We start from the raw sequence: 72,089 nt of genomic DNA, 5'->3' as shown, positions 1-72,089 counted from the left end.
AAGAGTTGGAGATTTTTTCTATCAAATTAATATTATTTGAATTCTACCACTTCAACCAGGATTCTAGCAACTCTCTTTATAAATAGATGGCATTTGTAGGCTTCAAAACAAACAAACAAAAAAATAAAAATACAAGTTTCTCTGAAGTTTTCAATATTGCTATCCTGACAGAAAGTAGTAGAAATTTATTCCATGAATAAATTCTATTTTCTGAGAATTGCAATTCTACCGATTTTTATTTAAGAAAGATTTACTTTCCCACTGAAAGTAAAGAAAATATTTTTTGTTTTATGTTTGATTCTTTTTGTTCGAACCCATACTCGAAGTAGTTCATGGCACGAGAATAGGGAAGAAGGTTATTTGGTTGAAAGTCGAGAACGACAAGGATCCGCCTATCGGAAATCATAGGTACAAATTCAGTCTATAACACTCTATACTCAACCCGATCACCAGGTCTAGGTACCAAATGTCACAATCAAATTGTATTACTTAACAACCTTTCTAAATTAATTCATTTACAACTTTATTTTAATTTATTTACGAGTCATACATTCCCACAAATAATCATCATTTGAAACCCCATGTTATACAAATTACTAATTGAGTAGATTAATGTACTTTATGAACATCCCCATCCACTAAATTTACTTAGGTATATCGTTTTGAACAAGTTCAATTATCACTTAGTTACATAATCACTCCCTGAGGCATAGCCTCTAAGGGAACCCCTCTATACTCATGATACTGTTTCGAAGAAGTCCATATGAATTCCATGAGGTCTGGCTTGGTTCCTTCCCACAAATTCCAAAATAGATTTTGAACCTACATTTAAGGTAAAATGCTCATAAGTTCTATTAAACTTAGTGAGAATCTATACAATAGGGTTAGCAAGTGACTTTTGAAGTTTCGAGAAATTAATAAATGATGCACATAATCAACTCCTTGTGTATCATAGGAGACTCTGCAGTTTGATTGTCGCAGACAACACCCATACGTTCTGTTTGAATGAATTGTAGGTGAACAAGTGGATAGATTTAGATGTAATCACCCTCTTCTTCTAACACCCTATTTGAGCCTTGATGTTGTCTGACTTCTTCTTCATACTTTTATTTTACCTTGCTAATTTGAGCCATCATAAGATGACCCCGCGAGCAGATATACGGATTTTCGACTACTTTTAGTGGACTTACAGATACCTTGTAACAACCCGATTTTCAATGGTGACGGAACAGTGGTTTTGGGACCACAAATTTCTGTCGTGTCGACTATTAAATATTATTTTTAGAATATTTATGGAGTCATTAGAGTCGTATTAAAATTTGGTTCGGAAATATTAATGTTTAGATAGCTAATTAAATAAAAAGGAATAAATTGTAAAAGGTACAAAAGTTAGTAATTAGTTCAATTAAATGATTAAATAGTTTATTAACCACATGAGGAGGGACCAATATAACAATTAGTTCCTAGTAGTTAGTGTTGGACAGGAATAATATTAAAATGATAAAAATATTAAGCTTTTAATGGCAAAATAATAATTATAATAAAATTAAATAACAAACAGTAAAACAATACATTTCTTCTTGATTTTCACTCTTCCATAACCGAAATTGTCTTGAAATGGTGGCTTGAGAATCTACTAAGCATAGAAACCTTGCATGTAAGTGAAATTCTTGCCCGTTTCTTGTAGTTTTTATGTTTTTGATATCGTTACAACTAGGTCCGGCTAGCCTGTTCGTTCATTTTTTATTCTGTTAAAAATTTTAGAAGTTTCAATTGATGAACCTTTAATATTTTTGATGAATACCAAGTATTTGCAGCTTTGATTGTGTTGTTTGATGAATTTGTAAAGTAATTTTTGTTAGATTTTGATTTTAGGATTAAATTATGAAAATGTCAAAATTTTAGGGTTTGATAGTGAATTTAATGTTAATTAGGGACTCTTTAAGGGCCTAGTATATTTGGATGGAATATTTATTTGATAAAAATTGTTAATTTGATGAATTTCGAGTAAAGGGACTAAATTGCAAAAATTGTAAAATTTTGGGATAATTGTGTAAATTTAGAAAATAAAAGGATATTAATTGTAAAATAGATTGGAATGTGAAATGTAAGCTGATAATTGAGAAATTTTATATTTTAGATTAAGATCTCGTAGATACTTGTGGAAAATGAAAAATTACAAAATAGTCCCTAAACTTATACAATTACTACAATTTAGTCCAGGTAAGTTCATATGATTTAAAATTTAACATCTATATGAATTTTTGAATTGTATAACATGATACAATATATATTCAATTGTTGATAATGAATAATTATTTGAGATATTGAATTTGATGTTCAGATTAGATTGAACGCGAGATAGAGTGCAATCGTGATATGGTGTGTTGTGGGGGATTAGAGTGGAGATGGTTTTGTATTGATTTATATATATTTCCCGAGTAAATTGAGGTTCAAAATTTGTTGCGAACTCTCGTGTTATATTCTCTGTTTGGTATGTTTCAGTTAGACTAGCTCTTATGAGCATTGGTGTGTTTCGGAGGGACTAGCTCTTATGAGAATTGGTGTGTTTCTGTTGGACTAGCTCTTATGAGCATTGGTGTGTTTTGGAGTGATTGGCTCGTGTGAACATCTGGTGTATTTTGGATGGATTGACTATGAACTCCTACCTGTAAGTCATTTTTTGAATTGAAAATTGCGGTAAGGTAATTTGTTTAATGAATTTGATGGATTTGTTATATATTTGAGTATTGAATTGAACGTATGTAATTTATCGGTTGAGATTGTGGATGATAGGGAACCTTTATGGTTGAATTGTTGTATTTACTTTGGTAAGATTTATCATTTTAATACGTCGAACTTACTAAGATTCTTTGAGCTTACTTGTGTTATTTAATGTTCTTGTAGATTTACTGAAGGTTGGACGATCAGATCAGCACTCAAGTTACACTATCCAGCATATTTCAAAAGTTTTTGGAATATTTATTTCAGATTATATGGCATGTAATATGCTTGAATGTTGATATTAATGTTTTGGATATGTAAATAGTTAAGTATGATCTTGAATGTATTAGTTGTCTTGGTTTATACCCTTTTTGGTACTTTTCGTGTCATATTAGTATGTGTTAAGGTGGCTATGTTATAATGCTTGTTTGGATGACCATAATGGTATGTGATGAATTGGTTTCAATAAGACCAAGATATGGTGTGTTTTTTAGATGGTATTGAACTAGATGTGTATGATTGAAATGTGGTAAAGTATACATGTTTAGGTATGTTTGAATGTTTGCAATTGAGGTGCCTTGTATGGCATATTGGTTGAATGATCTTAGACTATTGAATTGGTCATTCAATGTAGGTTTTGGTTATGTTTTGATGCCTTGATCATATGTACAAAAGGTCTTTAGGTGGTTACATGATTTGGTGTTGAAAATGGCTTGATTTTGGGCAAATTCATGTCCACATGGCCTGAGACATAGGCATGTGACTTAGTCGTATGTGTCACATGGCCTGGCGACATGGCAATGTGTCCCCCATAGGTTCCATTGCATGCAAGCCAGGTTATTACATGGCCTAGCACATGGCCTGACACACGGGCGTGTGAGGCTATTTCGAGAGTTGCACAACCTGGCAAACGAGTGTGTGGCTTGGTCATGTGAGTGTGTGGCTTGGTCATGTGACCCAACTTAGAAAGTTACACGGGTAAGGACACGGGTTGGGACACAGCCGTGTGTCCCTATTTTGATTGTTACACGGTTTGAGACATAGGCGTATGTCTCAGCCATGTGAGTCAGACGACCTGGCCACACAGCCGTGTGACCCCTACAGTCCAAATTTTCTAACTTTTTATTAAACTTTTCAAATGTTTCCAATTTAGTCCTAGACTGTTTCTAAAGTATTCTTAAGGCCTCGAAGGCTCGATTAAGGGGTGTTACGTATGTGATTGAATGTAATTAGATAATGTTTGTATGAATATATGAAATGAATGATTTAATGTTTCGTTTGAACGATAATTCTACGTAACCTTATTTTGACGACGGATACGGGATAGTGGTGTTACATTTAGTGGTATCAAAGCTACAATTTAGTCAGTTCTCAGACCAAACGTAACGTGTGAAGTGTCTAGAAGTACATGCCACATAAATTTGTGATAGTGTGATGTGTTTAGTTCAATCTAACCATTTTTTCTTATAGATTGTAAAGATGTCAGACGGATCTAATCATGCTAACAATGATGAGGTTAATAGTAATGTACCGACCTTTGATCATGGGACGATTAGAAATGTTTCGATTCCTCTAGTATAGGAGCATGAACTTAAAAACATGTTATTTGGGTTTATGAACTAGTGGTTCAACGAGTTTATGAAAATGAATACTCCGGCTCAACAACCTCCACCCCTTGTTATACCTCCTGTTATACCTCTGGTTGCACCTCCACCTCCTCCTGTGGCTGAGCCCAGTCGACGTATTCTGATAGAAAGTTTAGAAAGTGGTGTCGAAGAATTTCAGGGTAGATCAGAAGATGATCCGGTTAAATTTGAGTATTGGCTTTAGAACATCTTGCAAGCTCTCGAAGAAATGACTTGCCTTGATGATTTTCTTAGATGTGTCATTTCATTACTAAAAGAAAAAGTGTACAGTTGGTGGACTACATTGGTGGCTATGGTACCAAGGGAGAAAATTTCCTAGGATTTCTTTCAGACCGAGTTTAAAAAGAAGTATGTCGGGAGACGGTATCTAGACAAGAAAAAGAGAGAATTTCTTGTGTTACGTTAGGGAAATAAATCGGTGGCTGAGTAGGAGAGAGAATTTGTATATCTCAATAAATATTCCCGAGAGATTGTGCCTACTAAAGAAGAGATATGTATCCGGTTTAAAGATGGCCTGAATGATGAAATCTGAATGATGATTGGAGGTAATAAAATCCGAGAATTTATTTTTTTATCTGATCGTGCACAGAAAATAGAAGAGGTGTCCAATCGGAAGATGCAACGGGATAGGCGAATTCGAGAGTTTCACAAGAGAAGTTCTTCTAAGTCATTTTTTGTATCACTAGTAAATAAGACTAAAGAAGATTCTAGTCGAGCTATTTCAGTGCTCGAGCATTAGAACAAAAATAAATCGATTCAACATGATTTCAAAGCTCTTACTAAACCAGTAGATAATGTGGGAAGTGCATGGAATGCTCCAAAGCTCAGTTGTAAACATTGTGAAAAATATCATTTTGGTGAGTGTAGAACTAAGTCGGGAGCCTATTATAGATGTGGGTCGACTGATCAATTTCTACGGAATTGTTTTAAACAGTTAAAAGAAAATGAAGAACTGAATGAAAAGAAAATGTCTCCATCTCAGAAAGGTAGACGTCCTGGCCATAATAGTACTGCTGGGACTACTCGTACACTAAGAGACACCGTTGTTCAGTCAAAGGCTAAAGCACCTGCTCGCACATATGTCATTCGAGCCAGAGAGGAAGTTGTTGCTCTTGATGTGATTGCTAGTATATTCTATCTCTTTGGTGTTATTGTGTATGCATTGATTGACCCTGGGTCAACTCATTCTTATATTTACACTGCATTAGTAACGAAAAAGAAATTACTTATTGAATCCATTGAATATGATATTCAAGTTACTAATCTACTAGGTAAGAGTGTGATAGTTAACTTAATTTGTCGTAAATGTCCACTAAAATTCAAAGGCTATGAATTTCCTGCTGATTTGATGTTATTACCTTTTTGAGAATTTGATGTTATTCTGGGTATGGATTGGCTATCGTTGCAAGATGCTGTGGTGAACTGTACGCTGAAATGGATTGATTTGAAATGTCAGACAGGAGTGATGATTTTTGTTGAGTCTGATAAGCCGAAAAATGTTGTTAGAATCATTTCAGCTATTTTCGCATAGAGATTGATACGTAAAGGTAGTCAAGAGTTTCTAGCATACATTATTGATACCAGATATTCAAAATTGAGGTTAGACTAGTTACCGGTTGTTATTGAGTTTACTGATGTGTTTCTTAAAGAGTTGCCAAGTTTACCTCCAGATCGTGAAGTTGAGTTTGTGATCGATCTGGTTCCTGGTACTGCACTGATATCGATATCACCATATCGCATGGCACCAGCTGAATTAAAAGAGTTGAAAGCACAGTTGCAAGAGTTGTTAGACAGAAGGTTTATTTGACAAGTGTATCTCCCTAGGGTGCACCTATATTCTTTGTGAAAAAGAAAGACGGCTCTTTAAGATTGTGTATAGACTACAGACAGTTGAATAAAGTCACGATCAAAAATAAATATCCCTTGCCTCGTATCGATGATTGGTTTGATCAATTAAAAGGTGCCACAGTGTTCTCAAAAATAGATCTCAGATCCGGGTATTATCAGTTGAAGGTTAAAGACTGTGATGTGTCAAAGACTACTTTCAGAACTCGTTACGGTCATTATGAGTTTCTGGTAATGCCATTGGTTTAACTAATGCCCTTGTTGCTTTGATGGATTTAATGAATCGGGTTTTTCAACCTTGTTCGGATAGATTTGTTGTTGTATTTATTGATGATATATTGATTTATTCCAAGACAGAATCCGAGCCTGCTCAACATTTAAGAATCGTGTTACAGACTTTGAGAGAAAAACAATTGTACGCAAAGTTTAGTAAATGTGAATTCTCACTTCGATAGGTTGGATTTTTGGGTCACATAGTATCATCAGACGGGATACGAGTTGATCCAAGTAAAGTATCAGCTGTGTTGAACTGGAAAACTCTAAAAAATGTTTTTGAAGTGCGAAGTTTTCTGGGTTTAGCAGGTTAGTACCGATGTTTTGTTAAAAACTTCTCGATTATTTCTTCACTGTTGACCAGACTACTTCAAAAAAATGTTGAGTTTTTTTGGTTCGATAAGTGCCAACAGAGTTTTGATTAGCTGTAAAACATGTTGACGGAAGCTCCAATGTTGACTCAGCCTGAATCTGGGGTAGTGTATGTTGTTTATAGCGTCTCTCAACGGTTTGGGCTGTATTGTTCATTCACAACCATAGACTCCAACAAAACTCAGTACAAAACATGTAAGCACACATCAAACATAACAATACAGAATATCACGCAAATAGTGGAATACTGAAACTCACCTACTATCCTTTGTCCTCGCCAGCTTAGCTTTTCTAAATGCCAAAGTCACCTTCGTCCTGGTAGCTAAGCAACATAATCCAATACCAATTAAATCTAGGGTATTCAAACTTTAAAACCCAGAATTCATTATAATACAAAAGCTTCTCAGAGATTTTAGAAATCCTTACTTCTCTTTCTCAAAATCATGAGTAGAGAAAGACAAAAAGGCTTACCAGTTCACGAGATTCTCTACTTCCAGTTTCAAACCTCACGACTACTGCCCTATGTAGAACTTTTTTCAAATTTCTCTTCTTCGAAGTATCTATATAAGATGATGTAGAAGAGAAGAAAAACAAGCAGAAATGAGGAGAACTTTGCCCCCAGAATAACCCTCACACACAATTATCAAAGCCCCAAACAACCATCCATCAATAATCATTTTGCCTTCCACTAAGTAACAAATCGGTTCCAACTTAACTAAACCAAAATAGAGATCTAACTATTTACTATTTAGCCACTAGATTCAAGATTTTTTAGTAGAGTCTATCTAGCTTACAAATTCCTTCAATTAATTCCCAATCTTTCTTGATTTTGGGACCTTAATGAAAATCGGGCCAACCAACTTCCCCACCTTTAGGGAAAATTTTGTCCTCAAAATTTCTGCTGATGACCAACATTAGATGTCGACTCAAAGTAATACTATTTCCTCAATAAACATACTCTGGCACCAAGGTAAATAACTAAACAAAAGAAAGTTAGAGTGATGAGACTGTGTATCAACTATAAACAATTTAACAAGGTCACCATAAAGAAGAAATACTTGTTCCCTCATATTGATAATTTGTTCGATCAGTTGAAGGGAGCTATTGTATTTTTGAAGATTGATTTCCGATCGAGTTACTATCAACTTTGAGTCAAAGAACCAGATGCGCTAAATAACACTTTTAAGACTCAATATGGACATTACAAGTTTCTAGTGATGCTGTTTGGATTGACCATTGCCCCAAGTACATTTGTGGACTTGATGAATTGAATATTCAATCGTATCTAGATAAATTTGTTTTTGTGTTCATCAACGGTATTCTGATATACTTAAAGAATGAAATTGAACATGCTCAGCATTTGATAACGGTGTAGTAGACATTGCGAGAAAATTAGTTGTATGTTAAATCTAGTAAATGTGAATTCTAGCTATGAGAAGTTGCATTTCTAGATCACGTGATTTTAGCAGAATGTATCTAGTATGATCCGAATAAAATCTCAGTAGTTGTAAATTTGAAACCTCTAGATAATGTTGCAAAGGTACGCAGTTTTCTGGGACTAGACAAGTATTACAAACGGTTTGTTAAAGGCTTCTCGATGACCATTTCATCGTTAACGAAACTGATACAAAAATGCCAATTTTTTTTACATAAAAATGTCAACAGAGTTTGTAACAGCTCAATTTTCAACGGTACCAAAAAACATAGTTTCGGACCCCATTTTTGTAAATTTTGTCCGTAAATTTAAATAAAGGTAATTACAAACTTATTATATAGGTGAATTGAATTTTTGATAGGTAACCTAGCCAAATTGGTGATGAATTAAGGTTCAAGGACTAAATTGTAAAGTCTAATCATTATAGATTTTAAATTAGAAAATGGCTAAAGGTCTAAATTAGTAATTAGACCATGTCAAGGTGAGTGTTAGTGGTTGGTGATGTCGATAGTGGATTGATTAAATAAATTAAAGTTAATTAAATTGTAATGAACCAAAAGTCAATGGTATTAGAAAATGTGGTTTCAGAATTCCATTTCAGATGTTTGAGTCCTATTTACGAGGTTATTATAAGGGTTAATTAAAGTTTTGTTCCTTAGTTTTGTCAATTGGATAGTTAATTATGGTACAAAAACTAAATCATCAAAGTGGTAAAAATTAATCACTATGGATTTTTAATTTACTCAAGGACTAAAATGGTAATTAAACCAAAGTCTAAAATGGCGAATAGTCCATTTTAGATATAAAGTGGATTACTAGGAGTAATTTTTTTTTCTAAATAACATTAAACTATATTATAAGTAAAATAAAATCAAGAAAAAGTGTATAAAACATAAAATAAAAAGAATGGTCATCCATTTTTACGTCTTCTCCACCATAAAAAACAAAAGAAAACCAATAAGCCATTGTTTTAGCTTCAAACTATTTGTCCTTTGCATGGTAAGTGAATTAAAGTCCATTTCTTATCATTTTTACGTTTTTGAGATCATGGGAGCTTGATTTAGCTAGCCCGAGTACTATTTTGCAAAATTGTTAAAGTTTCCAAAAGTTGTCATTGTTGATTTCTTAAAGCTTTTGGTGTTAAATTGTTAGATGTTGAGCTTAGAAGTGAAAAGGACTAGATTGTAAAGTTTAATTCCTAGTTTTTGAACATAAGGACTAAAGTGTATAAAATTCAAAAGTAGTGTAATATTTTTGTAATTATAGATAATAGAGAGCTATAGGAGGATGTAATTGAGATTGGTTTTAAAATCGAAGCTCAAATTTGAAAGTTATGACTATATCGATTTTAAGGACTAAATTGAATATTTTGAAAAATATGTGATTTGGATTGAATTTGATATTTTTACCATTACTGAATTATTATTCATAGCTAGATATGACGCGAGATCATTGAAAAGGAAAGGAAAAGAAAGGCGAAAGTCGACTACAAGTGACGTGAGCTTTCAGTTCGTATTTCTATGACCCGAAACCAATTTATTCGCCGCATATTCATGATATATTGCGTTATACAAAATTAGGGTAAGTTATTAATAATTATTTAATGAAATTTTATGGTCAGAATTGAATGTCGAGATAGGGACTAAAACGAATAGAACTGAATATTGCATGACTTAACTGATACAGGAAATTAGTATGAAATTGAGCCGAAATATGTTATATTACATGTTGAATTGAGATGTGAATTGAACTATGTGATGATATTGCTAATTGGTTACTCTATTACATGTACAAGTCTATACTTCCAGTTAGTCGATGATACATTACGATACCACTTGGAGATGCGGATTGACTAATCCAAGTATCAGTCTTGAAAGTCCAAATCAGGTTAACAGGATTATATCAATGCATTTTGTGATTAAATGCAATTGAATTGTTGTAATCGTACGATAGATTATATGAATAAAATGAAATCGAGCCCTAGGGGCAGAAATAGATTCAAATGAGTCTGAAGACTCCAAAAACGAATGAATTAGATGATATTAGAAGTGGTAAATCGGAAATAGGACTGGTAAGGGCATGTTTTAATATTGATATGTTTAAATTGTTGTTGTTATAAGCATAATGAAATGACTATATAGTTTGTATTGAAGTGGGATGAATTGGTGTTACTTTTTTACACTTAACATGTTCATATTGAAGATATAAAGCTTGGTAACTCAAAATTATAAGTACATGGCAAATATGTGCATATAGTTATACATGTTTTCTTAGGATAGATTTTTTAATGTTAATATTATATATTTGAATTATATAAATACCACTGAATTAATTACTCAGTGTACGGTTTTGTTTTTCGTGCGCAGACTAGGTTTTCTTCGAGTTTCCATAACATTAATTTAGCATCCAAGCAACACTCCTGAACTCAGCAAAGTTTGTTTGTTTCCTTTTTCATTATTAACTTGGCATGTACCTGGATTGTTGAGTCAAGTTGTTTTGAGTCTAAACTTTTGTAACTATTGAAATGGGTGTTAATGTTTAGTTTTGGCTAAATGATCATATGATGTGTATAAGTTATATAAATATACATTAATCTGTTCAAAGTGGTATGAACAGTTAGTATGTTGAATGGTGATAGATTCTAGATATATATATATGCATAAGTATTTGAATGCTATATGGTTGTTGTATAATTTGTAAAGGATAAGGTATTTGCTTAGTTTAAATAGGATGGTTGATATGTTCGAGTTGGTATGAAATAAAGCTTATGTGAGTGAATATGTATGGTATAATTATGAATGAATTGGTATGTAAAGATCATAGTCTAAAATGGTTTGAATTGTTTGAACTAGTTGAGTTGCATTAGAAGGTGAATTGTTTTGGGTGATTGAATGAATTTGATGGAATGGAAAATTCTAATTATATGATTGGAAAGTATTATAGCCATATAGTGTTCGAAAAATCCTGTTTGAAAATGGTTTTCTTGCACAACAGAAAATTAAAATTTTAAAAACCGACTCGGTTTGTGATATTTATAACAATAAACCATAACCCAATGCGTACTTCTATTTTTAGCTTAGAGGACATTCATTGTTCCCAGTTTTTAACCAAACGATCTTCTCTACTCTTCTTGTACCATGAACTACTTCAAGTGTGGGCTCGAACCAATTGAGTCGAAACACAAAACTAGTAAAAGTTTTCTCTCCTTTTAGGGTGAAAACAAATATTCTCAATTGTTATTCTAGAAAAAGTATATGTAATAGTTGATAATAATTTCTCACTATTTTTTGGCAGAATAACAATCTCTCAAAGTCGTATTAATAGCTCTATCAGTGTCTGATCTGTCCAAATTCAATGTGGCAGATTAAACTAGTTTTCACACTTAAGAAGCCTGAATACAAGCATTTTTATTACATTTTGGTTAAGTTTCTTTAGTTTTACTTACATTCAATAAAATGTGCAAATTGAGTCTTTTATTGACCCTAAGAGCCGAATGAGGCCTAAGAGAGAGCTAATGTACTTTGTGAGTGTGCAAGAGACCATCAAAAGACATTTTAGGAAAATATTGGATGTTATGTAAAAAAACGGGAGGACTGATGTGGTAACATAGGGAACTGAATGAAGAAAACTCAAGTCTGCCTTCAATCTCACGGCACAGACTGTGGGTGTCGCAACATACCCTTAAAGATGGCTACAAAGGAGCATATTGGTTGCTATGTAGCGACACAGGTCCCGGTGTGTCCCGACATAGACTTTAGAACAGAAATTAGACACGAACCAGGGGTGTTTTGGTCTGCACAATTGAACTTAAAGCGTAGGAACGTCAGCTAGCTTGGGGTTAAGGACGACGGCCACCTAAAGGTTATAAATAGGCTCATTTGGCACATGTTAAAAACACTTTTTGATTAACCTAGTTTCTTCCGTTATATTTAGTTTCATTTTCATAGGGTTCTAAAGTTTAGTTTATTTGTTCATTGTTTTCTTTCAAGTGATTTGGATTATGAAATCATTCAACTTTGTGGATTTTTTTCTTAATATAAATATAATCCGACTATTTCATTTACTCTATCTTGTTGATTTAATTAGCATGCTTTCTCTTTACATTGATTATATATTGTTTATGAACGTCATAAGGAACTAATCCTTCTATGAGGGATTAGCGAGTGGAGGTATTATCTATTAATTATTTTGTAGGGTTACTCAACGAATCAGCTATTTGGCAAAGGAGAACATGAAACAAACCCTAGGCCTAAAAACCTCGAGAAGTCATCAAGGTGGGAATCAACCCAAAATTGATATTGCCCATCCATGAACACCTTATCCCCTAACCAGTCTGGACTGTGAGGTCAGAAGATAAGCAGTACCTGCTGACTCATTATGTTAGTGGAAGATCGAAAAATCCTACTAGGGTAGTGACTAGTTGATTGACGAGGAACCCGAAGTGACAGTTGATGGAGATTACCGGAGCGAGCTAATTACCCATAATAAAATTTGATTTATTCTTCCTTTTTAAGCTAGCTAATTACCCATAATCAAATTTGATTTATTTTTCCTTTTTAATCTCTTAAATTTTATCTTTTTATGCTATTTTATTTTCATTATTATAAAAAAACCCCCCAAAATCCTTTATTTTTTATCCTTCGTACTATAACTAAATTTAAAAGTACTAATTAGATCTTTGGCATAATTGCAATAAAAACCCTCAACGTTTGGGGGATTTTGGTTTTATGCCCTTGACCTTTTTTATTGACACCCTCAACGTTATGATTTTTTCAGAAATTAGCCCAATTTTAAAGGTAAACGTGAGTTGACCGTCAGTCAAACGGCAGGTCAACGAAATAGCCTATGTGGCATGCCACATAAGCATGATGTTATATATGATGTCATCAAAACAATTTTTTTAAAATTTTTTCCATCTTTTTTCCTCTTCTCTCTCTTTGTTCTCCTCTAACTCCTGTTACAATAAAAAAAAATTCTTAACACTTTCCCAGATTTTAACTCTTTCCAAACACCCATTTTCGCTTCACTTTCCTCACTTCATGACATAGCAACAAACAACAAGATCAACCACGAGAGAAAAAAAACAAAAGGCGATCACCATGACATATCATCATGAAGAACACGAAATTGAAATGAATTAACAGGAAAAACAAGAGTATGATAGTCAAGAAAATGAATTTTGAAATGTTGGTATAATCTCCTTTGATGAAAAAATAGAGAAATTTTAAAAGAGAAAAATAGAGTTTTGAAATGTTGGTATAATCTCCTTTGATGAAAAAAAAACCTAGAAACCCACCTCAAGATCACCGCGAAGAACACGAAATTGAAATGAATTAATAGCAAAATAAAAGAAAGTATAATAGTCAAGAAAAATAATTTTTTTCCTATTTCTAATAGTTTCTGTAATTTTTTTCCATAATTTATAAATTCAAAGAGAGAAATTTTAAAAGAAAAAAAATAAAGTTTTGAAATGTTGGGTATAATCTCCATTGATGAAAAAAAACCCAGAAACCCACCTCAAGATCACCGCGAAGAACACGAAATTGAAATGAATTAACAGCAAAATAAAACAGACTATGATAGTCAAGAAAAGGAATTTTTTCCTATTTCTGATAGTTTCTGTATTTTTTTTTCCTTTTTCTCTTTTTGTTTCTACCATTATTTCACAGTGATTATCTAAGAAAATAAAACAAACACATCAAATAATAATGGCTTCCATAAATGAAAGTTGGTCAAAATCGTGGTGGGTGTTTTTTTTTTTTACCGTAAGAGCAACTACAAGGAATGGGAAAGGGGAAAAGGAAAAGAGAAAGAAGATGGAAACAAAATGAAAAAACAAATTATTAAAAAAAAATTATAGATGATGTCATTTATGATGTTGGCGCTTATGTAGCATGCCACATAGGCTATTTCGTTGACCTGCCATTTGACTGACGGTCAAATCACGTTTACCGTTAAAATTGATTTGATTTCTGAAAAAATCATAACGTAAAGGGTGTCAATAAAAAAAAGGTTAAGGGCACAAAACGAAAAGCCCCCAAACCTTGAGGGTTTTTTTTTTTTGCAATTATGCGTAGATCTTTTAGTGTTTAGGTTAGAATTGATCTAGCACTTGCCTCCCTTGGGTATGATCCTCAAGGTACTCACCTACTCCATTGTAAAACTGTATTACAACTAGACCCGTATACTTACGGATACTACCTCATAGTTCTATATTTTATTACAGTATTCACACTCTGGACATTAGTACGTTCGAAGATGGTCAAGTTGTTGACGCCATTACCGGGGAGGCAACGTCACTAGATTGATTTTAATTTTTGCACTTCATTAGAATAATTAGAATATTTTTAAGTTATAGGTACGACTCACATATTGGTTATTAACAATATACAGGTCCTGGGGACATTATTTGATGTAAATTGGCTAAGGTCTAGCGTTTCCCAACTTGTTATCTATAGTCCACATTTTGAATAAAGTTCTACTCTACTAACATGGATTTCTAATAATGTTAGGTTTGCCAATCACGTCAATGAAGGTCCTATCACATTCTTGAGGAAATTTGACCTTATATACAGTACTGTTAGTTATGCAAAAATTCCATCTCAAACTATAAAGTTATTATTAAGTTCATTTGCATTAGATGGAAAGGCAAAAATGTGGCTAAAAGTACTTCCTCTAGACACTATCACAACATAGAACAATTTCCTACAATTATTCCTTCGCCGAGTGTTGCCTATGACTAAGGTATTAAGTAGTTACACTCAATTATCTTATTTCCAGTAGGACATCACTGAAATGTTGGGACAAGCATGGGAAAGATTCAAGGCAATCTTGAGGTCTATATTAGGCGGTGGAATACATTTTGCAATTAAAATACTGCATTTTTACTATGGGTTAGATAGTCAGGAGGGATGAAAATTTGATATCATGACTAGGGGAAGTATTTGGACGAAAACTCAGGAGGAAGTAATAGAGATACTGGAAAGATACAGCATTAATGAATCAACATGGGAAGAATGTCCTGAAATACGAAATCAAGGACTGGAATCCGTGGAATATAGAGAGCAAGAATGAAATCAATTGGAGCTCAATGCGAAAGAATCAAAGGTTTATGAAATAGAAGAGGAAGGGGACAATGCGGAACAAAAGAATCACCACATGGTAACTCAATTGGACTGGTGGAGATATAATAAGGAACAAGCAGAGCAAATAGTCCTAAACTCAGTTAAGATGGTACTATCTATTGTCAAACCTCTAATGTTAAAACTAAGGCCCTTGCCCAATCATTTAAAGTATGGAAATATGGGGAAACAAAATACCTTACTAGTAGTTATTGTCGCAAGTATAGATGAGAAACAATAAGAAGCTTTCTTAAATGTCCTAAAAATAAATAAAAAAGTGATAGGATGGACACTTGCTGATATTAAAGGAATCAGTCTTGCATTTTTTCAATACACGATTAGATTGGATGAGGGAAAAAGACCTGTGGTAGGCACTCAACGAAGACTTAATCCAGCCATGAAGGAGGTGGTCAAAAAGGAATGGCTTAAACGGCTAGATGCAGGAATTGTCTACATTATTTCTGATAGTGAGTGGGTTAGCTCAACCCAATATGTTCTAAAGAAGAGAGGTCAAACTATACTCGAGAATGATAATAATGAGTTAATTCCCACTCGAATAGTTACAAGTTAGAGAGTATACATTGATTATCGGAAATTAAATGATGCAACAAAAAAAAGACCATTTTTTGTTTCCATTTATCGACCAAATGCTTGATCAGTTAGTAGGAAAGGACTATTATTGCTTTCTTAATGGGTACTCAAGGTATCATCAAATCCCAATTCATCTTGATGATCAAGAGAAAACCACCTTTACCAACCCTTTTGGTACGTATGTCTTTAAGAGAATGTCTTTTGGCCTATGTAATGCTCCAGCAACTTTCCTGAAATGCATGAATGTGATCTTTGTTGATATGTTAGAAAAATATGATTTTTCTGTATATGGAGACTCTTTTCAAGAATGCTTGGATAACCTTGAAAAAGTGTTAAAAAGATGCAAGGAAACTAACCTAGTACTCCACTGGGAAAAATGTCATTTTATGGTAAAATGACTGGTCTTAGGGCATCAAATATATAGAAAGGGTTTAGAAGTTGAAAAAGCCAAAATTGAAGTCATCAAGCATCTTCCAAGTCCGATGAATGTTAAAGGTGTGCGAAATTTTTTAGGCCATGCAGCAATTTATCAGAAATTTATAGAAGATTTTGCTCATATTTCTAAACCTCTGAATCAACTTCTCAAAAAAGAGACATCTTTCGTATTTGACCAAAGTTGCGTCAGAGCTTTTGAGGTAATAAAACAAAAACTTGTATCTGCTCCAATAATCATTACCCTAAATCGGTTGGAACTTTTTATTATTATGTGTGATGCTAGCGATTATGTAGTAGGTGTAGTATTAGGACAAAAACAAAATAATTTATTTAGGGTTATTCATTATGCTAGCAAAAATTAATTTTTGCATAGTGCAACTACATTACAATTGAGAGAGATGTTGGCAGTAGTGTATGTGTGTAAAAAATTTCGACCGTAGTTAATGGCGAATCGAGTATATGTGTATACTGATCACTCTACACTAAAATACGTCATGAAGGAAAAAGAAACAAAAGTCAGACTAATGAGATGGGTTTTATTACTTTAGGAATTTGATTTACGGATAATGGACAGGAAGGGGACTAAAAATCAAATTATAGGTCACCTATCTAGAATTGAAAACCATTCACAAAAGGACGAAATTGAATATATTAATAAGACCTTTTAGATGAATAATTATTCAAAGTAGACATTGATCAATCAAAACCAAGTAATCATCTAACACCATGGTATGCAGATTATGTTAACTATATTGCAAGGGTGCCTTCCCAGCAAAGACATCTTGGCAGCAGAAAAAATGAATAGCTCATGAATCAAAAAATTATGTTTGGGAGGAACCATATGTGTTTTGAAAATGTGCAGATCAATTAGTCCTACGATGTGTAGAAGAGGAATAGATACAAGATATTTTACAAGCTTGTCATACATATCCCTGTGGAGGGCATTTCGGTGGAAAATGGATAGATCAAAAAATACTGCAATCAGGGTTTTATTAACCAACAATGAATAGAGACGCTTATGAATTCATCCAAGGGTGTGATAGGTGTCAGAGAACTAGAAATATATCTAAAAGGGACAAAATGCCACAAACAGGAATAATCAAGGTCGAAGTGTTTGATGTATGGGGAATTGATTTCATGTGACCTTTTTCGGGTTTTTTCGGGAATCAGTATATTCTCCTGGCTGTAGATTATGTCCCAAAATGGGTTAAAGTTGTCACACTTCCTACTAATGATACAAAATCGGTAGTAAGATTCCTCAAGAAAAACATATTCGCCAGGTTTGGTACACCACGAGCACTGGTCAGTGACAAAAGATCTCATTTTTGTGGCAAGTAGTTCGAAGCAGCATTGGCTAAGTATAGCATAAGGCATAGGATGACAATGGCATATCACCCACAGGCTAATAGGAAAGAAAAATTCTCTAATTAGGAAATAAAATAGATTTTAGAGAAAATAGTAAACCCAAGTCGAAAAGATTGGGCAACCAAGCTAGACGATGTATTGTGGGCTTACAGCGCAACATATAAGACTCCATTAGGCATGTCCCCATATCAGCTAGTTTATGGTAAGAATTGTCACTTACCAATCGAATTGGAGAGGGAGGCATATTGGGCGATCAAAGAATTAAATCTGGATCCTGAATTAGCTAAAAAGGAAAGACTATTCCAACTCCAAGAATTGGAAGAGTTCAGATTTATGGTTTATAAAAATACTAAGCTGTATAAGGAGAAGAGTAGACTTCAACATGACGTAAAGATCAGAAAGCGAGAATTTTTATCGGGCATAAAGTACTATTATTCAATTCACGATTAAAATTATTCCCTAGAAAGCTTAAATCAAGATGGATAGGTCCATATACAATACAGCAGGTAGCCCACTCATAGGGCAATAGAGTTAATCAGAAAAGGGGGTCAAACCTTCCTTGTTAATGGCCAACGAGTAAAACATTATTTTGGAGGGGCTATTAATACTACACTGGAACAATAAACCTTGCAGTGTAGCGCCCTTTGGGATTTCCAAGACAACAAAGGAAAACCAACAAACAAGAAGGAAGATAAGGAAAAAGGTAACCCAATTGATGATTTCACTAGAAAATGGAGGAATTTGGCCAGATTGTTGCGACAAAGAACAAAATTCTAATTCAGGAATCTTCTCTTGATGTCGCGACATCACCCAGGAATGTCACAAAATAACCCAGGGATGTTGCAATATCACCTAGGGATGTCGCGACACCACAACGTAACCCTATTTTCTGAACTAACTTAACTATTGACGTTTTTGTAGCTTAATTGTATTAAGATTCTTGTTTTTTAACTGCTTAGTAAAACTAGATTATAACTCTTGAATAATTTCTTCTTTCTTCCTAATTTATAAATAGGACCTATGGCCACCTTATAATACCATTAACAAAGATCAAATTGCAGGCAACTCTCTTTTATCAACAATAAAGGGTAATTTGCAGATATAATAAGAACATATCATCAAATGACCAATTTTAGTGCAAGTGCCTCAAGCCTAGCTATTGAGTTTCAAGAAGGTGACATGGATAAGTATCTGTAACAATTACAGCTATATAATTTTATTCAAGAACAGGAATATGACCCTTTAATGAGGAATTGCAAAGGAATATGGGAAAACACAACTGAAGGGGGATAGGCAAAATTTTGTTTGTCAGTCGAAGAACCCTTAATAATTCTTATGGTGCAAGAATTTTATCTAACATTAAAACAAAAGGAAGCAGCCAAACCATTCTACGAGATGCGCTCCTTTGAAAAGGTCATAGGGTTTAATGTTCTAGTAACTAAGATGAGTATTTGCCAAATTTATGATACACCATATTATTATCGCAATTATCTCTATAAAACAAATTTAAAGGAATTCAGAAACATTGATATAGAGGAAGTATTGAGATTCCTAACGGCAAGGAAAGAGATGTGGACGTATTGAATGGGAATAACAATTCCTAAAATGTTTAATCAGGAGCTGATGACACCAAAAGCCAATATGTGGATGAAATTTGTATGTTCAAGAATATGGCCTATAACAAAGATGTCTGAGATTAGTCCAATTCAAGTGATCATAACTTATGGGATCCTTTAGAAGAAGCAAATATGTATTGGAACCTAGTTATATAAAAACATGGTTAATTGTACTAGAAATTTAGGAAAGGGAATATTTTTCCCACATTTAATTTCAGAGCTATGTAAAAGGGTAAGAGTAATCATAGAATAGATGGATAAAACAATGAATCTCCCAAGGAAATCACTCGATGATGATTTATTCAAGCAATTTGTTCTTCTATAGAGGAAACAAAAAAAAAGGAAAGGAGAAAAAAAGGATTTCAGGAAGATGAGGACTAATACTCAAGAGTAATCTAGTAGGATTAGGAGTAGACAAATTTAGGAAAACTTGAATGCTTATTTCTTTACTTGTATTTTTTATTTTGAGGGATTGAATTAAATTTTAGGGTGATGCAAATATGTTTTTAGGATAGGGATAAATACACAATTCTTTATTTTGAAGTTTGTTTAAATCTTTCATATTAAAAAAACCCCAACATGGAGGAGACAAACAAATCGAGCTTCACACGATTAAAGGAGGAAGTAGCCAACATTAGACACCACGATCAATCGGGTAACTTTTCTCCTTATCTCTTTATGGGCTACATATTGAGGATAATATGTCAACTAAAGTGTGGGGGTACCATAGGAAATTTTTTGTTTTAAAATTTTCTTTGATTTTTCTTATCTTTTGTGTGCTTGAGCTTGTAGAAATACAAGGGATTGGTTAGGAGCAAGTACATAGGTTGCTTGTGTTTATGAATAAATTTGTCATGATGATAGGTGATTTTAAACTTATGATTATTAGGCTACTAAATTTTATATGTTACACTATAAATAGGTATTAAGCAATCAACTGTACCAAGTGATATAGAAAATACAAGGAAATGAGCATACTAGTACGAATGATAAATAGTTGAATTTGTATTTGTTTGGTTGATTAAATTTTTTCATGTTGAGATATTTAGGGATGACCTGAGGCATTACTTGGAACACATACAGAGCCAAAAAGTTGTACTAATTATATTTCACCTTTAGGACCAATTTTTGAGTCTAGTGACAATTCTTGATGAACCACATTACAGGCCCCGATCCTGAAAACATCAATTTGTATTTGCCCTTGTTTTTTGGTCTTGCATTGCACGATTATAGACGTTTGGTCATACGTATTGAGGGTTAAGTAGATACATCATGGTAGAGTTTGTAAAAATAAAATGAAAAAGGAAATACTAATGTGATATGGGAATTATAGGTTAGCCTGAAAGTGCAAAACTAAAATAAAAATCTAAAAAAGAAAATCCATACGAGTAGAAAAAGTACCTAAAAAGCCAAAAAGCATTCTTGAGTGAAAAAATTGAAAAAGAACAGTGACAAAGTCACAACAATAGAAAAAAATAGTTCATTAGTACACCAAAACTCGTAGGCTAGCCGTAGTTACTATGTCATGCTATGATTTCCTATATGGAGAGACAAGGAAGGTGAGAGAAGGAGAAATAAAGTGGTGAGCAGGTAAAGGTCACTAAAGGTGAAGAATAACGAACAATACAATGTGCCAAACTATTTTCGTGTTTGTAAACTTTTTGATCCTTACTATTTTTCAATTCTATACATGTCCTAAGCTTCAAAATGTTACAAGTCGAAAAGTCTTATGTGACCTAAATATCCTTATACATGAATAGACATCATACTAGACATGTGCATAAACGACTATCTGTATTCTGCTTGGATAATCAAAGTACTTGCATGATTTGTTAATGGATTCCTCTAGGAGAGACCTTTAATACTTGTATATTTTCTAACATACTGAACTTATCTGTTTAAGGTCAAAGGTGGTAAGTCAACTATTCATCATGTTGAAGTCGTTAGTAAACATGAAATGCCTAAGTCATATGCTCTGAAGTCAATACTTGTATTATACTTGCTCAAGGGTCGTCATGTTTATTTTTCATATTTGTTTATGTTGCTTTATGACAATCAACGACTTAAGTGTAGTGGAGTTTGATCTACCAAAATTTGGTGTAGCAAATTAAACTAGCTTTCACACTTAAGAAGCCTAAATACAAGTATTTTCATTACATTTTAGTTAAGTTTCTTTAGTTTTACTTACATTCAATAAAATGTGTAAATAAAGTCTTTTATTGACCCTAAGGGTCGAATAAGGCCTAAGGGAGAGCTAACGTACTTTTTAAGTGCACATGAGACTATTAGAAGGCATTTTAGGACGATACTGGACGCTATGTCACAACACAGAAGGGCTGATGTCACAACATAGAGAATAAAATGAAGAAAACTCAAGTTTTCCTTCGATCTCATGGCATAGGTTGAGGGTGTTGTGACATACCCCTAAATATGGCTACAAAGGAGCATATTGGTTGCTATCTCGTGACACAAGTCCTGGTGTGTCACGACATTAACTTTAGAACAGAAATTAGACATGAAGCAGGGGTGTTTTAGTCCGTACAATCGAAATTAAAGCTTAGGAACGTTAGCTAACCTAGGGTTAAGGACGACGACCACCTAAAGGCTATAAATAGGCTCATTTGACACATGTTAAAAACACTTTTTGATTAACCTAGTTTCTGCCTTTATATTTAGTTTCATTTTCTTAGGGTTCTAGAGTTTAGTTTATTTGTTCGTTGTCTTCTTTCAAGAGATTTGGATCGTGGAATCATTAAACTCTGTGGATTTGCGCTTAATATCAATACAATCAGGCTCTTTCACTTAATCTATCTTGTTGATTTAATTAGCATACTTTCTCTTTACATTGATTATATATTATTTATGAACGTCATGAGGAACTAACCCTTCTATAGGGGATTAGCGTGTGGAGGTACAATCTGTTAATTGTTTTGTAGGGCTACTCAATGGATCAGCTGTTAGGGAAAATGAGAACGTGAAACAAACCCTACGCTTGAAAACCCCGAGAAGTCATCCAGGTGGGAATCAACCCAAAATTGGTATTGCCCATCTGTGAACACCTTAACCCCTAACCAGTCTAGACTGTGAGGTTGGAAGATAAGTAGTTCTTACTGACTCATTGTGTTAGTAGAAGATCGGAAGATCTTGCTAGGGTAGCGACTAGTTGATTGACGAAGAACCCGAAGCTACAGTTAATGGATGTTACCGAAGCAAGCTAATTACCCATAATCAGATTTGATTTATTCTTCCTTTATAATCTCTTGAATTTTATCTTTTTATGCAATTTTATTTTCATTATAAAAACCCCAAAAATCCTTTATTTTATATCCTTCGTACTATAACTAAATTTAAAAACACTAATTAGATATTTTCGTGTTTCGGTTAGAATTGATCTAGCACTCACCTCTATTGGGTACGATCCCTGGAGTACTCACCTACTCCATTGTAAAACTATATTACAACTAGACTCGTATACTCGCAAATACCGCCTCATAGTTCTATATTTTATTGTAGTATTCATACTCTGGACATTAGTACATCCGAAGGAAGTCAGTGTTATCTATTTATAGCGAAAGAAGGTAGAACCCTTGTTGAGTTGTAGTAGTTTATTTCAAATAGAAAAATATCATACTTAGAATAGGAGTAGGGTGGATAGTACACCCTTGTATTCCTACTAGGGTTGCCACAACCTTCAAGTCCATGATGGATTTTTAGGCCTCTGTCACATCGAGTCCAATTACGAGTACTTCCTTGGCCTTTTTAACCCAGTACTCTATTATGTGATCCAACTCGATTCTTGGCCTTTTTGACCCAGTACTCAATTATATGATACAACCCGATTCAGTTTCTCTATGTCCCAAAATAAAATTTAATATTTATATATAAAATAATTTTCTCATCCCTATTTTACCCTCAGCAAAATTTTGACAAATATTTCCTAGTAAAATTTTGAGAAAATATGTTCAATATTTCACAACTCAATATGTTCACTATAATCGAATGGATTATTTTTATTTTTGAGATTCAAAACATTCTGAAAACATAAACTCATTCTTTCGATCATTTTTTAAGTACCCTATATAGGATTACAAATGGATCATTTCCATTTCTGGAAACCTACATTCATTTCCAAATGATTCCATTTCTCCATTTTGGAGAAAATCATAATAATTCTTAAAATTTTCTCATTTCTCTTTTCCTATTCATTCCGTCCATTTCTATTCAAACATGTAATTCATTTTTTGTTTCAAAGAGCTAGCGGAAGGGCTGATTGGACATATGTAGTTGAGGCTTCAATGATTTATATTTAAGTTCTAAATTTTCGCCTATTAATTATAAACACATTTAGTCATGAAGTCATTCAACTATAGTATCGTGACTGAGCTATTCCCAACAACATAACATTACGAAAGCAACTACTCAGTGCTCGTCCCATGACCTTGTCATAAATGTGTTACCCTCATAAGTTATCATTGGTCTCTTTGGGATAATATTCGTTCTCCCAATATGATCCTATTTTATCTCATGGTAATCATTACATTTTCCTTCATGAAAAGTTCATCTCTATCAAATAGTTGTTAAGTCATCCATCACAAAGACGGATGACCCGTGGCAACATTTACTTTTCATTAACCATGTAATGCCAATAAGAGAATATCATTTACCCATGTTTTGGGCTATGAATTCCACTATTGTGAATGATGCTACATACTACAGAAGTTGTACACCTAACGCACCAGCTTTCAATTCCTTATTTATTTAAACTCAAGCTTTTACTTACATCAAAGTGTACAAGTCATATATACATAGTCCGCCATACATTCAAGATTTAGGTATGTCACACTATGAACGTCACAAGTGAATAAATCCATAAACAGATTTAGAATCTATTCTGCTTGGGTCTTGTCTGATGTACTGTCAGTCCAGTCAGTCACATCTATGTCTTTATCTTCTAGGAGTCATCCGTTTTGATGCCCAAGACAAGGCATCTCCCTGATTGGACTTGATAGATGACATATTAGTCTTTTAATTGGTTTGCTTATTTCCAATTAAACTAATGATATGTTTAGGTTCGTTTACTAATACAAGTTATCTCTCCATACTACAATCTGACTACGGGATACCGCTTAGTATCAGTTAAACATTTAGACAACCAATGAGCAACATTTGCTTCTTGTTTTGATTTGTGTCCAAAAATCATGTGAAGACAATATACAAAGTATTAATGTATTAATGAATAATTTTATTAACCAATTTGTACAAAAAAATTACAAGTGTACTTAGACGAAAATACTACACTTAGGGCACTAGATCTAACATATAAATATTGTTGATATGGTCAAAAGCTTTATAGAAGTTTTTATGTATTGAAGTATTTGGAATTACAAGTTCAGTATGTGACGATGCGATGTCACACGAATGTCATCGTAACGATGAATTTAATCGTTGTGACGAGAAGGCCTTTATCCAAGTCAATATGTTACGTCACGATGAGGAGCCCCTTCATGTCACAACATTGATCATGAAATTTGAAATTTTTACATTTCAGTCCTACTTCGATCTCAGATTAGTTTTAGATCATTCGTAAGCTCGTGAAAGACTCAAGAACTATTATATATCGTATTGAATGTATGTTTTGTTTGATTTTAACCATATAAATGGTATAATTAAATTGTGAATTGATCGTAGTTGCAAAGGTAACGAATGTGATAGACTATAGCTCAGACCCAATGATCGAGCTGGGTTTAGGGTGTTACAGAGTTTCGATCAATAGAAAGTTATGTTAACAAAAAAATCCATTGTTGATACGGCCTGAATCCGAGAAAAAATTCATTGATTTTGGTGATGCTTCACTTAACAGATTAGGTTGTGTACTAATGCAATATGGGAAAGTGATAGTCTATGCTTCTCGACAACTTAAGCTGTATGAGAAGAATTATCCCACGCACGATCTGGAATTAGCTGAGGTTGTGTTTTCTTTAAAAATCTGGTGACATTATTTATACAACAAGAAATGCCACATTTTGACAAATAAAAAATGCTTGAAATATTTGCTGACTCATAAAAAGTTAAATCTGAGATAGCGCAGATGGCTGGAGTTGTTGAAATATTATTATCTGATTATCAAATACCATCCAAGTAAAGCTACTGTTGTAGCTGACCCTTTGAGTCATAAATCTATGTTTGCTTTGAAAGCAATGAATACTCATCTAAATTTACAACGTGACAATTCTATTCTACCCGAGTTGAAAGCTAAATTGGTATTCTTGCAAAGAATTAAGGAGTTGTAGAAAGATGATTCAGACTTGTTTACAAAATAGAAACTAGTTGAAAGTGGTTAGGCTGATGAATTAAGCATTGGTGATAATGGTACTCTATATTTTTGAAACTATTTGTGTGTGCCATGAAATTCAGAATTGAAATATATTTTACATGAAGTTCATAGTAGTACCTATTCGATTTAGCCAAGCACAATAAAATGTATAACGATCAGAACAGTTGTATTGGTGGCCATGAATGAAAGGAGAAATCTAAGAGTTTGTGACAAAATGTTTAGTATGTCAGCAAGTGAAAGCCAAGCATCAGGTTTCGTTAGGTTTGTTTCAACCTTTGATGATTTCGGAGTGAAAATGGGGGTGTGTTACTATGAACTTTGTATCGAGTTTACCGCTGTCACCAGAAAAGAAAAAAGCAATTTGGGTAATAGTTGACAGATTAACTAAGTCCGCACATTTTATTCCTATTAGGACAAATTACTCGCTTGAAAATTTAGCTGAGTTGTATATTACTGAGATTGTTAGATTGCACAGTGTGTCGTTGTCTATTATTTCTGATCGAGATCCGAGACTTACTTTCAAGTTTTGGGGTAAGTTGCATGAAGCCCTGGGTACTAACTTAAATTTCAGTATAACTTTTCATCCTCAGATAGACGAACAATCAAAACGGGTGATTCAAATACTTGAAGATATGTTGCATGTTGTGTTATTATATTTGAAGGCACTTGGGAGAAATTTTTGCCGTTAGTTGAGTTTGCCTATAATAACAACTATCAAACGAGTATCAAGATGGCACCGTATGAGGCTTTGTATGGTTGTATTGGTCAGAGTTAAGCAAGAGAAAGTTGGCAGGGACTGATTTGATACGAGAAACAAAGGATAAAGTTAAAGTTATATGAGACTGTTTGAAAGCTGCCTCATATTTTTAGAAATCGTATGTTGATTTGAAGAGAAAAGATATGAAGTTTTAGACTGTGACAAAGTTTTTTTGAAAGTCTCACTCTAGAATAAAGTTTTACATTTTAGCAGGAAAGGAAAATTCAGTTCGAGGTTCATAGGGTCGTACGAGATTCTAGAAAAGGTTGGTTCGGTAGCCTATCAACTTGCTTTGCCTCAGGAACTTGAAAAGATTCATAATGTTTTTAACGTATCGATGTTGTGATGGTATAGATCAAATCCAAATTATATAATATCCCCCAAAGAAGTAGAACTTCAGCTAGATTTGTCGTATTCGGAAGAATCGGCAAAAAATTTTACTCGAGAAGTAAAAGAACTCTGAAACAAATGAGTATACCTCTAGTGAAGGTGTTATTGCATAGACACTGTGTAGCGGAAGCTACGTAGGAGTCAGAGGAAACTATGAAATCATAGTACCTAATCTATTCTCAGGTAAAAATTTCGAGAATGAGATTTCTTGAGGGGAAGAATTGTAATAGCCTGTTTTTCAGTGGTATCAGAAATAGCAGTTTCAAAACCCCATTTCCAATGAGCGAGTCCATAAATCTTATTATTTAATATTTACCAGATTAGTATAAAGTTTAATTAAAGTTTGATCCTTTAATTTTGTTAATTGGATAGTTAATTAAGGTACAATGACTCCATTATAAAAGTGGAAAAAGTTAATAGCTATGGATTTTTAATTAATTTAGGGACCAATTGAGCAATTTGAACAATTTTAATTATTCAATGGTGGATGATGATGCCATCTTCCGCTTATTATTGATTAAGGATGATTAAGGCTAATCTAATTATGGTTAGTTTAATTAATTAATGTTAATTAAATTTAAATCTTAGTATAAAAGATAAATTAAAGAAAAAAATGGTCATTTTCATGTTTATCTTCTCCCCACTGTAGCTAAGAAGAAATACAAGGGTTTCATGCTTTCAAACTTTAGTTCCTCAATTGGTAAGTGATTTCGAGTTTGTTTCTTATAATTTTTTATGTTTTGAGGTCTCGAGAGCTTGATTTAGCTAACCTATGTACCAATTTGTAAAAATTTTAAAGTTTCCAGAAGTTTCATTGTTGATTTCTTGAAGTTTTTGTGTTAAATTGTTAGATTTTAAGCTTAGAAGTGAAAAAGAACTTGTTTGTAAAGTTTAATCGCTAGTTTTTGAACATAGGGACTAAAGTTCATGAATTTTGAAATTAGTGTAATATTTTTATAATTATTGCTAATATAAGGTTATAGAAGAATGTAATTGAGATCGATTTCAAAATTGAGGCTCAAATTTAAAATTAAGGACTTAATCGAATAAAATGTGAAACTTTAGAGAACTTTCAAAAAATGAAATTGAACTACCATATGCATGTAATAGAATGTTATAAGGTAATTGGAATTGATCAATTGAAATGAATTATCATATAGATCAAGAATTGAATCAAATGGAGGAAAATCGAGGAAAAGGCAAAATTGTGGATTAGTCATCGACGTTTTGTTTGTTTTTGTTTTCGATAGGTAAGTTCATATGGTATGATTATATGTAATTGTAATATATACTTGAATTATGAATTTCTATCATGTGAATGTAAATTGAATTATTTACGATTTGGTACAAAAAGGTAAGATGTGGACTGAATTGTAAAGAAAAGAGTTATATGTGCTAAATGTGCCCGAATGAACGTAATAAAGGATAAGATACGGTTGACATATCAATAGGGTTATTTGCACACTGGTACGAGTTATACGTGATGGTACGAAGTATGTGATTATACAGAGTTTATTACAGATCATATCAAGATTCAACATTTCTTGCAGAATACTAAATGTCTCTTCGGAGACCTTGGTGTGGTGGAAGGACATATTTTTATATGATTATAGATGATAGCCTATGGGCTTTGCACTTTTGTGCCTTGATGTGGTGTAGTTACTACTCGGACGAGTAATCTGGTCTAATGTAGTTACCCTTGTATTCGAATCTGTTTATTAAAGTTCTTCGGGCTAAATGGTTAATGAAAATGAAAAATGACAATGGAATAATATAAGTTTGGTTTACAAATGGTTAACTATTAATTAGATTATGCAAACAGTATTGAATTATTGATTTCATGTGAATGGTATTGAATTGAATTGTGATGTTAAATGTTGACTTGTTATACGATTTGGTCATATGATGAACTCGCATTTTGTTGTGATTTGTTATGTTAGGCATATTTTTACAAGTTAATTAGTTTGATATATTTGATTGTAACTCGATGTAAGTTTATTGTTTAAGCACCTATGAACTTATGAAGCATTCAAAATGCTTACACTGTAGTTTTCCCTTTTTCCTGTAGATTTCCAACTTGCAGAACATGTCAACCAGATCTACTAGAAGCTTGCACTAGCCTGTTATTAATTTGGTATTCTTTTAATCGCTTTGAAGTTTGATTTTATGGCATGTGTATATGAGCTATGCTTTTGGTTAACTTTGGAAGTTGGTATAGTTGCGATCAATCTTATGCTTGAATTGGTAATGTTGATATCTTGTTGAAATGATTAGTTTTTAGCAAATGAACTTGAATTATGCTTGGTAGCTTATAGTAGCATATTTGAGTTTGAACTATAATAGTTTATATGATGGTATTGAAAGGATTATATATATGAATGAGTAGGTTGAATTGGTATAAGTTGGACTAATATGTTTGATGCCAAATTGTGGAAATGTTGGAATGGATATTTGGAATTGGTTAAAAGAATTGTTTAGTCATGGTTTTGGTTTGATTTTATGCAGGTATAAGTGTGCATTTACGCACCATTTGGGTAAGTTGATAGGTTGGCATGAAATAAGTACCAAAATGCATATTTTTGACATTTTTCTATGAGGTATCAATACCTAATAAAAGGGTAGCGATGCTTTAGCAAAATTTTCTAATTTTTCAAAACTTCAAACTTACAAATGGTATCGATACAGAGGTAAGGTATTGATACCTTGAAAGGGGTACTGGTACTTTATGACTAGTATTGATATCTTTGGTTTTAATTCAATTTTTCTAAACATAAAAGCTCAAAATGGTATTGGTACTTGTCAGGGATATTGATACCTAATCTGAAATTTTGAAAACTTTATAATTTGGTTCTATTTTATGTTCGGAATAACAAATGAGCTTTCATAAGCTTGATTGAGTCTCAAAAAAGTTTCTATAGCATGTGATAATTGTGATAATTGAAATTTATAATGTTTTTTTATAGTTGTTGCTCCGACAACGTATGTAGCATCCTATAGCTCGGACCCAACAATCATGTCAGTCGAGGGGTGTTATATCTAGACTAGTTTAAAAGAGATAAATTAGTTCGTCAACCAATATCTAATATCGCCCTTCATTCACCAACTATTTTATATGCATAATGATGTTTTTACTATTTACACACCACTTATATACTTTTCTTGCATTAAGTGGCATAAGTCAAATCGAGTATTAATGTAGTTTGAGATGGTCCAAGAAATTCTAACAAATCCGTATAATATGGATGAGTTTCATTGCATTGATTTGCGTTTTGGTGGGGAGCATAATTGGGCAATTAGGTTTCTATAGCAAGTGTTATTGTGCGACAATCATTTTTACATCACCAATAGGGTGCAAGGGTTGAGGATTGAATTTGCAACTTCAGAGATGCATATAGAATGGTTTAGTAAAGACAATACCCCATTATCTACTGGGAGAAGCTCCATTACCTCAAATAGATCGTTCAGTGTCTAATTGTTGGAGGAAGAACACAAAAGCGTGTGCCACAATTTAGCATATCAATCCAACTCCAATTTAGTGGTAGCGTTGGTAGCGTTAGAAGGGCTAAATCAACAAGCTTCTTCAACCACATGCAGTTTAACCGACACCGTCTAATTCCATTGAATTCTCCCTTAATGGCATGACACCTAATAATTGCTCGCAGTAATACTCCGTGTCGATGCAATTAGGTCTAATTATTGTCATCTCATATATTGGAAGGCCGATTATTAATGCGACATCTTCCAGAGTAATGATCGATTCCCCACAAAGCAAATGAAATGTAAAATTTTGCGGCCTCCATCTTTCGATCATGGCAGCAGCTAATTCATGAATGATAATAAAATTTTCCATTTTAGGCACCCCATACAAATCGACATCCTCCAAACGTCATTTGATAAGATCATCTGGAGTTAAGAACTTTAAGTTTTATTAGGGAAGGAAATTTTGGTCTATTGACTGTTTAAAAATCACAAACAAATAACTTTACAACTAGAAAAGTCCATATATATATACAATAACTAATTATTATTATTATAAAAAATTAAACCCGATATTTTACCATATCCAAGGCGTAATTGGCTATTGGTTGATCATTTTCTCACTGGAGCTAAGTAAATAATAATAAAAAAATCTAACAGTTGTATGGTTAAATGTCTTGATAACTTGAGAGTTTGAGAGTATTAGAAGAATTTGGGTGAGAAAAAAAGAGGAATAAGTGGAGTTTTTATAAAATGAAAGTCGACAATCACCATAGTCGACTTCCATTGTATTAATTATAATTGTTGAGCCAATTGCGAAAGAAGGGTGAACTTACTAACCCTAAAGTTGACAACCACTATCGTCGAGTTATTGTGTATAATACTTATGTGTGCTTCCTTCTACTAACATGTAGAAGTTTTATGCACGGATAAATGTGTTGATTTGATAATACATTAAACTCAGACAATCCTAATTGTTGTGGTAGTGCTAGAAAGTACTTTGAGAAATAAGTTTCTCTTCTACCTATTTTAGTAAAAAAATAAATATAATATAATATAATATAAAAGAAAAAACAATAAATTGGTCATATTTTCAATTTTAAAATACAACTTTTCAATTTTAAATTTGATATATAGGTTTTTTTAATTTTAAAATTTAAAATTGTAATTTATTAAAAATGTCTTTTAAATTTTAAAATTGTCGGAGGTTATGTTTTTTTTTTAAAATTTTAATAAAACGATAAATCATTTGGTTTAAAAAATAATTTTCTTCACTTTTTAATTTACGTGTTAATTAAAGAGAACATCAACATAAATATTTACCTTGTTATATATTTTCTTACCCATAGTGTATATTTAAAAAAATGTATTATACTAGTTTATTTGTATTAATCTTTCAGTAATTTCCAAAATTTTAAATTGGTAAGAAAATTTTTTAAATGTAGTATGTTTTTTTGTTGTATGGTGAAAAAATAATTATTAAAGTATATATATATATATATATATATTATTTTTTATGAAGTTTAAAAGAGTATAATTAAATTGAAGTTAAAAGTAACAATAAATTTCAAAAAATGTGTAATAAATCATTTAAAATGTAATAATTTTTTTATTTAGTTAGTGTGAATTGTTATAGATGTTTAAATTCAAAAAGTATAAAATGAAATTTTAGTTAATTAAGGGTCTCTTTGGATTGGTATTTACTTTCAATACGGTGAGCTTAGATTTCTTTATGTCTCACGCTACAATATCGTTACAGTATGAATATAGACAACATTAATTACTTAACATTTTTACTATTTTATTTTAGTTTAAATTAAATGCTAAATTTAAAGAAATAATTAAATGGTTACCTAAACTTGTTCTTGCATGTTTTTTTTTTTATTTAACCTTTTGTTTAATTTATAAGTAGTGATTATTAAAATCTATTAATTAATTTCGTATTGGAAAATGATAAAGGAGTACTTTTTTTAATTAAGAAAATGAACTTGTAAAATTTGAAAATGATGAAAGTAATGTGTTATTTGATGAAAATAATGTTGTTTTTATATAATAAATAGATTGGAGTTAAGGTAAATGGTGTAAGCAATTTATAATATTCAACGTTAATTGATATTAAACTGAATCTAAATAAACAATGTTTTGAAATTATTTTAAAAATATAAATATTTTAATAGTAAATTTTGTGAAATTCTACTTTTATATATATTTTTATTTTTAATTATTGAAATTAGATTGTTAACTAAATTTAAAAATTGAGATCACTGAATAATTTATTGTAACGTTACATCTACTTTAAATGTACTTGTGTATTTAATTGGAGAAAAATAATGATAAATTTAGAAAGACATTTTCTAATTGGCTTTAATATTTATAATCACTTATTATGTAAAATTGTAAATTGAATTATTGAATATAAGCAATAAAAAGATTTATTATGAAAATACAACTTGCATAACACTTAAAAATTATATAAAAAGGTAGAGGGGTTTATGTTATAATTTTCCCCTCCACAAATGGTTTTTTATATAATGCTTAAAACTACTCATAATTAGGGGTGTATTTTGTGCAGTTCGATTCGGTTCGATTTTTAGACAAAAATTGAATCGAACCACTCCATTTGATTTTTAACTTTTGAAATCGAAACCAAAACAATATTAAATAAAAATTGAAATATTTGAAACTAATAATTGCAGTTTGATTCAGTTAAGTTTGGTGATTTTTAACAAATTCGAGCTTTGTTAAAAAAAACTTGTGAATAATTATTTTTTTTCACAACAATCATAATACATGCTCTAAATTAATTTATATATAAATATAGGCCTATTTAAAAAATGAGCTGGGTCGAATTCACAAAATGACAAAAAGATATACTATTTTTTTTGTTGTTTTAATGTTATTTTCTTATTGTTTTTTTCCCTATTTTACTACCATTTTACTATTATGTTACTACTATTTTATGGTTATTGTTTGGATATTGTATTACACTTGTTTTATTGTTAATTTTGTTATTATTTAAGAGGCATTTGCTTGTTAAGTTGCATCTATCTTAGTGTTATTTAAGTATACATATTTTCCAAAATTTATTGGGAAATATTTATTTTAATGTTTTTAATATTTTTGATGTATTATATATATTAAAAATTATATAAAAATAATATAAAAAATTAATATGGGCGGGCCGAGTCGGGGCTAGGTTTAATCATTTTATCTGGGCCAAGTTTAGGTAATATTTTAGGCTCATTTTTCGGGCCGAGCCCTAACCTAGTGAACATACCTAAACTTTTGGTTGGGTCCGGCCCATGAGCACATCTAGTTGATATCATCCAAAGTTGTTAAAAGGAAAACTTATACATGAATCATTCATAAGTCTAATGTTTTGTTATGTCATTTATTTTAATTAGTTGTTATCTTTAATTAATTATAATTGAGTTATTGCAATATGCCATATAGCAAATTAAATTCATACTGTCAAATATATATAATTGACAAATTATGAATAATTGTTTTTTTATAAATAAAATATTATAAAGTTTAAGAAACTATTTTCCTAAAATTAGACTTATGATTATAATTTTTTTAGAAAGGTAAATTCATTAATTCATTCAATAAATGGAACCATACAATTTAAAGAAAAAAAATAACAAACACTCGTCATAGACGGTGAAGTAAAAGCTCCATCGGTTTTAACCTCAACATCAATAGAACATTATGACACGTTGACAATTGGCTTTGTCACAACTCAAGCATGACATGTCACAACTCAAGCATGACATATCTGGAGTGATTGCAAACGCTTAATACAAAATCAGCCCTGGATGGTCCAAAGCGATGAGCAAAAATCGACAAAAGAATCGAGCATTCACCAAACTAGAAAGGACGACAACAAAATCATCTTTAAAATCACTTGTAAAAATAAGATTACATACATAAACAATACTAAAAAATGTGCTAAAAGAGTAGACAAAAACTTCTAAAACTGAAGACTTATTAAACAATGGAAAAATAAACAAAAAACATATAAAACTTAAGACAATATGGGTCCAAATCGACACGTGAAATCATTTATTATTCTGAAATACTCTCAAAACAAACCAAATTAATAAGTTGACGAAGAGCCACCTACTTTCTAAGAAAAACTATTGGTGGCCGGTGGAGTTTTAGTAAACGACAGACACCATCATCTGTCCATCACAATTGGTAAAGACAACAAAAATACCCACAAAATAGATCTGTAAATTAAAAAGAGAGAAGACACGTGTAGTGAATGAGAAGAAGAAAGAAAGAAATTGTTGATGGGAGAGGAAAAAGGCGGACGATATTCAACCCGGAGGCTGGCATCGTCGTTGAGTAAAACAAAAGATAAGAAGTAAACAACTTGAAGAAAAAAAGAGAAAAGTTTTTAAGGTTTTTCTTAACATGTGACAATTATGATTATAATTATAATTGTTATATTTAAGAAATGATCTACTTACTCTAATATAAAACTATACTTTCATAACTTTAACTTTTTGTATGATCATATCTATTTTTTTAATAATAATAATATTAATATCAATTGAATTAGTCTATATAAACATTGAAATAATCAATTTATTATTCTTTTAGGACCATTTCTTCAAATATATATTCATTTTCTTTACTACATGCTAAAGTTTATAGTGTGACACATTAGAAATTTAATAACCTTGTAATATATATGGTATATAGATTATATGATTAAATATTAGATTAGATTTTCTGTAAGAGTAAGATTTTGGGTGATTAAGATATTGAATTTAGATACCAATTCTAAAAAATAAAAAACCAACTAAAAAAAGGTGTATTAAATAAAAATTGTCAAATACCAATATAAAATGTTATATATTTGGGGAAACTATAAAAATATCATTAAACTATTTTTTTCGTTCTATTTTAGTCATTGAATAATTAATTTTTTTGATTTAGCCATTCAAATTTTGAAATCAAATATTTTGCTATTCTCTCATTAGCTGCCGTTAGATTAGCGACAGAAAATTGATGTGGGTTTTTTTATTGGCCTAATAACAAATTTAGGGCTCCAATATTTACACATTCTATCGATTTGATTCTAAATATAAAATATTCAACAAATTTAGCCCTTAATGTTTACAAAAATTTTCAATTTAGTTCGATAAATTTTTTTATAAATTTAGCCTTCAAAATTTATAAAATTTATCAATTTAGTTCTAATTCAAAAAAATTTTAAATGATAAATTTTCAATTACTATAAATTTAATTCTAACTCTAAAAAAATTGTCATTTAAAAATTTAATTTCACAAATTTAGATAAAAAAAAATGATGCTGGTGCTTGACGTTGCACATAGAAACATATCCTTGATATTGCTTATAACCAGAGCATTTATCATTTTTAGGATTTATATTTTATAAATTGATAATTTATAAATATATATTATCAATTAATTAGATGATGAAAAATTATAGAAAGATTAAATAAAATAAATCTAGATGATTTAATTTTTTGTGATGTGTCGATTAAATAAATAAAAATATAAGAAGAGAAAATATGTGATCATTATTGGTTTGTTTATCCAATTTTGGTGTAAAAATAAAATTCTCCATTGAAAATATATGAATTTAATAAATGGTTAATCTTGGTTGTGTAAGTACAAATTTTCGGTGAAGAAAATCTCGAACACATGAACGAAACTCAAATAGAAAAAGAAGAAATAGGACAAGGCTCCAAGGCGTGTATCAAATCACTATCTTTAAGGTTATATTCACCCCCACCTATCTTCGGTTGTAATGGCCCAATATTGCCCGGCCCAATAAATAGTAAAAAAAAAATTAAAAGTCCATTTGCAAATAAACAATCCAATTACATTATCCTAAATCAACCCGAGCCCAAAATACTCTAACCCAGTTTACATGGCCCGATTCCAAGTGAAACCCTAGCCTTCAGCAGCTTTCTGGTCTTGCGCCGCAGCCGAACCAGATCCCCGCGCGTGCTGCGCCTCCGTGCCAAGTCTGCGCGTGTATGTCACCGTACGGCCTCGCACCTGCAAAGGACAAACAAACGAGCAACGCAACTGAAGCAACAGAAAAAAAAGGAAGAAATAGAAAAATAGAGATAGCAAAGAGGATTTTGAATTATTTTCTTTATTATATTTTGTGTTTTCGGCTATATAAAGCCAAATACAACACTGTTAAAAAGGGGTTTTTTTTTTGAAAAATCAATAGAAAAGAAAGAGAACATATAGCAGAAAGGGGAAGGTGATTTCATTTTTTTTCTTCGCATTTCTTTGTTCTTTTTCTTGGCTCTTTTGTTCATTAACAATACTGTAATAAAAGAGAAAATAAGGTTAGAGAGCGAGGAGTTTACCTGTTTGGCCGGATCTTCATTTGCTCCGTCGCAATCGGAGTCAGGCGATGGTTTAAAGGCCTCTAAGCAAATCTTTTCTGAATGGCACAAATGGAAGGGGGTTTTTTTTTGGTTTCTGATGCGGCGCAAGAAGGATTGTTTAGGGTTTCTTATGTTTAGTTTTTTTATTTAATGCTGATCATTGAAACGGTGCCGTTTAGACCTTGTTTCAATGGTTTAAAACGGCACCGTATTGAGCTTACCCGATGACCCGACCCAGATTGCGGCTAGATCCGCGTGTTCTGGCATGGGGAGGGGTATTTGCGCGACAAGCCCCTCTTGTTTTGTGGGGTTTCAATTTGATTTTCTTCAATCTTTTGATTTGAATCGCTTATTTGATTTTGTTTGCAATTTGATCCACGGTTATGCGGCGCCGTTTTGAGTATTTCAGTCTGTAAGCCAAAGAGGATTTTTATGTTAAATTTCTATAATGGTCCCTGCGATTTTCAATGGTTTTCAACACGGGCGTTTGCTCATTTATTTTAAAATTAACCCTTAGAATTTTGTTTGAACTCAAAATAGATCTACTTTCATTAGAATAATTAATTTATTATCATTAATTTCATTTGTTGTTATTATATTTAATATTCTTTATATATATATATATATTAGTTAACTTAATTTTTCTATAAATTTCTTATTATGCATTATTATTTTATACATTCATTACTTAATTTTATAAATATTTTTATATATGTTTTAGAGATTACCTTAATGTACATACCTTTTTGTTTTGATTCACGTATGTATAAATGTATATAATTAACTTCAATTTTTTTTAAATAATACTTCATATTTTTATATATATGTATATATAGTGTTTTTAGTATACGTACGTATATATATAATAATATGTTATTAATTTCAAATCTTTTTATGTATAGAAATCTTATTCCTTTTAAAGTTGTTATTTTATTTCATTTATTTAACTTTTATATATTTTATCATGTATATACTATTATTTATACTAGATTTTATTTTCATAAATCAAAATGTAGGTATTAATTTTATGTTATTCGTTGATTTTATTTCCTTTTTTATTTTTCATTAAAATTTATTCAAACCTTTTACTTGTTTTTTAGTCCAACTATCAAAATTGTGTCAAATGTTCATATTATGTATTGTTATTATTGTTTCTTTATTTTATTGTTTTGAAGTTTTTTATATCGATTATTAATCTTTTGGTTGCACAATTATTAATATAGATGTTTGTATAACATGATTGAAGAATGTTTGTGTTAGCATATTACTTGCTTGATTGTTTCTAGTATAAATTTAGCTCGCTATTTATCTTTTGTTTTATATATTGCTTTTCAATTATATTGTTTGTAAGAATTAAAATTCATTAAAGTGTTATAACCATTTTATTTCATAATTCCTAAAAAGTCTTATGTTCATAGCTCCTGAGAGAATTGTGCCCTAACTTACTAGGCTTCAATTCTTCTCGATGAATTTGAATAGCCAAGTGTTTATTATATTAAAACCCCCAACTTTTAAAATAAAGCTTTTGAGACTTCAAAATGTTGGATCCTAACTTACTGGATATGACATTTTGTTATCCCGATTTTAAAATAAAGGCAATGTTTGATGTTTAAGAATTTCTAAAAATTGAACCCTAACTTACTGGATTCTGATTTCTCGATTAATTTAAATAATCGAATAACCTTCTTAAAACACATTCTTTTAAAGGGACAAATCTAATTTCAAAGATTGGATTGATTGCATTCTAACTCACTGAGTGTGGCAATTTATTTCTGCGAAATGAGTTTGTCTTATCATTCAATTTGGTTTATTCAAAGTTTCTCGTTAAAGGATCGTATTCTAAAATCTTTTCAAGGTTTTGACATTAAGACATTAAACAATCAATTCGGTACCAATTTTGGGCGTCACGAGTGTGCTAACCCTTCCTCGTGCGTAACCGACTCCCGAACCTGTTTTTCTCAAAATTCACAGACCTAAAATTATTTTCAAGGTGATCCGATCACACCTCAATAAAAGATCGGTAGCGACTCCCGAATTTTCCTTTTTAATAAGTCGACAACCAAATTTTTGTTTTTCAAAAAGGTGGTTTCGACATCGGTGTGCAAATGAGTTCCAAACAAATTAACCTTGAGAATACGATGAAGCCAATGACTATTTGCGTTTTGCACTAACGAGAATAGTCCACTGCGCACTGAGCAATGTATAACAAAAACTCAATTTCTACAAAGGATTTCTGCAGTAATACTTTATAAAATAATCTAATAATATTAGAAAATAAAGGAAAAAAAGAAGAAAGAAAATTAGAATTTGTTAGTATGTTTTCCAAATGAAATCTTATTCCTATTTATAGGAATTTTCATTTCTCTTCATAAAGACATCTTTCATCAATAGGTGTCTTTCTGAATAATAATGTCTTTAAAATAAACACATAATTATTCATTTAATATTATAACTATTCAAATAATATTATTTAAATAGTTAAATTTTTTTTCAAAAAATCAAAAAATATAATCTTTTAATTAATTACACCTATTCGTTTATAATTATTGAAATACTATAAATATTTGAAAATGTTCCAACAGGTTGATGGTAATTTGAAGGTTATATTTATTGAAAAATATTGTAAGTTTTGATGGTTAAATTTATTGAATTTTTAGAATTTGAATTAAATTGATAATTTTTGTAAATATTGAGGGTAAATTTTTTTTAATATTTTATATTTAAGATCAAAATGATAAAATGTATATTGGAGAGCTAAATTTGTTATTAAACTAATAAAAAAGGCCGACATTAGCTTTTGTCACTTATCTAACGATGACTAACTGGAAAGTGAATAAAATATTTGATTAAAAAAATAGTGATTAAATAAAAAAATTAATAGTTTAGTGACCAAAATAGAACAAAGGCAATAGTTTAGTGATATTTTGTTAGTATACCCAATATTATTAATTATTAAGGGCTAGTTTAACAATGCTTTTAAAAATACTTTTAAAAAGTGTTGTGAAAAAGTACTTTTGAGAAGTGATTTTAAAAAATTTGGTTTAAAATTTAAGTGTTTAGTATTGTTGTCAAAAAGTGATTTTGAGAAATAAAATGTTCATTTTAGACATGTTATTATCAAGTAATAAATATATATTTAAATAATATTTAAATTAGTTAATATTATTATATTTTAGTAAGAATATAAAAAATTATTATAACTTGTTGTTAATATTTTAATATATGAAATATAAATTTTAAATATTTTTAAACAACAAATATTAATTATTTATAAAATTTAATTAGAAAATTTTTTTCTTATGCTAAATAAATTTTAACCATATTTTTTTAAAAAATACGAGTGAAGTGCTTTTTTTAAGCCTTACTAAATAGGCCTAACCCAATAAATAATCATTTTCTTACAAGAAAACTGAACACAGTCGCCGAGAGATACACGTGCGGGCGGTTTCTCCTTTGCTAACTCTGGACTCTGGAGCTAAACGTCAAAACGACATCGTTAGAAAGTTGACTGCTTGTAAAAGTAAAACCAAGTAAAGTGTTGCTTTTTTAAGTTAAAAACAAAAAACCGTAAACCCTAATTTTTTAAATAGCCCCCCCTTTCGCTCTTTCTCTCAACCTCTAGCTGTCTCCCTCCGCATACTGCCATCTCTTTCTTCTTCTTTTTCTTATTTTATTCTTTTTTTCAATTTCCATCTCTTTCTCTCAAGTCTAAACCCTAGTCTCTCATCTCATTGTACTGAATTTGAGCAGCTAGGGTTTAGAATTGTTTTCCTTTTTAAAATTTTTTGATTAAAAAAATGGATCTTCCCAGTCTTACTCTTGTTCTTCAAGCTGCTCTTAGTTCCAATCCTGCTGAACGCAAAGCTGCTGAACAAAGTCTTAATCAGGTTTCTTTTTTTAATTGTTAGTAATTGATTTTGATAATTTGTTTTTAGATCAAATGATTGATTTATTGGATTTTGGATTTTGTTTGGTTTCAGTTCCAGTATATGCCTCAGCATCTGGTGAGACTATTGCAGATCATCGTTGATAATAATCGCGATATCGCGGTTCGTCAATTTGCTTCTATTCATTTTAAGAACTTCATTGCTAAGAATTGGGCTCCTCATGATCCAAGTATTCAAAATTTCAATCATTCTTTTCTTTGTATTTTTTTTCTGATGTTTATGTTTATATCTATGAATATGGACGTATGTATATTTTTATTTTTAATAAATGTAGATGAGCAACAAAAAATTTCTCCAAGTGATAAGGATGTGGTTCGCGATAATATTCTTGTGTATGTGGCTGAAGTTCCTCCTTTGTTGAGGTAAAATTCTTTGCTGGCCCCTTTTTTTATTGTTCTTTGAATTGTTTACTGTTTCATTGGTAGTGCGTGCAGATTACATGAGTAAGTTGTAAGATTCATCATATTGGCTTTGTTGCAGGGTGCAATTGGGTGAGTGTCTCAAGACCATTATCAACGCTGACTATCCGGAGCATTGGCTGCGTCTTCTCGACTGGGTAAAGCATAACCTACAAGATCAGCTGGTTTATGGGGCTTTGTTTGTGTTGCGGATTCTTGCTAGGAAATATGAGTAAGCATACACCATATTTTTCTCTTTTTGTCTGCATGGTTTCTTTGTTGTCGTTTTCATATCTTAATTTTCTTAATACAAGTTGCTCACTCAAGGTGATGGAAGTATTTGTTTAATTCAACTAGCACCTTTCCATGGCGTTAATGCTTGGTTGCAATATATGCTAGAAGGCAGCTTTCTCCATTTAAAAGTGTTATAATGTTTTAATACAAATAACAACTAATTGTTTCTCTTAATTTGGTGGTTGAAATTTTTTTCTTTTTTTATTGTAATACTAAGTTCATCATTTTCTTTATTATTCTAGGTTCAAGTCGGAGGAGGAGAGAACTCCTGTTCAACACATTGTTGAAGAGACATTTCCTCATCTTCTCAATATATTTAATAAACTTGTGCAGATTGACAAACCATCAGTGGAAGTAGCAGATCTGATCAAGCTTATTTGCAAAATTTTCTGGTCATCAATCTATGTAAGTTTTTAATTTACTGGTTTTATAGTGCATCTTTTTTGTATTTATCACTTGATCTGTTAATGGGGTGCTAAAGGGGAGCTTTTGACATGTATTTTACTTCTTTTTTATATTCATTCCTGTTTTCCATATTCTGTTTTTATTTTTACTTCCAACTTTTTGGCATAATTATGTAATGAAAATTTTCTTATTTGAGATTGTACCTATCATGGTTTGTACTGTTTTGATACGGATTTGTTTATCTTATATAGTGCTATTGTTATGAACTCTTGATCTCTCCTTATGTTATCACCAATAAAATAATAGGCAGTCTTTACTTTCTTTTTAGTTCAGATGTACAAAGTTTCTTAATCTATTACTAGCATGCTAATTAATCCAATGTAGAAAAGAAATTTTTGCTGATTTTTGGAGCTGCAGGAAAAATCACATGCCAAATATTTTGTGCAAACTTGTATTATATTTCTACTACAGCTTGTTTCCTGTGACTTGTTTTTATGAGAGTTGTATGATTCATATGCCATCTTTGGGCTATTGTCTAATTTTCAGTTGGAGATTCCAAAGCAGTTACTTGATCCAAATGTGTTCAATGCTTGGATGATGCTTTTCTTAAATGTTCTGGAGAGGCCTGTACCTCAGGAAGGCCAGCCTTTAGATCCTGAGCTCAGGAAATCATGGGGGTGGTGGAAGGTGAAGAAATGGACCGTACATATTTTAAATAGGTTATTCACTCGGTATGTTTTTAAAATTGCAACATGGTTTGAAGTAATTTATGATAGGGCTCATGTTATTAGGCATTTTGTGATTTTGATGGCTATTTGATAGGTTTGGAGATTTGAAGCTTAGGAATCCAGAAAACAGGGCTTTTGCTCAAATGTTTCAGAAGAATTATGCAGGAAAAGTTTTGGAATGCCACTTAAATTTATTGGGAGTTGTTCGTGTTGGAGGCTATCTTCCTGACAGAGTTACCAACCTTGTTCTTCAATATCTAAGCAGCAGGTTCGCAATATCTTTCTGCATAAGTCATACCAATAGCTGGTGCTTTTGACAGTCTTTAGTCGGTGTAAGATGTTCATTTATTCTTTTGTTTGCCTGGCTATTATTTCAGGATAACTGGACCATACAATTCTTTAGGCTAGAGGTAGCCTGCATTTAACAGAAACAATAGCATTGCAGTAATTATTTTCTTTCCAGTGTTACCTGTTACTTTCTTTCTATTGCTAGGAGATAGAGAGCAATGTGCTGAGCTTCTTGATGGATTTATGATTACCTAAGCATTTAACAGAAACAATAGCGTTTGCTTGGAGATAGAGAGCAATGTGCTGAGCTTGATGGATTTATGATTACCTAAGCATTTCTGAATCATATAAAATCGTGATTTTTCTTTGTAGTAGTGATAATTAGTCTTTTTTTTTGTCATGCCTAATTCTATTTCTCTTTCTTATAGTAATGAATTATGAAGTTTGATTGGGTCATTTCTTGATAAAAAATCATTATTTTATTATAATTTTATACTACATTTATAAATATATTTCCTGTGCTCTTGCTTTGTGTTGTAGAATTGTTTATTGGTGGCCTTAGTAGTTGTGTCAATATTCAAGACTATAGATGAGATCGCAGATTTCACTCTTTCTATGCATCTATAATGCAAGTTGTTTTAAAGTTTTCAGAAATGCTAGTGATGGATTTTGACCAAAAAAATTTTTTTATGTGCAGCATCTCGAAGAATAGCATGTATACTTTGTTGCAGCCACAGCTTGATGTCCTCCTTTTCGAAATAGTTTTCCCTCTCATGTGCTTCAATGACAACGATCAAAAGCTTTGGGAAGAAGATCCACATGAGTATGTAAGGAAGGGCTACGGTAAGCTACTATACCTGGTGCGTGTTACAAAACCCTGCACTGGTCAGACTGATTCATACATTAAATTTTTGTATTGCAGATATAATTGAAGATTTATATAGTCCAAGGACCGCTTCCATGGATTTTGTCAGTGAGTTAGTAAGAAAACGTGGAAAAGAGAATCTTCAAAAGTTTATTCAATTCATTGTGGAAATTTTCAAGAGGTATTTTGGAACTAACTGAGACTGGGAATATTGGTATCTTTTGATGTTAGTTTTATTTTGGTATATTCATGCTACTCTTTATTCCAGATATGATTCAGCACCAGTAGAATATAAACCCTATCGACAGAAAGATGGTGCCCTCCTTGCTGTTGGAGCACTTTGTGATAAACTGAAACAAACTGAGCCCTACAAATCTGAGTTGGAGCATATGTTGATGCAACATGTTTTTCCAGAGTTCCGAAGTCCTGTTGGTCATCTTAGAGCGAAGGTTTATTTTCCTTTTCTTTATTCCTGAAGACTTCTTAATCAAGGTTTCCAGGAGATATTTGTATGTGAGAATTTTCTTAGTTTTGTACTTTTGTGGTCTGGATATTAGGCTGCATGGGTAGCAGGACAGTATGCCCATATAAATTTCTCTGACCAGAATAATTTCCGCCAAGCACTGCATAGTATTGTTTCCGGGTTGCGTGATGCAGAGCTTCCTGTTCGTGTTGATTCAGTTTTTGCATTAAGATCGTTTGTAGAAGCTTGCAGAGGTATATAGCTTTACTTTTCTCTTTATTGTATTTTGTACAAGTTGGGTTTGGATTGAGCTAGCTTGAGCCAAATCTGAATCTGTAGTTTGATGGCTGATGGTTCTATCTACTCACACCTTTTAATTTTATCCCGAGTATTGAGGGCTTAACAGAAACGAATTTGTTTTGCATGCAGATTTAAATGAGATTCGTCCTATTCTTCCTCAATTACTTGATGGTAAGTGGTATTTGGAAGTTGTTTGTCTCATTAATGGTCTCTGATTATTGATGGTTGTTCAAAATTTACTGGGCTCTTTGGAACATTCTAGTTTTTGTTCTTTTCTCAACTTTTGTTTCACATACACTATTCTAGTCAACATTCACAGAGCAAATAGTTACTTTTCATTATTCAACTTAGTCAACGATTTGCTATTTCTTTTCCTTCAGAGATCTTTAAACTTATGAACGAAGTTGAGAATGAGGACCTTGTTTTTACTCTGGAGACTATTGTTGACAAGTTTGGAGAGGAGATGGCGCCTTATGCTCTTGGTTTATGTCAGAATTTGGTAATGCATGTTGCCATCATTTGTATAAGTACTAAATTTTGAATAGTCTGTACTTAAAACTATCATTTATCTGTTTGTAGGCAGCTGCGTTCTGGAGGTGTATGAACACTGCAGAAGCTGATGATGAAGCCGATGATCCTGGTGCTCTGGCTGCAGTTGGTTGTTTGCGTGCCATAAGCACGATACTTGAATCAGTTAGTAGGCTTCCACACCTTTTTGTTCAGGTGGAGCCAACTTTGCTTCCAATCATGCGAAGAATGTTGACAACTGATGGACAAGGTATGTAATGTGTTCCCCCTTTTTTCTCATCCCTGCTTTTTTATGTTTTTATTTTCTTAATAGTGATGCGTACTCTGGGGCAGGCAGAAACAAGAAGTAATGAGTATATAGTACGAGTTGATGAAACAATCTAAAGTTTGAATGTGAAATGGGAATTTGCCTTGGTTTAATTCTGGTTTTTCCCCCTTAAATTTGTATATAATAGCATTGTTGTAAAGATACCGTCAAACCATTGTGTCTCTAGGGTTAAGACTGTTTAAAAGAACTGATGTTTCTAAATCCGCCAAGTGAAATATAGAAGTGGAAATTGAATAGATTTTCAGCTGTAGCATTTCAATCTTACCAAAATTGACTTGTATAATATTGTATTTTGTCAATTTCTTTTTCATGGTCTTATGCAGAGGTTTTTGAAGAAGTCTTGGAGATTGTTTCATACATGACCTTCTTTTCTCCAACTATTTCATTGGATATGTGGAGCCTTTGGCCTTTGATGATCGAAGCATTAGCTGATTGGGCTATAGACTTCTTTCCAAGTATGGTTCCATTTGCCTTTTCCGCTTTTCTTTTCCTTTATCAATTCCAAATATGAATGTTTTTAAATTTTTTAACTAGACTTCACACTCAGCAGTTTAAAAATTTTACGGTCAGTGGTATGATAAGTTAGTGATATTACAGATCTGAAACTTGTGTTCAATGCATTTGTTTCTAATATCCTCATTGCCAAATAAATTGCAATTATTTTGTGTCAAATTTGTTGATAGAATTAATTATGTTAGTTTACTTGCTTGATATTGAATATATTTTTCATGGATTTTTACACAAAACAATCCTCATTATTCCAAGTTTTGGTAATTGGAATAGTTTCTGAGACTAACATGTGTAAATCTGGGATTGGACTGCCAATGCAATGTGGACCTTCAGATTGTTTATGATTGAATGTGCACATTTCATTTCTGTTGGTTCTCGTGGGTCCTTATAAGTATTTTATATGATAACAACAGAGAGTGGGGTGTTTCAGACTTTCTTTTTGTCCAATTTCAGTTTATCAGTATCTAGTTTTGAATTTATCTGTAATTTTTGAGTTGTTTCTAAGTAGTAACTGTTTTCATGCAGATATTTTGGTTCCTTTGGACAACTATATATCCAGGGGAACTGCTCATTTTCTTAATTGCAAGGAACCAGACTACCAGCAAAGTCTTTGGAATATGATTTCTTCTGTGAGTTTATTTGTGTTTATAAAAGCTGCCTGTAGATGGACAACTTTCCAGCAAAAATGAAAATGAACTAAATATTCTTCTGTTTTTATCTTGTAATTTTTCTTTATGTCAGTCCCTTCAGTTTATAAGGCGTATGCTCTTTGCTTTTCTTTGGCAGATCATGACAGATAAAAATTTAGAGGACAACGACATTGAGCCAGCTCCAAAGCTGATAGAAGTATTGTTTCAAAACTGTGGAGGGCAAGTAGATCATTGGGTTGAACCATACCTGAGAATCACACTTGATCGATTGCGTCGAACAGAGAAATCAAGGTTGAAATGTCTTCTTGTACAAGTGGTAAGGTGTCAGGACCTAGCTGTACTTTCTGCAAGTTTATGTCATGCTTCGGATAGTTATATCTTGTAAATATTACAAATTAGATGTTCCTTAATTATTCACTCACAAGGGTACTTAATGCATCAAATTTATACAACACAATAAGAAAACACTAGTGGATTGATTTATTGCCAATTTAAGCTAATTTTGATATGTTTTATCTGTCTCAAATATTATTTGTTGCTTCTTGTCTCAGGTTTGAAGTAACAGTGTCTGTTGTATCAAAATGTTCTTGTTAGGATCTAGACTGTTCTCTTATGTTAAAATTTGGTCTGAAGTTGCCATTGCCAGCAATTTACTCTTCTGGGCATAAATACTGCTATTGTTTTGCAAGTTGCTTTGGTTTTCTTTCAGAACACTTTTTGTTCCCGGGAACAGCATTTTCCTGTGATTTTCTAACACAATGCTGGTTTTCTTTAACCCAGATTGCCAATGCAGTATATTATAATGCGGTTTTGACACTCAGCATATTGAACAAGTTTTGTGTTACATTGGAAGTGTTCAACCTTTGGTTTCAGTTGTTGCAGCAAGTTAGGAGGAGTGGTCGACGGGTTAATTTTAAGCGGTCGGTAGTCTTGTTTTTGCTTTGAGCATCTTCCATCAATCCCCATACAAGCCTTGCGTGTAACATTATTAATCTTATAATGAATCTTTTACATTTGGTATTGTCTGGCTCTGACTTTACAAGTTAACTGGGTTCTATAGGGAACATGATAAGAAAGTTTGCTGCCTGGGCCTTACTTCACTGCTTGCACTTCCTGGTGAACAGTTAGATGGGGAGGCTCTTGGACGTGTGTTCAGGGCCACCCTTGATCTCCTTGTTGCATACAAGGATCAAGTTGCAGGTCTTTCTCTCTCTCTCTCTCTCTCTCTCTGTGTGTTTAGGTGTGCATGGACAGGCGCACCTGCACTTATGAGTAGCTGTTGTGTGTGAACTTCATTTGCGAACTGTGTTCTTTTGACTTTGGCATTGCTGTCTTTTGGAGGTTTTCGTTTTCCATCTTTTGCCATAATATTGGATTTTCCTCTTATATATTTGAGCAGAAGCTGCAAAGGAGGAAGAGGCTGAAGATGATGATGGTATGGATGGTTTTGAGTCTGATGATGACGACGACGACGATGCTGATGGTTCTGACAAGGAAATGGGAGTTGATGCAGAGGAGGGCGATGAAGCGGATAGCATCAGGCTTCAAAAATTAGCTGCACAGGTATTTCCTTATTTTGATCCTTCTGGAAAAAGGATTCCTGGACTTTCAATATTGAAGTTCAGCTGACTTTGTTTTCTATAGGCTAAGGCTTTCCATGAAAATGATGATGATGACGATGATGACTACTCCGATGATGATTTTAGTGATGATGAGGAGTTACAGTCTCCAATTGATGAAGTGGACCCTTTTGTTTTCTTTGTGGATACAGTCAAAGGTAAATGTTTGATTAGCCTAAATTTTCTTAAATGCAACTTCTATTTCTTTTGATTTTTTCTTTTCGTTGTCTGAAAAGAGGACCTTTTTCTTCACTTACCCCCAATTTTAAATCTAGTTTTGCAAGTATCGGATCCTATGAGGTTCCAGAACCTTACACAGACACTGGATTTTCATTATCAAGCTCTTGCGAACGGTGTTGCTCAGCATGCTGAACAGAGGAGAGCAGAGATTGGAAAGGAGAAAATGGAGAAGGCATCTGCTGCCACTGTTGCATCATGAGTTGAGTTTTGGATTAAAATTTGAGTTTCATTCATTTAGAAGTGGTTTGATGAAAGTCTCATTTCATTTACAGCATTCATTGGTTCATATGGTCGTAGAGTTGATTGAACCTCATAAGGTTGAGGTTCAAGTGCACATAGTTTGTGATTTTGGTTTGGTGAGACTGGCAGATTCTTGGGCAGAAGATGCCCGTCTCAACCACTTTCTTGTTCATTTCTTTTCACCAGCCGCTCTTTTCCATTATTTCTTCACGTTTTGTCAATTTATTGGTTAAGGTTTTCCCAGATTTGTTGTTTCTGGGAGGCCGATCTTCTTTCAGGGAGTGTCAATTGCGTAGTATATCAGATGGTTTTTCTTTTTCATTTTTCTTTTTGATGGTATTGGTCAACTGGTAGTCTACCCCCCCCCCAAAAAAAAAAAAATCCTTTCTGATTTTCCTTGTTAGGTATAGTTGTACCAATATCATAAAATATTATTATTATTTTGGTTTGGGTTACGGAGAGTTTTGGTTTCAGAGGGTTTATAGGTTGATGATTTGTAAGGAAGATATAATGACATTTATTCTTTATATTGTGGAATATATTATTTTTCATGAAAAGAAATTTAGATTTTACATGTTTGTCAGATTTTTTACTAAATACAATAAGAATTGAGAATCATGTCTCATGTATTTCCCATACTGGTTTTACATTTTTGTCAGAATTTACTAAAATGCAAACATGGTTAAATTCATACAATTATTTTGAATAAAAAGTTTGAAGATTCTAACTATGGTGTTAGGCGAACAAATCAAGGACAGTATCGCATTGGTAAAAGATTGTTTTTCTACTGAAATTGGTAGCATACAATTATCATTATTTTTTAAATGTATTTTATATATGGATATAAATAAATTAAAAATATTCATCAATTATATAATCAATAAATAAAAAATTATCATTCAAATAAATTTAAAATTAATAATAAAAATTTGTCAAGGTGAAATGATGTTTTTTTCTGATGATCGAGTGAATGAGTTTTCTTAATTATATTTTAATATTGAAAATGTCCAGTTTTTTAAATTTGTTTTAAAATTATATTTTGATGCAGTTTTTTTTATTTAGTCAAGTTTTTATAGCAAAATAATAAAAATTTTATATATTTTTTAATATTATTCATATATTGAATGATGTATTATGTTTCGAATTGTCCGGAACGAACTGAAATGATTGGTACGGATTAAAATTTTTACTGATATGAAAATATTAGGTATTCTAATTTAACATTGAAACAATGTGCGGAATTGATCACTACAAAACATATTCAATTCTAATTTGAATAAAGTATCTTCTATAGAAATATAAATTTTAAATTAAGCTCTTGTAGAGACGTTATAAAAAACTGGAATTAAAAAATAAATTCAAAATATTAAGGTTGTTTGAGAAAGTCTCTTTAAAAAAATACTTGGAATATCTTGAATTACTTTGGCTTTATATTGAATTATTAATTTGGAATAATATTGCAAGAAATTTCATTGGAATTGGTAATTATAACTTCTGTAAAGCAATTGTGTTAATGGAAGAGTTTCCAATAAAAAAAAGCAAGAGAACATTGTTTTATATAATATATGATTTAGGTCATTATTTGATAAACTAAAAAATTAAGTATTACAAAAATAAATATTGAATTTAAGTTATAAAATTTGTTTGGCGTATTACTTAAAATTAAATCATAACAATCGTTTGTATTTCTTGTCACAAAAAATTGTGGTAATTCGCAAGTATTTGGAATAACATCATAACAAGAATTCACTAGTATTTAGAATCATGCTAACCTTGAAACTGAAGAAACCATTTGAAATTAGGCTTGCCTTGAAGGCAGAGCAACCATTTGGGATTACGCTGATGATATAAGGTGAACCACCTTTTAGAATTACGCGAAGTATGTAAGGAGCAACCATTCAGTAAGAGATGTTTAGGATTGTGCTAAGTATGTGAGAACTGATTAACATTAATAATTAATTGATAAAGGGTTATGAGAATATTATCTTTAGAGCAACCGTTTAGTAAGATTGTGGCGCCCCAAACCTGACCGGGACAATCCGACCTGAATCCGACACGACACATTAGTCACCGAAGTGACCCAAAACACAACATAACATTTCACACATCATTAACTGTTTGTTTTCTTTTTCAAACTGCAACGTAAGTCGCATGCATGCATTCAACTCATATATATAAGACATGAATAAACAATTGAAACCTAGTTGCATGCTTTTTCTAACAAAATTTACTCAAACGAGGCATAAGGGCAAAAACGTCATTACATGTCTAAATTATGCAAACACACGTGTTTCATCGATTTAAAGGTACATTTTAATTCTAAAATATTTTTAGGAACATTTGGCAAAGAATCGGTTTAATTCGATTAGCAATTCTTAGTTAATTTTAAAAAACAAGTATCTTAGGGACTAAATCGAAATAATGAAAAAGTATTAAAGATAATCTAATTAAATAATTATCATTAGATTTACAAAATTAAGCATCTAATACCTTGGTATATGAATTTTCAAAGCATTACGTAAACGTTTGGGACTCCAATTATGTCACCAAAATCTAAGGACTAAATTGCAAAGCTGTGAAGACATGTCATGGACAAGCCAGACGCCACGTCGAGAAGATGTGACGCAGCACGTTGGGACGAGCTCTGGAAGGGGTCACAACGTCGATCCCACGTTGGGATGTCATCTGAATGACGTCGAGACATCAATTACAATTCCAGTTTAAAACTTGTATTTTTCAAGTTTAAACACTACTACACATATCATTTCATGCATTTGACGCTATTTCTCACTTCAAATGTGTTATATTACCTTCAAACAACAACTGGAACATGCTCACATACACCATAACATATCATAGCGAAATTTGACATATTATGTAACCATCATGCTAGCAACCATAGTTTTACTCCAACAAATCATTACTCAATATAACAAACCAGCATCTTAAGGTTTCCTAATGAGCCTAAATGTCCATTTTGAACCATTTGGTCATTTTAAACATGCTCAAATTTCCAAAATACTAATTTAAGCCACCACACGAGCTCGCCGGCGCCATAAGCCAGATAGACAGTTTGAGAGAACAGGGGTTTGAATTTTTTTTAAAAAGGTGTGAAAATGATTTTTTAAAGAAAATTTTGGTTTAAATAAGGACACCAAACGACGCCGTTTTACAAGTGGGGCGCAGATGCCAAAACGACATCGTTTTGGCCCTGGCCCGTGACCCGACCCGTCCGCCCTTAGGATCCGCGTGTTTCTGCGGTGAAGGGTATATTCATGCGTTAGGCCCTTCTGTTTTCGCACCATTGAGCAATGTGGTCCCTTTTGTTTTTTTAAATTTTGCCATGTAATTTTCTTCGTATTCCATTTTGGTCCTCGTCGAAATATTGCGTATTGGGACTGGGGATATTTCCCAATTGGTCCCTCGTCCTTCCAGCACGCTTTATTTCAGTCCCGGGCCTTTACTTTTCTTTATTTACGGATTTAAACCCCGAATGTTGTTTTAAGGTTTAATTTAGTCCTTTTGTATTTTGTTTGTTTTATTATCAATAAATATGATATTATTTATTATTAGTTTTTATTTTCCCTTTTATTTATTTATTTATTCATTATTATTATTTTATTATATAACTTAGTTTTGGATTACTTTTTATTTTTTATTTTATTTGTTTATTTTTGTTATATATATGCATATTTATCTCATCGTATCATTTTATTAATCATTATTTATTTCTAGCTCTTCGTATTTTCAAATTATTATTATTATTATTATTATTATTATTATTATTTGCTCATTTTTAAATCTTAGATTTAATTATAGATAATTATGCACATTTTTATTTATATGCTTACGCATACTTCTGTATTTTATATACTTTATAATTTATATATATACGTTATATACATTTTTATAATATATATACATACATAGATATATGTGTACATATTTTTATAATTTATCTATATATATACGTATATACCTACTTGTATTTTTTATATATATTTTATAATCTATACATATCTACATACGTACCATATTTTCATATACATATATATACATACTTACATAAACTTTTATATTTAATAATTTTAAAATGTATATATATACATATCTTTCTCATATTTTTCATAATTTTATGTATCTATATACATGTATATTTCCTTCATATATACATACATATTTTTACATTTTATAATTTTTATCTATTTTCTTCATTGATATTATTGTTTTACTTGTTGTTCATTTATTTATTTATTTATATGTCCTTTTTTTTAAATGTTTTAGTTTTTTTATTCCCTTGTTATTGTATATACATAATTGATTGGATTTTTCTTTTATTTATTTTTTGTTTTTGCTCATATTATCTTTATTCACATTATCATGTTTATTATTCCATTATGCATATTAACACCATACTTCAAAAAGAAAAAATTTTCTAAATAAGGGAATATTTTGCGTTTGGAAATTCGAGAAAAACGTGCCCTAATATGCTGGGTTTCGATTTTTCTCGTTCAACCAAATGACCAAATATCCTTTTAAAAATTTCAAAATAAGGCAATGTTTTGCGTTTGGAAATTCGAGAAAACGTGCCCTAATGTGCTGGGTTTCGATTTTTTCTCGTTCGACCAAATGGCCAAATATCCTTTCAAAAATTTCAAAATAAGGCAATGTTTTGCATTTGGAAATTCGAGAAAACGTGCCCTAATGTGCTGGGTTTCGATTTTTCTCGTTCGACCAAATAGGCAAGTATCCTTTTAAAAATTTTCAAAATAAGGCAATGTTTTGCGTTTGAAAATTCGAGAAAACGTGCCCTAATGTGCAGGGTTTCGATTTCTCGTTCGACCAGATAGCCAAATATCCTCCTAAATCTTAATCCATGTCATTCGAGTTTTTCGAGGACCGTATTTTAAATCTCTTTAAAGTTTTCAATTTTCGACACTAAGACACTAATTAATCAACTAGGTACCAATCTTGGGCGTTACGATGGTGCTAATCCTTTCTCGTATGTAATCGACTCCCAAACCTGTTTTTCTGAATTTCGTGGACCAAAATCGTTGTTTTAATAAAATCAAATCGTTTATTAAAGACAACTACTTTTTGAGGTGATACGATCACACCTCATCAAAAAGGATTGGTGGCGACTCCCATTTTTGTTTTTATTTTCAAAATCCAAGTCGACCCCTTTTTATCAAAAAAATGGTGTCAACAATATTCATCAAGAAAACATAGCATGTATCATCAATATCATTCTTAAGCATCAAAATATCCACAATAAAAGTCCAAAAACATTATCAACAATCCATGAGTCTAGTCCCAAAATAACAATCCACGTTGCCTTTATTCAAAGTGTTCAAAACCATAAAAAATACTCAACCACGATTCCTTGCGCGGATCACTTCCTTGCCCACTTCACACTCCCCGAATGCACTATTTTTATGTAGAATTTAAATAAAGGGTGTGAGCTTAAACAAGCTCAGTGAATGTTCAAAAGTAACACCGAGCATACACAATAACATAAATTAAGCAAGAGCATACTAAAAGTAAGTACACAAACACTTTCTCGTCATGCCAAATCATCATTTTAATGTTTCATTTTCTCACATAGGACAAATATATATTCTTTCACAAGACACTTGAGTAAAAAATTATACATTTCCATTTTGATTTATTGGCTCCTTGAGACTATGAAACATAAGTGAACCCCATCGCACAAATTGAATAAATGAATCTCCAACACACTAATGCCTCAAAATGTCTGACATGTCTCACAATCCTATTACATGCCAAGTATATCCAACAGTTTCAAGAGATCACAAGGCCAACATATCCACATTAACACATAATTATCTATTATTTTATTACACAATTCCTCTTTTATTGATCATCATATACGCAACACTATCACTTTCACATAACATGCTTATCATACTCACATTTGATGCACTTACAAATGCTAACACAATGCTCAATAAGCCACAATCTCATTAGATCACATATAAGTGCATTAAAACCAGTAAATCACATAACACTTACTAACGCAAATCACGTATCACATGTTTTGCTGCATCAATTACCACACCTCATAACACATAATCACCATTTTGCAAAATGAGGCAAAAGGAATAGGAATGCTTACTCTCGAAACTTAGGATAGGTGTTTAGGCTAACCTAAGATCCCGATTAACACAATCACTGCAGCAAAAAGCGCCGCAAAAAAGTGCCACTATAGACAACGCTTCTAAATTTTACGGTGTTTATGTGACAAAAATACCGCTATAGAACATGACCTTTAACAACACTTTTATCACAAACGCCGCTAAAGAGCATGACCTTTAGCGACGCTTTTATCCGCTATAGAACATGACCTTTAGCGGCACTTTTATCACAAACGCCGCTAAAAGTACCGTTCTTTAGCGACGTTTATGAAAAAACGCCATTAACTTTGGCAGATTTATAACATTCAATTTTCATCCATAGACAACCCTTCCTGTAACATGAAATCCAACCAAAAACAAATAATCTAAATGATACTTCAAATTCAACGAAAGATATATGATATAAATTGATAACTAAAGTATAATTCAAAATATTCTTACAATAATGTTAAAAGTTACAATGTTAAAAATATTCTTACGATAAGAAAACAAATGTCTAAGAAAACAAATATCATTAAGCCCACTAGCTTTCCCTAATAGCTTCTTCAACTCTTTCCCGGACTTACTCAGTCCTCCTTGCTCCTCATCCTCTTCGTCTTCATCCTGAAAGAAAACAGAAAATGTTATCTACTACTCAAAGGAGACTAGATTCCAGTCATAATGACGCTTTATAAATGATAAAAAAGGCCACCTCTACCAACAGAAGAAAGAAATTGTTTTGGTAGGGGAAAAACGCACACACATACACAAAATCAAGTAGTAACTAGCAAAACTTTACTCTGAATATGGTACTATACAATCCAAATGATTCTTATTTGTAAAAAACCCGTGGAAGTAAAAGTAGACTATCACCAAAGACAAACTAACACTCGAACCTAGAAAATTTGAATAAATTGTATAGTAAATGATTTCTAGAAACTGGAAATTTATATTTATTACAACCTTCTCAATAAATTTTATATTATATAGTTTTAGATTCCCATGCAGTAGTGATTAAATGCTAAAGTTACATATTTTATGTAACTAAATTGGTTAATTTATGAGAATGCACCACTAATTTTGCCATATTTATTGAATTTTGTGCAGGAATGTAATTTGGGGCTAAATAGAAGAAAAAAGGAAACAATTGGGCTGGATTGAAGAAAGAAGCGAAAAAGGAGGGCCAAAGCAAAATTTTTCCAAGATTAATTAGCTGAAATTTTGACTTAGTGGGGGATTATTTTGGGATTTATTTTATTATGGGATGTTTTTTTCTTTAATTTCCTATGACTAGTTGGCTCCTAATTTAGTAAATCCACCAGTATAAATAGAGCTTGTATTGTTCATTTATTCATCAATCAAAAATATTAAGCTTTTATCTGTCAATTCTCTCCTTTCTCACGTAGCCTTTGTTGTTTCTTTAGTTTCTTTTCCTTCAATTTATTAGTTCCAGTAGCCTACCATCCATTTCACCTTTATTTTCAACTTTTCACAAATTTATTTATTGTCTTTAGTTTCTTTAACTTTCAATTCCTAAAACTTCCAGCTTGTTACTACTTACCATTTACAACTCATTTTTTAAATTCCCTTTTTCAACCACCCCACTTTAATATATATATTTTTTCCACCCCCATACTCAATCACATCACCCATCTTTTCACCCTTTATACCTTATTTAATTTATGAAATACTAACATGTACCAAACCTTAGCCAACTAAACCGATTTTCAGCTTTAGGCCGAAATTAGCCTCGTCAAAACCCGTGAGTTACGAACCCGAGCCATTTAACTCCTAAAATTCCAGTACTTATTACTTCTCCGAATTAAGAGTATGATTTTGTCTACTCATAAAGTCAGATCAACACTAAGTCAAAAAAGACGTCGTTTGATTTAGTGTGGTTAGACGTACAGTTGGAATTCCGAAAGGAACGTTTCTAATCGATTTTCTGTGAACACATTGGCGTGCCAAGTGGAGATTGCTTTTTGGTTCCGTCAAGGGAAGTAGTAACCGGATTTAAATGTGCCACGCGGTTGAGGGCATTGGTTCTAGCTAGGCTCTTCTAGAACGCAAAGCTGTCGGAGTTCTAAATCAAGAACGTTTCGTGGTTGTTCGATCGGTAAGAATTAGTTATTGGACGTTCCATAACTAATTTAAACAAGGAAGAGTTGGTGCCCGAGGCGTCCTTGGTAGCTATAACTAGCTTATTGGAAAAGAGGAGATCATCCAATTTCGAGGATCGGTTCAAAGACGAGAAAAATTCGTGCCTAAAGCTGAGCTCATTCTAATTAATTTTTCTTAATATTTATATCACGGTTTTTATTATTCTGTTTTCAACTTTTACTTTTGATGTTATTTTTCTATTTATTTCAGGTTTTCAAATTTTTATCCCCCCGAACGTCTTAGGCACGACAGCTGCCCCGACATAAATCTGGTTAAGCGAGCAACAATTTACAGTAAACCAGTCTCTGAGGGATCGACCCTACTCCCTATACTGCATAATTTGCAAACTAAGGCGTAGGTTTATATTGGTGGATTCGACACCCATCAGTTTTGGCGCCGTTGCCGGGGACTGGCAACACTTACAAATTGTTTAGATTATCTTCATGACCATATCTTCATCCGGAGATCTCGAATACGACCCAGAGATCGAAAAATCAGCACGAGCGCGACGTAAAGAGACGAAAGTTCTTAAACGTGTAGAAGCAATTGAACATGGAAAACAAGTCGAAGTGGTTGAACCTGAGACCAAACCACTTTGTGAAACAAAAGAGGCAGAAGACAACCTCGGTGAACCAGAAAGGATGGCGAATCGAACCATTCGTCAGCTAGCCATTGCTCCCAATGAGCAAACACCGTTATGCATCAATTATCCAGCCGGAGAAACCTCGTTCGAGTTGAATTCAGGCCTGATTCATCTTTTGCCCACTTTTCGAGGCTTGAAGAACGAAAATCCACATACCCACTTGAGAGAATTCCACATGGTTTGCTCAAGCATGAAACCACAGGGAGTAACCGAAGATGAAATCAAACTCCGGGCCTTTCCTTTTTCTTTAGTTGATACAGCAAGAGAATGATTATTTACTTACCCTCGGTTCTATTACAACGTGGGATGACTTATCTCGTGTTTTTCTTGACAGATTTTTCCCAGCATCGCGAGCAACTGAACTTAGGAGAGACATAGTGGGAATTCGCCAAATGGAGAGTGAATCGCTCTACGACTATTGGGAGCGGTACAAAAAACTGTGTGCAAGTTGTCTTCAACACGGTTTGACCGAACAATCACTTCTTCAATATTTCTACGAGGGTTTGCTCCCTATGGAGATGAAGATGATTGACGCTGCTAGTGGAGGGGTGCTTGTCAATATGGCTCCTCAAAGGGCAAGAGAACTAATATCCACCATGGCGGTAAATTCTCAACGGTATCGGCCGAATTCAGAACCCACAAGACGGGTTAATGGGGTAAACGTTTTATCCTTAGAAGATAAATTGGATAAGCTTACTAATATTGTTCAATCTATGCTTACAGAAAAGAATAATCGGACCCAACTGTGTGGAATATGTACTACGTCTGAACATCCGATGGATTTGTTCCCAATCCTTAACGAAAATTCAACGGTACATGTCGACGCTGTCGGAGGTTTTCCGGGACCTCCACAAAGACGCTATGATCCTTTCTCCAACACTTACAGTCCCGGGTGGAAGGATCATCCCAACTTGAATTATAGAACTAACCCCCGATATAATCCATCGTACCAACCAAGACCTCCGTAACTGCCACCCAAGTCGAGCACATCTCTAGAAGCTGTTATGGAAAGACTTGCCGTCGATGTTGCGAAGTACCAACAGAGGATAGACGCATCAATACAGGAGTTAACTAATCAAGTTAGTAAACTCTCGATGGCTGTTAATCGTTTGGAATCTCAAGGTAAATTACCTTCCCAGACGGAGCCGAATCCTCGGCAGAATGCAAGTGCAATAACTCTTCGTAGCGAAAAAATTCTGGAACCAGTTCCCGAAAATAGTCATGGGCAAGACAAGGAACGGGAAAAGTAGATCTCTGATCCAAAAGCCAAACCAGAATCAGAAATTTAGAAACCAATTGTGATGCCACCTCCTTTTCCAGGGAGACTCGCAAAGGATAAGAAAGAGAAGGAGGAAAAAGAAATCCTCGAAACGTTCAGGAAAGTGGAGGTAAATATCCCTTTGCTCGACGCTATCGAGCAAATCCCTCGTTATGTGAAAATTCTCAAGGAATTGTGCATTAGCAAAAGGAGGTTAATAGGTAACGAAAGAGTAAATGTAGGAGAAAATGTCTCCGCAGTACTGCAAAAGAAAGTTCCGCCTAAATACAAGGACCAATGTATGTTTGCTATTTCCTGTGAGATAGGTAATGTAGGCATTAAGAAAGCCATGTGTGATTTAGGGGCTTCCATTAATGTTATGTCTTATCCTATTTATAAGTTGATTAATGCGGGTCATTTGAAAAAGACAGGAGTAATAATCCAGTTGGCGGACAGGTCAGTCATCTATCCCGAAGGGTTGCTTGAAGACGTCCTTGTTAAAATTAACGAATTAGTTTTCCCTGTAGATTTCTACATTATTAATATGGAGGACGATAACTCAACTAATTCGTCTGACATTTTTCTTGGAAGACCGTTCCTAAGTACCGCAAGCGCAAAAATTGATGTTCAGAGTGGAACATTGACAATGGAGTTTGATGGTGAAATCGTGAAATTCAATATCTATGAAGCCATGAGTCATCCTAACTCATTATCAAATATTTCCAGTATCGATAGTATAGATTGTTTAACTCAAAATTATTCTGAATATCATGACTTTGATAAGTTGGAAACTGTCCTTTACAGAAGCATTGACATGGATGTATTGAGTCGTCTCGAGGAGTTAGCAGTTATAGAAGATCCGTTGCGAGAAATTGTCAAACACTTAGAGACGCAACCATCGTTGACGAGTCGAGGTAACCAACTTGAACTATTACCTTCCCAAGTTAAAATGTTGCCTTCGATTTTGCAGCCACCAACCTTGGAGCTTAAAGCGTTACCGGACCACCTCAAGTATGTCTTTTTGGGAGAGAAAGACACCTTACCGGTAACAGTGTCAAACAGACTAACCAAAGACGAGAAGGAAAGTCTAGTACGAGTTCTGAAGGATTATAAGGAAGCTATTGGTTGGACAATAGCCGACATAAAAGGGCTAAGTCCATCCACTTGTATTCACAAAATTTCCATTGAAGATAACACGAAACCAAAGAGAGATGCTCAAAGGCGCCTTAATCCACCCATGACGGAGGTAGTAAAGAAGGAAATCCAAAAAATTTGGATGCTGGAATGATATACTCGATCTCTGACAGTGATTGGGTTAGCCCGGTTCATGTCTTGCCCAAGAAAACTGGCCTGACAGTGGTGCAAAATTCATCAGGAGAGCTAGTTCCCACCCGAGTCCAGAATGGATGGAGGGTTTGCATCGATTACAGAAAGTTGAATGCAGCTACCCGGAAGGACCATTTTCCACTTCCCTTCATCGATCAAATGCTAGAGCGATTAGCTGGTAAGACCCATTATTGTTGTCTCGATGGATATTCAGGATTTTTCCAAATTCCGGTGGCGCCTGAAGATCAAGACAAAACAACTTTCACGTGCCCCTTTGGAACGTTTGCGTATAGACGAATGCCGTTTGGACTCTGTAATGCTCCGGCCACCTTTCAGAGATGCATGGTAAGCATATTCTCCGATTACGTTGAGAAAATCATTGAAGTCTTCATGGATGACTTCACGGTGTACGGTAACTCTTTTAACGAATGTCTTGATAATCTTGCTAAGATATTACAAAGATGCCTAGAATTTAATCTTGTTTTAAATTATGAAAAATGCCACTTCATGGTTGACAAAGGATTAATTTTAGGTCATATAGTTTCCTCAGAAGGTATTGAGGTCGATAAAGCAAAAACGGATATTATTAACTCATTACCTTACTCCACATCTGTGAGGGAAATTCGTTCGTTTCTTGGGCATGCAGGATTTTACAGACGATTCATAAAAGACTTCTCGAAGATCGCGCAACTGCTTTGCAGTCTGTTACAGAAGGATAAAGAATTTAAATTTGACCAGACTTGTAAAGATGCATTTGACGAATTGAAGCAGAAATTGGTCTCTGCCCCTATAGTGCAACCACCAAATTGGAACTTCCCATTCAAAATCATGTGTGATGCAAGTGATCGAAGTGTGGGAGTTGTTCTTGGCCAAAGAATAGGGAAAGAGCCTCATGTTATCTACTACGCTTCGAAAACCTTGGATGCTGCCTAAAGCAATTACACAACCACTGAGAAAGAATTATTAGCTGTTGTGTTTGCTTTAGATAAATTTAGATCTTACCTATTGGGAACTAAGTGATTATTTTTTCTGATCATGCAGCTTTGAAATATTTGATAGGGAAGAAGGAGGCAAAACCTCGACTGATTAGGTGGATTCTACTCTTGAAAGAATTTGATTTTGAAATCTAGTATAAGAAGGGATGCAAAAACTTAGTAGCTGACCATCTAAGTCGGTTACCGATTCCAGCAGATGACACACCATTGAAAGACAACTTCCTAGATGAAAACCTGTTTTCAGCAAATGCGGTTCATCCTTGGTACGCAGATATAGTAAACTATCTCGTCACAGGTACTATACCTTCAGAATTACCAAGGTCTAAAAAAGATAAGATTAAAAAGGATGCTCGATATTACATTTGGGATGATCCTTACCTATGGAAGCATTGCTCCGATCAGGTAATCCGGCGGTGTGTAGCAGAAACAGAGGTACAATCTATCTTAGCTTTTTGTCATTCTTATACATGTGGAGGACACTTTGGACCCAAACGCATCGCACATAAAATTCTCGAGTGTGGACTATTTTGGCCAAACATATTTCGTGATACCTTCTTATTCTGTAAAACCTGTGAAAGATGCCAAAAAGTCGGTAACCTTAGTCGTCGAAATGAGATGCCCCTTACTCCTATTCATATTTGCGAAATTTTTGATGTGTGGGGCATCGATTTTATGGGTCCTTTTATTTCTTCTTTCAGTAATTTCTATATACTCTTAGCTGTTGATTACGTTTCTAAGTGGATAGAAGCAAAGGCTACTCGCAATGATAATGCTAAGACTGTGGTTGACTTTCTTAAAAGTTCTATCTTTTCCAAGTATGGCACCCCACGAGCATTAATAAGCGACAGAGGAACTCATTTCTGCAATAAACTCGTAAGTGCATTTGGTAAACCGTGCCATCTCCCGGTCGAATTAGAGCACAAAGCATTTTGGGCAGTTAAGCAGTGTAATATGGAGATGGAGACTGCAGGAAGAGCTCGAAAGTTGGACATTCAGGAACTCGAGGAAATTAGAAATGATGCATATGAAAATGCTAGAGTTTATAAAGAAAAGACGAAGGTGTTCCATGATAAGATGATCACTAGGAAGCAGTTCTCAAAAGGACAAAAAGTTCTCCTATATGACTCCACCTTAAAAATTTTCGCTGGTAAGCTTTGATCCAAATGGATAGGTCCATTTACTATCACTAATTTATTCTCAAATGGTGCAGTGGAAATTCAAAGCGAAGAAACCCGGAAGTGCTTTAAGGTGAATGGTCAACGATTGAAAACCTTCTACGAGAATTTTCAAATGCACACGATTGAGGAGATTGTTCCCGAGGAGCCCAGAATTTGAATAACAGGTCGTCGAGCTAACGACGTTAAACAAAGCGCTGTTGGGAGGCAACCCAAATTTTCTTTTCCTTTATGCAAATAATTTTTTTTTGGTAAAATGGAAAATGAAAATGCATGTCAAGGATTAGTTCTGTCTAAGGAAAGACTTGGTACTTAAGAATGTCCATTGTGACTCGCCTCTCTTTCCTGGGAACTTACTTGGTGCATTTATCACTACTGTTTTACCAAATCTCGTAATCTTGGTTTTTAATAATTTATTTTTCGAGTTTATAGCTTAGCTAATAAATTTGAAGAAAAAAAACATTTTTATTTTTCTATTATTATTATTATTTTTTACTATTTTATTTAATTTTTGTTTTATTTCCATTTTTGCAGGGAAACATTCCAAGACAAAATTAAAATCCCACATGTCAACTCATAAATTCTTTTTATTTCAGCCAAGGCCCACTCTACCTACGAGACCAACCTCCACGACATTGAAATACATGGGGAGCTTTTTTTTTCTTCTCTCTTTCTCCTACTTATCTTTACTTTTACTCTTTGAATTACATTGGGACAATGTAAAATAAGTAAGGGGGAGGGAAACATAAATTGGTTCTAATTTGCTTATCTGTCATCGCTATTTTTGCATGTTTTTGGTAAAAGGTAAATTTTTTCTTTTAAATTGGGATGGTACACTTATGGTTTGACCTATTTAGCTATGTAATTCTTTACACATGAAACTCTTCAATAACCTAGACTTAGTGGGTAAGAAATTTTTGGGAATTATAAGTTTGCTTGACTGTCTACTTTTTATCATATGTCAAATTTTTTATTGCAAAAAAAAAACTCCTCTGATACGAATGTTAAGAGTGAAAAATTAGGGCTATACATCGGGCTGAGTAACCGGAACGTGGTGCTTGGGTTGTCATTACATCTCGCGTAAAAAGGTTCGTGTGGCTGCCCAATTTCTTTGCACTCACTCCGCTAACAAGTTATCATGAGTAGGACGAAATAACCCGCTTAGAGACGTCCGAGTTGAGTAACCGGAACATGGTGCTTGGGTTGTCATCATGTCTCGCGTCAAAAAAATTCGATAATGTCCTAAGTACAAAAATAAATAAATAAATAAATAAAATTAGGGGTAGGCCTATCAAGCTCTAATAAATTCCAAAATATATTTAATTACTTCTTGGGCTAGGCTATTTGAGATGTTAATGTGCTAGGGTTAAATTGTTGAATTGTGCAAACCATGGGGGTCAAGTCCTATTTTGGAGAAAATTTTCCCTTTTGCAGATACATACAAAATGCTCGAGGACTAGCATAAGCTAAGTAGGGGGATTTGATGAAATGCTAAAGTTACATATTTTATGTAACTAAATTAGTTAATTTATGAGAATGCACCACTAATTTTGCCATATTTATTGAATTTTGTGCAGGAATGTAATTTGGGGCTAAATAGAAGAAAAAAGAAACAATTGGGCTGGATTGAAGAAAGTAGCGAAAAAAGAAGGCCAAAGCAGAATTTTTCCAAGATTAATTAGCTGAAATTTTTTACTTAATGAGGGATTATTTTGGGATTTATTTTACTATGGGATGTTTTTTTCCTTAATTTCATATGACTAGTTGGCTCCTAATTTAGTAAATCCACTAGTATAAATAGAGCTTTTATTGTTCATTTATTCATCAATCAAAAATATTAAGCTTTTATCTGTCAATTCTCTCCTTTCTCACGTAGCCTTTGTTGTTTCTTTAGTTTGTTTTCCTTCAACTTATTAGTTCCAGTAGCCTACCATCCATTTCACCTTTATTTTCAACTTTTCACAAATTTATTTATTGTCTTTAGTTTCTTTAACTTTCAATTCCTAAAACTTCCAGCTTGTTACTACTTACCATTTACAACTCATTTTTTAAATTCCCTTTTTCAACCACCCCACTTTAATATATATATTTTTTCCACCCCCCATACTCAATCACATCACCCATCTTTTCACCCTTTCTACCTTATTTAATTTATGAAATACTAACATGCACCAAACCTTAGCCAACTAAACCGATTTTCAGCTTTAGGCCGAAATTAGCCTCGTCAAAACCCGTGAGTTACGAACTCGAGCCATTTAACTCCTAAAATTCCAGTACTTATTACTTCTCCGAATTAAGAGTATGATTTTGTCTACTCATAAAGTCAGATCAACACTAAGTCAAAAAAGACGTCGTTTGATTTAGTGTGGTTAGATGTACAGTTGGAATTCCGAAAGGAACGTTTCTAATCGATTTTCTGTGAACACATTAGCGTGCCAAGTGGAGATTGCTTTTTGGTTCCGTCAAGGGAAGTAGTAACCGGATTTAAATGTGCCACGCGGTTGAGGGCATTGGTTCTAGCTAGGCTCTTCTAGAACGCAAAGCTGTCGGAGTTCTAAATCAAGAACGTTTCGTGGTTGTTCGATCGGTAAGAATTAGTTATTGGACGTTCCATAACTAATTTAAACAAGGAAGAGTTGGTGTCCGAGGCGTCCTTGGTAGCTATAACTAGCTTATTGGAAAAGAGGAGATCATCCAATTTCGAGGATCGGTTCAAAGATGAGAAAAATTCGTGCCTAAAGCTGAGCTCATTCTAATTAATTTTTCTTAATATTTATATCACGGTTTTTATTATTCTATTTTCAACTTTTACTTTTGATGTTATTTTTCTATTTATTTCAGGTTTTCAAATTTTTATCCCCCTGAACGTCTTGGGCAGAACAGCTGCCCCGACATAAATCTGGTCAAACGAGCAACAATTTATAGTAAACCAGTCTCTAAGGGATCGACCCTACTCCCTATACTGCATAATTTGCAAACTAAGGCGTAGGTTTATATTGGTGGATTCGACACCCATCAAGTAGTCTTTGAATAGAGAATTTAAAATGAAAACAATAAAAAAAGTGGGTAGAATAATTTTCTATCCAGTGCAAACTGCAAAATCTTTAGAGTCTAAAGAAGTTATGAGGCTTAAAACTATTCTTACATGAGACAAACAAGACCCTAACAGGTAATGTGATCCTTAGTTAGCAGGTTTGATAAGTGTATCAAAACTACCTCCTTGATTTTTGGTGGAGTAGGAACTTCAGGGGCCAAATCCCTTCCCTTAGGATCGTTACCAACAGCTTCATCATCATCAGTGAATATTTATTCATGCTCCCAATCATCACCTTAACCAAAAGCATGCGAATAAACAAGAAGAGTAAAAATAAAAAAGAGACGGGCTAGGGACCTTCTGTGTCACCTTTATCTCTCACAATAGTTAATTTATACTATTTCTATGTTAATTTCATTCATCTTCTGCTTCAACATGGAAAATCATACCAAATATTCTACAAATCAGAGTGATAACAAAGAAATAGACACCAAGACACAAACATTATAAAAGCTCACCCTTCTCAACATCATCATCCATATCAAGATCACCTTCCCTTGGACCTTCATCATCATCATCACCACTTTTTTTTGTTAAGTCCAAGCCTATTCTTCTTGGCAGCTTCCTCTTCTTCCTCTTCTTCTCTTCTATCTGATACATGACCTTCTTCCTCCTCACCAGTTGACTTTTTACGTCCCCTCCCACCACCACCAGCAGTTTATTTTTCATCAATCTTCTCCACTTCACCAAACGCAGCAGCACTATTATTCGCAGCTTTCATCATCCATCTCTCACAATCATCTGCAGTCTTCCTCTTGTTCTTCATTTTTTCTTTAGCTTCTTCTAGTGTAAGTTGCTTATACCGAGCAACCTTGTTAAAATTGTACCTGCCAAAGAGCTTCACAATTAAAAAACTAATAAGACTTAAATATTTCTCCTGAAAAAATATGAGCCAGCAATAATGAAACTCAGCATCAAAGTCAATAAGGGCATAATTAAATCAAAGTCAATAAAGTCAATAATGAAAACTACTTCACTCTACTTTTTACTTTACTTGTACAACAATTACATGATATGCCAAAATAAAAAATATGGGTCTGCGTCACAAAATCCAGAAAAACTTCATAGAACTTTCTCTAAAAATTTACTTGCCAATGTTCTCAACCTTTTTTCAGGAATTTGGAGCATACAGAAACCATATAATTTAGCTATCCCGTTTTACAGTGAAAGCTAGGAACATACAAGAAACAGATGAAAAAGGATAAATCTAATACCCGCAAAGCATCAGTAACTTGGCGTCCTTGTAGCCCATCTTTTTACAGAGACCATCTATTCTCAGCATTTTTCTTCTTTGAAAAATTGGGCAACCCAGTCATAAACCTACCAATAAATTGATTTTTTGTATAAAGTGCATGCCTTAAAAAGTAATTAAAAATAATAAGTTTAAGGGATGCATGAACAACCCTCTCATTTCTCCATCCCTGTAAAATAAAGCTAGAAGTCAAAAGATTCCGTAAAAATTACCATTCTTTCACTACCTTTCAAATTCTTCAAACACTCTATTAGCTTTTGGATCAGAACAAACTTCTTTTTTTGCTACTATTGTATTTATGTAAATAGCAGTAGAACAATCCTGAACTGCAGAAGGCATGTTAAAAAGTACAAAGCGAAAACATAGAGAAGCTTCTTCATGTGTATATATATAGTATTAAGCAAATTAGAGATGTACCTTGAATTGAACCCCAATAGTGAAATTCTTGTGAAAAATGGAATGGTTCCTTTCATCAGCTTCATCCCCGGGAGAATACTTGACCCCACAAATTGAATAGGCATGGAGAAGAAAATCCGATTGACCTAACTCCAAATGAAACTATGCATAACTTCTCTTCTTATTTAGATTTCTCCCATTTGAACCACATTCTTCCCTTGAAACCCTAGTCTCTGATATGGGTTTGTCGAACTTGTCATCGCCAGATTCTTTTTTCTTGTCATTCCTTAAAAAGTCCCAAAAGTAAATAAAATTAAAAAAAATAAAACAAAACAAAAATCCAGACTTTTTGTAGAAAAGAAAATACCCATTAAAATTTGAAGGTCTACGCGTGTAGGTGTTAACAATGGTGTGCTGACTCTTTTCCCAGGTGGCTAATTCATCGTTCTCATCATCGCCGAAAACTGGAGGTGAATTTGAGCGCTCAACCGACAGAGAAGGAGGCTTGAAGAAGGAATTTATTTTGGATTGCATTTCGACCGTCTTTTGGATGATTCATCAAAATGGCATATTGGTGGAGTTTTGACTTTTTGTTGCTGCTGAATTGGCGCTCTAAAGATTTTAAAAGATATTTTAAATTTTTATTGAAAACTTCCCGCCTTATCAGAATAGCCCATTTATGAATCTCCTATTCTCCTTTCCTTTCCCATTTTAAAATTCAAGTTTCCTATTTTAAATCCTATGAAGGTTGCGTTTGGATTCATGCATTTTTTACTCTCTTCCTTCACCGTTTTAAGTAAGTCCCGATCGAAAATACTTCGAGAGAGATAAAAGTGTGTAGAAAAAAATGACAAACAGGAAAATGAAAGTAACAGCAGAAGGGAGAAATGTTTACCTGAAAGATGCTAGATGAAGGGGAGAAATGCCGAAATCAAATGAAGCAAGGAATGACTTTCGTTTGAGTATTTTTTAAGTGAGAATTTGGTGAGGGTAAAATAGAGTTCTTCAAGGACCGAATCAATCATCAGTGAAGAGGGGAAATAATAGAAATCAGTAAATTTCCCAACATAAGCCCAGAATAGAATACACCCCTAATATGTATTCTATTGAACCAAACAACTGTTTGTGTAGGCCTACAAAATAAACTTGTAATGACTATCCATTACATCGAACCAAACATTCCCTTAGAGATCTATTTGTTCAAGTAGTAGTTACAAAAAACTTTACTTTTTTTCATGTTTGTTTGGCGTAGAACATCTTTGATCAATGCAAGTGATTTTCTCGATTAATTTGTCATTGTTGATTAATTCTATCCTTATTAATTAACTTATTATTATTTACTCAAGTATAAAGTGAAGTAGTACAGGCTTTCATTCATGCATACCCTAAAACTTATTCTTATTTATTCAAGTATAAAGTGTATACCTTAAAAAGTAATTAAAAAAGAAACTTATTGCTTACCTAAACCCTAAAATAAATTGATTTTTTTTGTCATTTTATCAAAAACTCTAAACCTTAAATCCTAATAGCCTAACCCCTAAAACCATAAATAGTACTAAGACCCTAACTATAAAATAATAAACCCCAAACCATAAACTCTAAACCATAAACCCTAAACTCAAAACTCTAATACCAAAATAATAAACATTATATCATAAACCCTAAAACCCTAAACCATAGACATTAAACCTTAAATACTAAACCCTAAACCCTAAAATAAAATGATTTTTTTTGTGGCGTAACACCGCTAGTGCCACTAAATCTAAAAAAAAACAATGTTATTTTCTCAACTTTTTTGCTCGATCTATAGTGGAGTTTTAAAAAAAAACTTTCTCGATCTATTGCGGCATTTTTTTAAAAAGCGCCGCTAATGGCACTAAAGCTCAACAACAAACGACGTCGTTTTGCTCAACTTTTTTGCGACATTTTTTAAAAAGCGCCGCTAATGCCACTAAGCTCACCAACGTGTTTTGCTCAACTTTTTTACGGCGTTTTTCAAAATTCGCCGCTAATGCTCGATCTATAGCGGCATTTTTTGAAAAGCACCGCTAATGCTTGATCTATAGCGGCGTTTGTTTCAGTAATGTCGTTAATGCTTGACCTTTTGCGGCATTTTGATACTAGCGCCACTAATGTACAACTTTTGCAGCATTTTTGGTTCAAACACCGCTATAAACGCTACTAAAAACCTGTTTTGCTGTAGTGAATGAATTGTGCATACCAATAGCGACTCCAAAACATTCACCGATCTTGCTTTCGCTTACTAGATAAAAGCTTAAACAAGCTTCACCTTGCCTTTCGCCTTGCTTATAGAGGGTTCCGATGGTTCTAAAACTCACAAACATAATACTCACAATACGTACAAATCATTAACAGTCGCAAACACATCAGAAATAAAAAAAATCACAGATTCAATCTATCTCATCTTAAACCAAAATTTCTTACTAGTTTAACTGAATTTTAAGTTTCTTGATCTGAATCTATTTTCATTGCTTGGAACTGGTTCTAAACATCCAATTAATTGATTTATAACAGATCTAAACCACTTAGAACACCTAAAATCTTAGAATCACATTTTCCCGAAAAATCACCCATAAGCACCTTGAAGAAAAATCATCAAATCTTTAAAATATCTCAACGATTTATCAAAGTATGATTGCCTACCTTGACATTCTACTATTCATATTTTTCGCTCTTGGCAGCCCTCCTATTTTTAGTTTTCAAACTATAACATTCTGCCTTTATGTGACCCAGCTTTTTTCAGTAGTCGCATCTTTTGTCATGGTTCGTCGACTTCGACCTTGACCTAGACTGTTGTTTGCCTCTGGCAACCAAAATCGAGGCTCTTTAATTAGATATTTTGCTTGAGCCTAATTCATTTTTGATTTTTTCCTTACTTAACAAATTTCCCTTCACATCCTCAAATAAGAGTTTATCTCTGCCATAAATCAGGGTCTCCCTGAAAGATTTATACAAAGGGGGCAAAGAGCACAATAATAACATAGCCCGATTTTCATCATCTATGTTAACCTCGACGTTCTTCAAGTCATTCAGAAGTGTAATAAACTCACTAGCGTGAGCCATAATGAACTTTCTTTCATCCATACAAAACGTGTACAAGCACTGCTTCAATATCAATCGATTGACCAATGACTTTGTCATATAAAGGGTTTCTAATTCGATCCATAAAGCAACCATTCTTTTTTTTTCTATGAGTAATTCCTGTAGTATATTATTCGTGAAGCATAAATGAATCGTAGATAGAGCTTTTTCATCAAGTTCTTCCCATTCCGATTTTCCCATACCTTCAAGCTTTTTACCAATAAAGACCTTCTTTAGGTCGTTCTAAACTATAAGTACTGTCATCCAAACCTGCCATAAACTGAAGTTTGTGATCCCATCAAACTTCTCAATGTTGAATCTCATTGTTGCCATCCTGAACAAGTCAATCTACGAAAGATGAACCAGGTTCTCATACCAGTTTGTTGAGGATCGGCCCGTATAAACAATAAGATAGTAAAAGTAGAGAAGAATAAAAACAAGTATTTACATAGAAAACTCTTACTGTGGGATAAAAAAACCATGGGAAAATGAGGTTTTGGCTTTGACTAAGCAACAAACAAATAGTATAATGATTGGGAGTATTCAACCCGAACACAAAGAACAAATCCCAAATAAAACCCAAATATCCCAAATATAAAAGCTTTCTTAAAAACGCGTTTAACAAATATCTCACAAGAGATATATAACACAAAATTGATTCTCTAAATCTGATTTTTTTTAAATAAGGTTCCAAAAGCCCTTTAAATAGGCTTGGGACGTGGGTCCAATATGACTAAAATAAGCCTGTAGGAAATAGAGTTTGACTGAGAGAAGAAGTCATATTGAGAGTAAAAAAACATGGTTGTATTTGAGCAAAAAACATCGCCTCATCGTGCCATGGCCTACCTACTCATCACGACGTCGTAGCCTGGCTTGGCTGCCAAGGACATCACTTTGTCCCGATGTTCGGGACCTCCTTGTCCTGACGTCACATGGCTTTTTACTCTTTTTCAGTTTCTCTTCGATTCTCATCTTAAGTGCCTGCAACGTATTTGATAAATGCAAGGCACATCCCATAAAAATAAAACTCTTACAAAATAGGTTAAAACTGTTGCATATATTATTATAATTTATTTCATTTTTAAAGATTTTTTAATCTTATTTTAGTTGCAAACGGGTTCACAACTTCAACAATATTAGAAATTAAGATCTATAATTATTACTTTCCATTTTAGAGATAATTATATAAATTATTTAAGTCTAAAATATTATTTATTAGTATTAGAATACTACTCGTACTATGTTGTAGATATAGAAATAAAGAAATCAATGACAAATATTGCAAAAATTAGGAAGAGGTGAGTTTGAGTGTACTTTTGATTTAAAGGTTAAAAAAGTTTTTAAAAAAATAAAATTTTACATTGTATTAAAAAAACTTAAAACAATAAACAATATATCAAATAAAACCATACTTCAATTTAAAATTCTGAACATCAGTACAACAATATTGGCAAGGGAACTTTTTATTTATTTCCAATCATGTGTTTATTTTATTGAATATTTTATTTTAATTTATAAGCTTTTAGATCAATACAAGGGGACTGTTATATTTAAATTCATTATTTTCAGGAGTATCTTTTAAATCTAATATTGTTTAAGGAATATCTTATATCATGACATCTTGACTCTATTTAGGAATGTGAGATTATGAGATGGTTGGAATGTTGAGAATCCAAATAACGTAATCTTATTTTGAAATGTAACATTATGAGTTGTAATGTAAGATTTAACCACAGAACTGAATATTGACATACAAGGATGAAGTGACAAAAACAGAAGAAGGAAAATGGAAGAAAATACAGGGAACAATTGAATAGACAAAGAAAACCTTTGAAAATGGTTGAGAGAATGACATCGCCATAAAATATAAAAATAATGATAGTAATAAAAGAAAGTGATTTTTGAAGAAAAAAGGGAGGGTTTTTTATAGACCCCCAACCAAACATTGCATTTGGTGAATTAATGCAGCCTCTGCACTTACCAATAA

At 32.9% G+C, this 72,089-nt stretch overlaps 1 protein-coding gene, 1 long non-coding RNA gene and 1 pseudogene across 2 annotated transcripts; 1 reads left to right on the top strand and 2 right to left on the bottom strand.

Annotated features, from left to right (window-relative positions):
- Window positions 1-35,982: 35,982 nt before the first annotated feature.
- Window positions 35,983-37,159, bottom strand: LOC107915838 (uncharacterized). Its single transcript, XR_001689292.2, has 2 exons — window positions 36,744-37,159; window positions 35,983-36,420 (listed from the first exon to the last, which is right to left on the bottom strand). It is a non-coding gene; the product is annotated as an uncharacterized lncRNA (long non-coding RNA).
- Window positions 37,160-40,356: 3,197 nt separating this feature from the next.
- Window positions 40,357-49,139, top strand: LOC107914679 (importin beta-like SAD2). The gene is made up of 22 exons (XM_041102235.1): window positions 40,357-40,651; window positions 40,745-40,880; window positions 40,986-41,073; window positions 41,192-41,341; window positions 41,646-41,808; window positions 42,355-42,539; window positions 42,631-42,804; window positions 43,522-43,667; window positions 43,747-43,870; window positions 43,958-44,138; window positions 44,247-44,406; window positions 44,582-44,623; window positions 44,833-44,951; window positions 45,032-45,230; window positions 45,632-45,763; window positions 46,344-46,447; window positions 46,605-46,784; window positions 47,249-47,388; window positions 47,529-47,668; window positions 47,868-48,031; window positions 48,113-48,245; window positions 48,363-49,139. The coding sequence occupies exons 1-22, from the start codon at window positions 40,562-40,564 to the stop codon at window positions 48,524-48,526; spliced, it is 3,114 nt and encodes a 1,037-aa protein (XP_040958169.1). The 5' UTR covers window positions 40,357-40,561; the 3' UTR covers window positions 48,527-49,139.
- Window positions 49,140-65,679: 16,540 nt separating this feature from the next.
- Window positions 65,680-67,598, bottom strand: LOC107914899 (protein CHROMOSOME TRANSMISSION FIDELITY 7-like; annotated as a pseudogene).
- Between the last annotated feature and the right edge of the window lie 4,491 nt (window positions 67,599-72,089).

The sequence above is a fragment of the Gossypium hirsutum genome, chromosome D10 (genome assembly GCF_007990345.1).
Source record: "Gossypium hirsutum isolate 1008001.06 chromosome D10, Gossypium_hirsutum_v2.1, whole genome shotgun sequence".
Lineage (NCBI taxonomy): Eukaryota > Viridiplantae > Streptophyta > Magnoliopsida > Malvales > Malvaceae > Gossypium > Gossypium hirsutum.
Note: the sequence above shows the minus strand (reverse complement) of the source record. Positions and strands in the feature narration are given on the sequence as shown.

Bases quoted from the DNA above. Each gene is read 5' to 3' on its own strand.
- LOC107914679 (XM_041102235.1), top strand. From the start codon at position 40,562: ATGGATCTTCCCAGTCTTACTCTTGTTCTTCAAGCTGCTCTTAGTTCC. The intron at 41,809-42,354 runs GTAAGTTTTTAA...TCTAATTTTCAG, and splicing joins TTTTCTGGTCATCAATCTAT to TTGGAGATTCCAAAGCAGTT. The intron at 46,448-46,604 runs GTGAGTTTATTT...TTTCTTTGGCAG, and splicing joins TTTGGAATATGATTTCTTCT to ATCATGACAGATAAAAATTT.